Source organism: Mixophyes fleayi, chromosome 8 (genome assembly GCF_038048845.1).
Source record: "Mixophyes fleayi isolate aMixFle1 chromosome 8, aMixFle1.hap1, whole genome shotgun sequence".
NCBI lineage: Eukaryota > Metazoa > Chordata > Amphibia > Anura > Limnodynastidae > Mixophyes > Mixophyes fleayi.
Window position 1 is genome coordinate 137,436,844 of NC_134409.1, and position 72,089 is coordinate 137,508,932.

The window sequence follows — 72,089 nt, forward strand, 5'->3', positions numbered from 1 at the left end:
GAATATGTCAGGTCATTTATCTATGTCAATGCCTGGTAATCAGTCTGTGGCTTCCTGCTGCCTCCATTCCCCTCCTCACATCATGTCACTGCTCATTATGTAACCCTGGGTATTATTCCTTGTATACCAGATCTCAGTTACAGTGTCAGAGTGTTCTTCATACCAGCGTTGTCTCTTCCTGCTCACTGCTTTATATCACACATGCAGATATATAGAACCTGACGGCAGATAAGAATCAAATTGCACCATTGGGAACAGCAACATGTGGTAGAGGCACTTAAACCGCTCTGAATTATCTATATTGATGTGTAATAGGACTCTTATCAATGTCACCAGTGTACGTGTAATATATAGGTGAGTGTGGCTGGTTTATAAGTAGATCATATAACAATATATTCACAACTATCTGCTCCCCGGCTCATGTCACCAATATCCAGACACCTTTCAATAAGTGACAATAAATTACATTCAGAGGACGTTTTCTGGGTCAGATTAGGCAGGAAGCAGCGTTACTGAGATCATCGTGTTCTATCGCATTTGTGTTTAATGGATTACAAGGGGCTTATTTATTATTGCCAGCCCCATTGCAGTAATAAATATTTTATTAGCAAAAAAAATCATCACCATCCGCATTTGTGGTAAAAATATCACCGAGGTAGTTGAACGTTACTCGCCAAAAAACTAAAAATGAAATAATGTATAAAATCAATATCTATTTTAAAAATGAAATAAATATTTTTATACATTAGTGCATCTTTATTCTAATTTATTTTATTGTCTTAATTGAGCCTAACACAGGGGTATGTACATGCCATCCAGGCTATGAGCAAACACGTGGCTTGTGTTGGCTACCTCCGGCTTGTACAGCATTGAAATCATATCCCTGTGATGTCACACCTTGCCGCTAGGCCACGCCTCCAGGCTATTATATCGTGACAGGGTTATTGCACCTCAGTAAGATTGACAGGAGGTCTCTGGGAGGAAAAGGAGATTGTGGGGAAAAAAACAATTATTGACAACTGTATGGTCATAGAAACTGGGTATAATGCAATCTACGCTTACATCTGCAGCAATTACACCCAGAAACGTTTATAGAGGAAAGAGTGAAACGTTCAATGTATAAATTCTTTAGGAACATATCCTTTATTTATTTAAATATTTATTCTAATATACTGCTCAGTTAAGCTGGGTACACACCTATACAATCTTACTTTAGATGTGAATACTGTAACGATTTCACCAACGACTGAAAGTCCCGATGAGCAGATTCCTGTGTACACACCTACATGATTTACCTTCAGATCTGTGATCTTCATCTCTCATAACCATCTGCTGAAAAGATCACAACTCTGTACAGATATCTGCCTACGCTGCTGGTGGTGAGTGCCTACACACTGCCACATTTACCCGACATTGTTCTGCTGTTGATAGTGATTTTTAGGAAGATTATAATATCAAATCATAGGCAAAAGGCAGGGGCTGACTGGACTGGGAGGTACGTGGGCATAGGCAAACCGAGGGGGGGGGGGGGGGGGGTTCTAGTGCCTGGAAACCCCCTCCAAGCCTGGGGCACTGTATAATAGAGGTGGCTGGACCCTGCCCCCGCTTCACACGGCTCTGCTTAAAAAGGGAGAGCTGTGTGCACCTAACAGTAGTACACGCAGCATTGCCCATGCATATTATGGGAATAGGAAGAGTTGGAGAGCAGCCAAATACTGTCTAATATTATAACCACGCCCCCATGCGTGATGGTCACGCCCACTGGCGGCGTGGTGTGGAAACCCCCCTCTACAAATCCTGCGTTTGCCCCTGCAAATCAACAGATGCAAATGGTCATGAACCGCATGTTCTGCACGATAACTGCATAGATGTGTACCCAGCATTAGTCAGTCAATAATCCCAGCCCACATAATGAAATGTATAGATTTTCCTGTGATGTCACAACAGAGCGTTTGCACACTTACCTATAATCCTTTATATGTATCTGTGAAGGGGCAGCCGTCACACACACAACGATACACAAAGTGGAGATTGCTCACTCATTCTCTAAGCAGCAGCAGGTGCTGATCATTGAGGGGTCATTAGCACATTTGTCTGTGCTTCTTGCAGCTGTAACACATCAACGATCTGACAATCTCCAGAGAGGTCCATAAACTAACAATCTGCTAAAAGTAACGTCAGGTTGGAACAAAGAAACTATGCGGTTTTCGCTGCTACGATGCATTTAATTCATGAAACTAGAAAGCTTTTCATGTTAACTGGGGAAACGCCAATTGGTCCCATTTCAGCAGCGCCATGAGGAATATCGCCCCGTGAGGCCTAACACTTCCAAATCGGTACAAATAGCTTCATCATCATCACCATTTATTAATATAGCGCCACTAATTCCGTAGCGCTGTACAGAGAACTCACTCACATCAGTCCCTGTCCCATTGGGGCTTACAGTCTAAATTCCCTAACACACACACACACCCCATACACAGAGAGACAGGCAGACTAGGGTCAATTTGTTATCAGCCAATTAACCTACCAGTATGTTTTTGGAGTGTGGGAGGAAACCGGAGCACCCGGAGGAAACCCACGCAAACTCCTCACAGATAAGGCCATGGTCGGGAATTGAACTCATGAACCCAGTGCTGTGAGGCAGAAGTGCTAACCACTGAGCCACCATGCCGCCCATCGGACTGTTGTAAAAAAAAAAATCACAAATTAATCTACAAGTGTAACTGGTTAATCTTAAAATGATTTATGTTGGCATTATCCTATTTTTTTTAAGAACATTCGCAGCCCTAGATCCTCTCTGTTACCCCGGTTAACACTGTAGAACCTAGAAAGAATAAGAAATTTTCCCTCGGACTCAGGCGCGGGTTAGAAAACCGTTTGGAGACATCTTCTGCAAACATGTTTATGGACTAATTCGGCTCCTCGTGGTTTTATAGCGAAGCATAAACCTCCCCGCGATGATTCCCTGCAAATGAGGAAAAAGCATTTTTTATATGCCACCGTTACTTGTCATTAGCGGCGAAGGAGGCAGAGAAGCAGCGTCTCTGGCTGCGCTGAATAATTTATACAACATACACGGTGACAGTTTGGAAGTCTCTGCGAGCGGTGGAGAGATCCTCCCCGGGGACTCTGCCTGCTTCTAAAGATACAGAATTTATATATATAATGATAATAAAGAATATGTTCTCAGCACAAATATATTACAGCTCGGATCTGGGCTGTGCAGGGGAAGCCCGAGCAACAAGAGGACGGAGAATCCTAAGTAAACACTTACAGTTACATGGCGGTAAAATGCATTATTTAGACCCTGACTTTCCATTGCAGCTTGGTTAAAAAATAAAGAGCGTTTAAATTCTCATCCTGCGCCCTAAACAGTCAGGGGACCTCATTAACAATGCAAAAATGCTTTGGCTTTACCGTACCTCCAAACTGACCCATTTTCGGCAAGATTTATTAGAATTGCTGACCTCAAAGAGGGGCAGGGCTTAAATGGAAATGGGTGGAGCACATACATAAGGGTGTGGCTTTTTCCCCCACGATTTTGCATGCATAACTGTTGGGAGGTGTAAGTTTGCAAAGAAAATAAAAACATTTATATTGTCTGCCCAGTGAAAATCAGAGTACAGGTCTACTCTCCACTTTCGGAAGAAGCCTTTCAACAGTGACTATGGAAGTGGAAATATTGAGGAGCACAGGGACACCAAAGAAAGTTTTGCTCCGTGCCTGGGCATTTTTCATGCCATTTTTCACATAGTATCATGCACATTACAAGCCATGCATCAGTGAGAAAGAATACATTTGCAATGAAACATCTCTGCAAGTGGGTCTCTTAGGCTTAGCACTATCTCTGAGTGATGTAACATAGAGAAGCGTCACCCTCTTAGAAAGATACATGTTCCCAGCAACAGGATGGAGGAGATATCAGCCCGTAATATGTTATTTTTTTCATTTTCAATATTCATTAGCAGATCACAGTCTAAGTTGTTACAACCTGCATATGTTCATTAAAGATTAACAAGATATATAATAGTGCAAGGAAGTGTGTGCAACATTTTCACGTAAAATAGCAATAATTTTAGGGGACATTATGAGTCCTTTGCCAAACCTGGTTGGACAAGTGGTCACAGCGCCCCAGTCTTCTCTAACCGTCCCCTGCAAACATGACTTGATTTTTACAAGTCAGCTGACCTGGCTGAGATCGGACGAGGGTCTATACCAGGAGCGCTGCATGGCATAACGCGCTTACAGGCGCAGTTCTAACAATATACAAGGAAACATTAAAAAGTACAAACGTGACATAAAGACAATGCTCCTTCTCTCTGGTGACTTACTCAAGTCCTAATAGACACTTATGAGCAGTATTATGAGGATAAAATTGAAATGCAATTACTTCATCATTATCGTATTAATTTATTTATATAGCACCAGAGAATCCGCAGCGTGGCACAATCAACAAAAAATAAACAGAAAATAATAATAGAAAGTAAGGGACAAGAGAAACAATAGAATCAGTAACAATCAATACAAGACATTATAGAGAAAGGAACTATATAAGACAGAACTGGAACATAGGAAACATTACAGAGGGGTTGAGTAGATAGAGGAGGTAGAGAGGGCGAAACGCATGAAGGTAATACATTCAAGAGGATTAAGGTAGTAAACGGAGAAGATAAAGGTGGAGTGAAAGGGGCAGGTGGAGCGTGAGGAGGAAGTTGTTTTAGGGTGGAGATCGGTAGGCAAGTGTGAAAACGTGAGTTTTGAGGGAGTGTTTGAAAGATTCGCGGTTGGGGTCAAGTCTGATTGGGCGAGTCAGGGAGTTCCAAATGTGGGGAGCAAGGCGTTCAAAGTCCTGAAGGCGGAAGTGTGAGGCGCTGATAGGTGATGAGGATCGACGAAGGTCATTGACAGAACGTAGCGGGAGAGTAGGGAAACATTTCTTGACAAGGTTGGAGATGTAGGAGGGGGAGGCATTGAAGACGGCTGTATAAGTGAGACTAAGCAACTTAAATTGTATTCTGGAGGGAATGGGGAGCCAATGGAGGGCGGAAGCGGAAAGAAAGATTAGTTGCAACGCCGTATTCATATTAATGAAGTATAATCCAAAAGTGAAAGTAGACAGGTCTAAGTGTTATCAGTGGTGTACCTAAAGGCCAACAGGCCACAGATGATCGGTCAGTGGTGTACCTGGAGGCCAACAGGCCACAGACGATCGGTCAGTGGTGTACCTGGAGGCCAACGGGCCACAGACGATCGGTCAGTGGTGTACCTGGAGGCCAACGGGCCACAGATGATCGGTCAGTGGTGTACCTGGAGGCCAACGGGCCACAGATGATCGGTTAGTGGTGTACCTGGAGGCCAACGGGCCACAGATGATCGGTCAGTGGTGTACCTGGAGGCCAACGGGCCACAGATGATCGGTCAGTGGTGTACCTAGAGGCCAACGGGCCACAGACGATCGGTCAGTGGTGTACCTGGAGGCCAACGGGCCACAGATGATCGATCAGTGGTGTACCTAGAGGCCAACGGGCCACAGACCATCGGCCTGTGAAATTTTGAGCCTTCTTTCTGTGGCAAAATTTGAGGCTTTTGGCCCCAGAGAAAAGTCTTTCTTTCCCCATGGGCAATACCCCCAAGATTACAGCGTGACCGGTACCAACACAAACACAATTATATTCAGATTGGAATATATGGTAACATTTACCAGGCATGTTGGACAATATAACACTTTGTGCCCAATGGTCAGATGACACCAGGTGCACAGCGAGGCTGTTGCTCAGCTTATAGCTTCAGCAAATATAACTGCATTACCTCCCAGCTGTCCCCATTTTGGTGGGACCGTCCAGATTTCTGGGATCTGTGATGCCGTCACGATCAGGACAGCTTTGTCCCCTGGGATGAAAGGTTAGGAAGTTTGTCCGCTCTGCATAACAGAGCAACGGTGAACTGGTCCCAGACACACCTGTCACTGGTGCGTGTAGCATCTTTTATGGGAAGGGGGAGGTCCAGCACATCGGAAATGCTGGATTTGCCCCCTTGACCCTTGAGCGTGCCTCCTTCTCGCAGCTTGACAGCGACACACACACAAGTTTGTATGTATGTAACTGATGTAATCAGCTACTAAGCAGCAAATATATTTAAATATTAAAAGACAACTAACATGAAATTGTAAACAAAATATTAGTCAATTGCAAGACATTTTTGCAGTTAGCACGATTTAGAAAATCCCTTTGGAAAAATGTTTCCAGATGGGATTTTTAAGCCATTACAATTGTCAGAGCAGTTTAACTCTGCAATGTATCCAAATTTGATCAGTATCCTGTAGAGGAAGATTAATCTGTAATGAGGATAGAAATAAAGTACATTTTCTCTATGACGGGGACCGTTGGACACCCTGCGACGGACCAAGCCACTGCGTCTGCCGTAGGAGTTAAATCCCAGGATCTCCCTCCCAGCAGAAAGCACTTACCTGCGCTGTTATGCAATGAAGGAATAACTTTTATCAGGGAATTTAATGGCTTGTGACTTCAATTCCCCGGCAGGGAATAAATCTCTCGTTCCCTATTTATCCAAACACTGTCAGATCTATTCTGCTCGTTCATGCGGGAGAGGAGAGTGTGAAGGGTCCTCTTCCCATCGACAGGGGGTTTAACCCAGTGAACAATCTTCTAATGCAAATAGTGAGCTAAAGGTTTGAAGTGTATCCGTCATCCACACAGAGTGCGCGGCATTTATAAAGGGGAGACTGCAGCCCCCGCAGTCAGAGACTGGTTATCCAATAGGCTGACAAGGCTGCAGCCTAGGGTGCAAGGTTTTGGAGGGGGCTGGAATATTTTGGTGTGCCCCGGAGAGGTAGAAACTAAAATGAAGTTTAAAATATAAGATAATAGTTACTCTCCAAAGTAAAAAGAAGAGATGAAAGACAATTGTAGAAAGGTTTTAATCTTGACGTATTCCCATGGTAGAGGAAGTCAGTGAGTCATCCTTGGATGGGGGCTGGATAGGCGAGTAGGAGTGACAGCCCCCCCTCCACCTTCACCCTGAGTAGCGCTTGTTCACTCGTCCGTTCTACTATACAGTTCTGATTTTAATGAAGATGAAATGAGTGACAAAGATTTCCGTGACCCGGTTAAACAGCCAAGTGGAGCTGAACTTGAAAAATGCACCAACGTAAACATTGGCGGATTTTAAATTAACGTCAAGTCTGACGTGGAAGGCGAAGGGACGCTACAAGAGTGTTAACCTATAACCCTTAATCCGCTCTGCGCCTCAAATAGATTTCCACCAGTGTCCATAGGTCTCCCAAGCAAGTTGGTCGCCCTTGTGATTGACTTATGCCTGTCTGCACCTAGAGAGGTGGGATGGGGGAGGGAAGGGGAGATCCAATGTTGGCCGAGTGCAGTAAAGCAATGTTTACGCAAATGCAGACCTGCAGAAATACGCATACATATGCCTGTTAGGACGCGCATCTTTTGCACCTTCAGTCTCATTGCCCGCGGTAACTCTTTGTTGTTTAGGGCGAAGCTAGAAAAAGCACTATCACCCCTTTAATAAATTAGGTTGTAGTGTGGAGGGAGGTGTGAGGGAGCTCTGCCCTCTAGTGGTGAGGTGTGGGATGGAATGCAGCTGGTCAGGTGGGAATGATCTGTGCAGTATTATAGTGGTGTAGTGTCAGTTAGTTATGGGGTGTAGTATGAAGGGTGGTCAGAGGGAGCTCTGCCCTCTAGTGATGAGGTGTGGGATGGAATGCAGCTGGTAATGTTTAAGAGAAGAGATGCACAGGGAGCAGGAGGCGTAGAAGAAGAAATAGAAAGCTGCCCTCGTTAGATGCTATTGATACACGAGCAGCTGGAGAAGTAGAGTTATTACGTCTAATCCATCTTCTGTACTCAAACTACAAGACGCCTAAACACAGCACAATCCTCTGCAAACACAAAGCGAACCAAACAAGGTCAACAACACCGATACTAATCATTTGCGTGTGATTTAATGTTTCTTCAGCTCTTATAAGAAGATATGCCAAAGAAAAAAAAAACATTGATTAACCTACAAGCGCAGCCACAGACATCTCTCTGTGTAGTACTGAAGAACACAGAGTTATTATTCATCAATCGCTCTGAAATGTTTTTGAACCTGTTCTGCTAAGAATCATTCCAGGTCACAGATGTGTACATAGGTATTCCTCATACATGCTCAGTCTCCCGGAATGTCCAGGAATCTCACACATTTCTTGTAGTCATCCCAGATCCCTGAGAGAGACGGACTTTCTCATATATCCCACTCAGTTTTTGAAAGATGGCGATTGAGAAGGCGAGAAGACATCCCGGATGTAAATGGCAGATAAGAACCGCTTGGCCCATCTAGTCTGTCCATTTTTGAACCTATGGTAACCTCCAACCCTATTTGGTCATTTAATCGTTGTAAGGATATCCTTATGTCTATCCCAAGCATGTTTAAATTTCTCTACTGTATCAGCCTCTACCACCTCTGATGGGAGGCTATTCCACTTATCCACTACACTTTCTGTGAAGTAGTTTTCCTCACATTTCCTCTGAACCTATTTCCCCCCAGTGTCAGTACATGTCCTCGTGTTCTAATACTTCTCTTCCCCCCAGTGTCAGTGCATGTCCTCGTGTTCTAATACTTCTCTTCCCCCCAGTGTCAGTACATGTCCTCGTGTTCTAATACTTCTCTTCCCCCCAGTGTCAGTACATGTCCTCGTGTTCTAATACTTCTCTTCCCCCCCAGTGTCAGTACATGTCCTCGTGTTCTAATACTTCTCTTCCCCCCAGTGTCAGTACATGTCCTCATGTTCTAATACTTCTCTTCCCCCCAGTGTCAGTACATGTCCTCGTGTTCTAATACTTCTCTTCCCCCCAGTGTCAGTACATGTCCTCGTGTTCTAATACTTCTCTTCCCCCCAGTGTCAGTACATGTCCTCGTGTTCTAATACTTCTCTTCCCCCCAGTGTCAGTACATGTCCTCGTGTTCTAATACTTCTCTTCCTCCCCAGTGTCAGTACATGTCCTCGTGTTCTAATACTTCTCTTCCTCCCCAGTGTCAGTACATGTCCTCGTGTTCTAATACTTCTCTTCCCCCCAGTGTCAGTACATGTCCTCGTGTTCTAATACTTCTCTTCCCCCCAGTGTCAGTACATGTCCTCGTGTTCTAATACTTCTCTTCCTCCCAGTGTCAGTACATGTCCTCGTGTTCTAATACTTCTCTTCCCCCCAGTGTCAGTGCATGTCCTCGTGTTCTAATACTTCTCTTCCCCCCAGTGTCCTAATACTTCTCTTCCTTTGTAGAATGTTTCCCTCCTGCACCTTGTTATAACCCTGGATATATATGATAGTTTCTATTATGTCCCCCGTTCCCTTCTCTGCTCCAAACTATACATATTAAGTTCTTTTAGTCTTTCCAGGTAAGTTTTGTGCTGTAGACCATGATATGGCCTCCAGAACTGAACATAGTATTCTAGATGTCAGTAATGCCAGACAACGCAGATGGCAGGAGATCCGGAATAATAGATTAATTTGTGTATCATCCGCATCGAGATGATACTGAAATCCAAAGGAACGTATTAGTTTCCCAGGAGAAGTGGTGTAGATAAAGAATAGCAGAGGACCTAGGACTGAGCCGGGTGGTCCTCCAACTCATAGAGAAGACAGAGACAAGGTGGGTCCACAGAGAGAACTATTGAAAGAGCGGTGTGATAGGTTGGATGGGAAACCTTGATATAGTGTCCTGCAGACCTAGGGATTGTACCGTTTGTATGAGAAGAGAGTGGTCAACAGTGACAAATACAGCAGATATGTCTAAGAGGATTGTAAATGAGGTTTAGCAGTGATCAGATTACGGAGCACCTTAGTCAGTACAATCTCTGGTGAGTATTGGGAATAGAAGCCTGAATGAAGAGGGCCCAATATGTTGTGTGAGGAGAGTGTAGACAAGGCTCTCGAGGAGCTTGGGGTGGCATTGGAGCTGAGAGATTGGACCGTAGGCTGAGAGTTTGGGTCACAATCATTATTTTTTTTATCAGAATAGGAGTAATCGCTGCAATAACGAGGGAAAGATACTAGAGGAGAGAGAGATTAAAGATATGTTAGTTAAATCTTGGATGAGCACATGAGACAGGGATTGACTGTTATGTGAGAATATAAGGTGAAATATATACATACCCGTGTGTGTTAGAGAATTTAGACTGTAGTCTCTAATGGGGCAGGGACTGATGTGAATGATTACCTATTGTACTGCGCTGCATGACACGGTGGCGCTATATAAACAAGAATACACTTTCAGTTCCTAGTGAATTGATACACTACCTTATTAGTTTGGTCCAATCATTTGCTGCCTCTGTTGTGTAATGTGACAGATCCTCTTTAAATTGTATTTTTTCATGATAACGTCTCTTTAAACCTCTTTTAAGCTACAAACACCAGTCTGATAACAAAGAAAACATCCAGTTCACGTCTCCAGTTATTCCAGGCTGGAGGGGTCGTGTCAGTGAGTTCTGTACTCCCAGCTCAGACTCTGAGTCGAAGCTGCATCTTCGCTTAAATGATTCATCCTTTAAATGGATAAAGGGGAAAAGTTGATTCTCCGTCAGCGCTCACCATCCGTGTCACTGCCCGTAATCCCTGGATGCGGCTGACGTACCCTGCGCGGTGTGTTCCTGCCGATTTCAGGACATATGAATGTTCTATTAGAAGAAGCTTTTTAGGCTAATAAATTCCTCCAGTAATCCTGTTACTGCCAGAGAGTCCGGTAATCCGGCCTGACCGTTTCACTACGTATTTTATCTGCAGACGTAGAGGAGTGTGGGGGATCCGATCATTGTGAGAAGTGGGCACAGCTGGTACTCCCACTGACAGAGTACTTCCATTATCATAGAAGTGTCCTCCACTGGCTAACTGGACAGAGGGACATATGACAAGTGATAATCCACATTTACTTATACTACTGGCAGAATCAAATTCCACTACTTCATCCCTTGGGTTTCAGTCTATGACTGTCCCCTTCTATCCAGGAGCAATCATGACTACTAATAGTATTATCCTTACAAAGTGGCTGCTCTTAAGGGTTATTATATCTTCCCTCCGGTACCTTTTCCTTTTCAATCTCCATGAACTGTGGTTGCTGAAAACAACATTGTAAAACGCGCTGTGATACTGCCACCCGGCAGATGACAGACACAAACAACTTCTTGCTGGGAAAAACTGGGCTTTTAATTGTTCATGTCAAAAATAGCAAAGCAGACTTTTGTCAGGATGACACCAGGAAACCCTCCCTCTAGCTAGACGCAGTTCACCTGTCTAGTCACCGGCCAACTAGCTAGCATCGGTCGCCCCGCAAACAAGAACAGACAGTGCTTTATCTTCCACCCAACTCTATAAACCAATCACACAAAAACAACAAACCAATTACACCCCTGTGGTGCACCTGGGTGTTTGTGTGCAGCAAGAGAGACCAAGAAGGAATGTAACCCAGTCTGCAGACTGTTCCTGCAGACTCCTCGGGTTTTTACCTATCCTTCTACAGGAGAGGTCACAGCATTTAATAACACAGAGTAAATAGCGGTCTATAAGACATAAGCTTCGCCCCCCTCAGTATTTTTCTTTTAAACACACTCAGCTTTACATTTTTAATTAATATAAAAGTATTTAAAAAAAAAAAAAATTTTATTCAAACAGCGAACACCATTATCATTTGAGGTTAGCCGTTTTGCAATAACTCAAACACGTTTGAGCTGATTCACAGATGTGTCAATCACGTGAAGTTAAATGTGCTGTAAGTGACTCTGGGCACCAGATCTAATATTTATCAGAACAAATGAAAAGTTTACAGCATCCAACGAAATGCGTTGGGAGATTGTGACCAGAAGAACAAGCGACTAATCCGGACAACTGGAGACATCATAGTTAGTTGTTTATAATAACCGATCTCAAATCTTCATCCAAACAGACTACAAGATGTCTCTGTAGTAAATGTCACATTGGGCAGTGTTTGTTCTACAAATCCTAATTTGCCACATAATCCCTTAAAGATAAACGTCTGATCCTATTTAGCCGTCAATCCCCAGTCTAAGAAAATATTAAACAAGTAATTATCTGAGCTTAACAAATAAGAGAACCCACTAATACTGATTCATTTCTTCACATAACACCACTGATATCATAGAGGGAACGCTGAGTGCAATTCAAATACAGGTTTCTGAAAATCGCTCCGCCACAGAACGCTGGTATCAGATCCTTACACATTGGTCCAGATATGGTCTTTAAGTCCCATTTGTTAAATAAACAAATATGTGTTAAGAGACATATAACACACATAAACATTAATTAATGGAGCAGATGTGAAGATACGTTTGGTGATGAATACGGGTCTAGGTCCGCTCTGAATACAGAATACGTCCAATATATGTGGAATATAAAGTCACAAAAGAACGTACAGAAATAAATAGTTGATTAATGTCACCTGTTATTAATATAGTAATTAATGACAAAAAAATAAAAGATATTATTTTTTAATTATTTACTATAAAATACATGTATCAGGATGTTATTAATGTCTACTGTACATAAAATACATTGTTACAGTTGCTCCTGATTACAAACACATGTTCTAGCTGTATACACAGCCGTCATCACTAGTAATCAGCACTTACACCTGACCTGTAGCTGGTGCCAGTGATACAACAGTAAATCACGTACCTGAGAGACGCCCAATGCTTGAATCAGACGCTGCTGTGTGCGCTCCAGCTTGGCACGTCCTTACTGTACATTAACTAAGTGCATACGTCAAGTCCCCTCCCCGTTACACCCATGAAATCCTAGGCTGCTGTAAGTGTCCTTTGCACTCAAAGATGAATTTGAAGCTGCTGCGTTCTGTGACGTATGGTCCAGTTCTGGGCTTGCGCTTGGCGATTATACTTAATTTTTTGCCATTTACGCTCCTTAATGAATCAGGTCCATTATGTAACTTATATATTATACTGGGTTTTACATACATTACTAAACACTATTTCATTCCTTTAAATAAAAAAATAAATGTTTTCCTAAGACAAAGCATTGTTTAATGCATTGATTCTGTTACCGCCTTTCTGAGTTTGTGCTAACAGAACATGCAGCGCAAAATACAAGTACCGCTACAATACTTGTTAAATAAGCTTCTCTGTGCCAGAAATGTTATAACTAGCGATAACCCCTTTGATGTATAGGACAATGTGCTATAGAGCCCTCAGCTGATGGTTGCAACCTCCTTACCGATGTATTGTATTGTGTATATTGGTGGTACACGCTGTTGTACTGTGTGGTTAGTTGGCTGCGTAAAGTCTCTCACTGGGCACCTAACAGCAGATATCACCCTTTTAAAACCTGCGTTTCTAAACGTAATAAAACGAGAGAGCAGTTGTATAATGTGTACAAGATCTAAGGGGCACATTTATCATTAATCGGCAAAAGTGAGAAATAGTTATCAATCCTTATCGCAAGGATAAGGATTGAACTATTTCTCAAATTTATTAAAAAGGGGTCACAGAAACAGCAGTTCCGATAAACTGCTGTTTCTGTGATAGAAAAAAATCACACTTACCCCCCTCTTCGGACGCGCTGTCTCGGGATCTCCTCTTCGTTCCTCTTCTTCCTTCAATTGCGCATGTGCACTGCACATGCGCACAAAGTCCCCACTCTGTCTCTGCAACGATAGTTGCAGAGAGAGAGCGCTGAGTGACAGGGAGGGATCATGTGATCCCTCCACACATGCGCTGTCCAGCTTTGCTCTCCGGAGCAGAGCTGGACATAACGAAGAAGAAAAGCTTCAGCAACAGTTCCCATGATGTACGCCAGCTTCAGCTTCAGCTGGTACATTTACATAACAAGTTCCCGAAAAATATATTTTTCCGGAGCTTGTTAAATGCCGGACCCGAGCAGTCACCATTCTGTTGTATGGTGACTGCTAGCAAAAACGAAGTGCAGAGAAAAGGACTGGTTTTCGAGATTGAACAGTGCGATGGGCCTTTCATAAATGGCAATTTGAGACTTCCATTACCTATTTACACGGTAAGTGCACGATAGTGCAATACCGTCAATTGTTAAATATGCCCCTAAGAGTCAGCGCTGATCGTGTTTAAAGTACCATTTTAAAAAAAATATGTAAAAAAATATGTTTATACACAAACAAAATAATATTTTGTATTAATATAAAAGTATTTTAACATTTTAAACACTACAAACATTACCGTGTTTGCAGTTCAGTGTTCAAGGTTTACAATAACAAAAAAAAGAACACAAAATAACTAAAATTAACATGTTTGAATCTATTTTTCCAGAAATTCAGACGAATTTTACAACCAATTCACCAAACCAGTTCGGGATTGGACCAGCGATTGGTTGGAGCATCTCTACTGATAAACAAAACAGAAGTTTACTATAGTCCTGTGATGTGAAGTAGATCGACCATATAAAAAGAAGCCAGAAGCTGTAACTCAGATAAGGAAACAAATTCTGCCGTAGAAGTAGTTTTATTCCGAAACAGCCCAGGGGGTAAATGTAGCAATCAGAGTTTTCCGGCAGGTTTGAAAAGTGGAGATGTTGCCTATAGCAACCAATCAGATTCTAGCTGTCATTTTGTAGAATGTACTAAATAAATGATAGCTAGAATATGATTGGTTTATCAAACCCGCCAGAAAACTCTCATCTTGGACTCTGCCAGTCGTTTGATTAGACAAAACCCTGAAGTTTTAATGGAAACTCTGAAAGTTTCACTGGGTGGAAGCGAATGACCTGGGACACCAGGATGGTCAATCACATATAACACCGGCAGAGAAATCATACTTCTCAACATTTACGGATGCAAACTCTGCCTGTGAAGTGGGACATCTGTGGGCAAGATCCACCGCTTTGTGAGGACCACCCGGCTGCAATCGTTGGGAGGTATGGGAGAATGGAGACAATGGGTGGCAGCATTACAAGGATGGTGGAAAAATATTTAGCAATAGGATATATTTTCCAGGAACTGGGGCTGACCCTGTGGTCGCCATCTGCCCAAAGTTATTTCTTAGCACTGTGCAGAAATACATGACCCCCTCAACAGCTACAATTGATATGCATCTCACACCTCTTAGATTGCAAGCTCATTTGCACAGAGCCATCCTCGCCTCCTGTTTTTGTGTCATTGACGGGATCATGATACGAAGAAATTAAATACAATGTACAGCGCTGCGCAGTATCATCATCATCAGCTATTTATATAGCGCCACTAACTCCGCAGCGCTGTACAGAGAACTCACTCACATCAGTCCCTGCCCCATTGGAGCTTACAGTCTAAATTCCCTAACATACGCACACACACACAGACTAGGGTCAATTTTTATATCAGCCAATTAACCCACCAGTATGTTTTTTGGAGTGTGGGAGGAAACCGGAGCACCTGGAGGAAACCCACGCAAACACGGGGAGAACATACAAACTCCACACAGATAAGGCCATGGTCAGGAATCAAACTCATGACCCCAGTGCTGTGAGGCAGAAGTGCTAACCACTGAGCAACCGTACTGCCCAGATGTCAGCACTTTCTAAATAAAAGATAATAACTATAGTATAAACGTTTTCCTTTGTACAAGGAGAATTTTTAATAGCCTAAATCTGACTCAGGGGGGCTTTACAAATAACAGTTACATAAGTAACAAGGTGTCATACGGTGACCTATTAACCAATCAGATTGCTCTGTCAGATCGTTTCAGCCAATTAACTGGAACTTGTCTCTCTATACAAGTCCCCCCGACGCCCTGTGCTGTGAGCCTGGGACATGATTACAGGGGGGGGGGGGGGGGGGGGGGGGGGGGGTGTGTGTTTAGCAGGAAGAGGCTGAATAACTGTGAAAGAAAATCTTTTTACCATTAATGAGAATCACAAATCCAGATAACCTGCGGGTGTAATGCTGCAGCGTGGACGTAAATGTGCGACGTTAACTAGCTTTATGTATTCTCAGATCTGTAATGTATGTGTTTAATTATTCAGCCAGGTCCCCCGAGTCTGCGACGCATTTTAAGGTTTTCATCCTTCTGTTCCCAGCCAACAACATAACACCCACTAATATCAGCATTAATGACCTGCTGGTAATTAAAGGAGCTGCCGCTAAGACAGTTTTCTCCTCTGTCCAAGTTATTAATATCATAAACTAGGACGGGAGCAGGGACGGGACTGTAAAATATGGCAAAGAAAATAAAAGACTTTTCTATTAATTTGGAGTTTTCAAAAACATAAAATCTATTCTAAAAAAAAAACATAATTAATTAAAGTCATACTTGCCAACTCTCCCTGAATGTCAGGGAGACTCCCTGAAATAGGGGTGATCTCCCTCACTCCCTGAAGAGTCTGGCATTCTCCCTGATGCTGAGCCAGTACAAGACGAGGTTGGCTTCCCCCTCTGTGGCATGATGACACAGTTCAGAAATTGTGTCCTATGTCCAGGTATTGATGCCAATAGAGGTGGCCATTTTCATGGAGACCAAGATTTAATCAACGACTGACAGGTAAGACAACATGACTTCAGTAATGGAGACAGAAATGTAAAAGACACTTCAGTCTCTAGAGATTCATTAGCTGCTTTTCTTTAACGCATAGTTGCCTACTCTCCTGGAATGTCCGGGAGACTCTCGCATTTCTGGGAGACTTTTTCGGGCTCCAGGGAGAGCAGGGAGACTTCCCTATTCTTGCCCCCGCAATAGATAAGTGGCGGGGCGGGAATTAAGGACGCAAATATTGTGCTCACCTCCCCCAGGATCTCCCTGAAGCCAATAAGGAAAAGTTGGCATGTATGGTTAAAGTGCACTTGTAGTTTGCTATCATAGTGCAATACTTATTTCAGCACGGAAGTCTTTGCATTTTTGTAATTGTGGGGTGTACACCTTCTGGTGACTTTGTCTTCCTAGTAGAGTCCTGTGTGGACAACAGGCAGTTATGGGCAGTCCATCCAGACCGACGTATATAAAACTATGCAGTAAATGGGACAGAGCTCCCATTTTCCAGGGGGTGGGACAAAGGTGCCTGCGGATGGGACATCGAGACGGAGTCCTCAGGTTACGCCCCAGTTGGACGTAGCGCCTGTCTCTTGGCTACGTATAGGCAGCCTCAGCAGAATGACACAATATCAGTATGGCGTATACATATATTTATCTCTAATATCGGCACATGACGGCCAGGACGCAGGAGCAGTTGGGGAATGACGGAGGAGGCGAGCCTGAGGACTGAGTGCTCCGCTTGCAGTTTCGTTATGTTTGCTTTCAGTCAACCGTTTCTTTTTCTACATTACATCAAGCGCTGTAATGTGCGAGCCGTGGATTTATGGCTTACATTACGCCATGAAGCATATACTGGCCTAGTGCTATTACCTTGTCTGTCAGTGATATACAGCACGAGGGCCGAGCTGTGATTAGCTAATCATTTGCTTATATAGATCCTCGGACATTAGCATGGAGGCTGTTAGATATTCATGTACATAAAACATGACCATTTCCAGTACTCTGACATCGGCATTAACCCCGTGCCTCCGACGTGATGAATAGACACAGGCACCGGATAAACAGAGCTGCATTAATAATGACCAGTAACCAGGAGGGAAACACAGGGTCTTTTAAAGTATACCTGTCGCCTACTTACCGTGGAGGCGGCCATTTCGCGGGATGAACCAAGATTTATGAAATTGCAGCCATTGGGCACTAGAGACCTGATTGAGGCATGAGGGTCTTTGTGCCTTATGCCTCAGTGATGTCATTACTTCCTAGTGAGGTGATAGGTTAAGTAATGGTTCAGCCCATAAAAAGGCTACTTCCGCTGTGTGTAAGCATCAAGTACACTTTATTGCATTTGGGTAAGGGATACACATTAGTGTCATGCCATACCCTCAATAGTCCCAACCTTTGCAGGAAATTTACGATCTATGGAAGTCAATATGGGTGTGGCCTCATCATAACAGGATGTGGTCTAATCTGTCACAACTTTTCATTAATTAATGTTACGACATACTTGCCGACTATCCAAGAATGTCCAAGAGGCTCTCAAACTAGTGGAGGATCTCCCAGACTCCCCGAAGCTGGGCCGGAGAAGTGGTGGCCGGAGCCACCGCTCAGGAAACACTGCGGAGTGTGCTGGAGAGTGGTGGCCATTTTCATGCAGCACACCTCTTCCTGCTGGAAAGCATCATCCATTTTGTTGTAGCACGCCACCTCCTGCTGGAGAGAAGCCGCCATTTTCTTGTAACACACCTCCTATCAGAAACTTTCTTTCTCCCCAGCGAGAAAGAGACAATTTGAGAGAGAGAGAGGGGGGTTCATGGAGAGTGAGAAGGTGAGAGAGGGGAGGTAGGGGTGAAGCATTCCTTCCAGCATTTAGAATCCCGAAACATAAGCCTCGACCCAATTGGACACAAACTCCGCCCATAAAAGGTTAACTTTCTGTAAACCTCCACCCACTTTCTGTGGCCGCGAATCAGGAGGTCCTGCCCTAATCGGGACAGTTGGGAGATATGGGTACAGGAAAGAGCGGGAGAGTTGGGGTAAGAGAGAGGGTGAGAAAAGCGGGGGACCGAGAAAAAGCGGAGGAGGGGTGAGAGATGGGGATACTGTGATGAGATTGGCCACGTGTGTGTGTGTGTGTGTGTGTGTGTGTGTGTGTGTGTGTGTGTGTGTGTGTGTGTGTGTGTGTGTGTGTGTGTGTGTGTGTGTGTGTGTGTGTGTGTGTGTGTGTATATATATATATATATATATACACATACATACATACATACACACACACACACACACACACACACACACACAGGGTGATTCAAAAGTCGCAGTACACCCTTTTATTTCAAAAACTACAGGAAATTGGGAAACCTGAATACTCCAGTAAGGTATGGGTGACGTGGTCTATCTTTTACAGTATGTACCAAACATGGGCGCCATCTTGAAATCGGCCAATCGGCCCAATTCCTGTAGAGTTTTTGAAATAAAAGGGTGTACTGCGACTTTTGAATCACCCTGTATATAGAGCTAGACACACCCCTTGGGTGGATCAGGACACGCCTCCTTCATCTGCGCCCATGGGGTTAGCCACAATATATATTACGTTTCACCTTCGCTAATGTCACTAGCTCCTGGCAATTTGAATGTCCACCCGTGTGTCGGTGACGGGTCACGTGGATGAATTTGGGGAGTTGATTCCACGTTACTACCACATTCCAATGCACCTAGTCTGCTAGAAGGGACACCGTAGAGGGCTGCAATCTCTTATTATTTGTTTATAAGAAACACTCCTGCGCCCTCTCCCTCTGGCCTCGTACACAAGACGCTGATCATCATCATCATCAGCTATTTATATGATAAACAATGCCCGCTAAAAGCATTGATAAAACCTTGTCCTTTGCCCTCGCTTTAGAAACATGTCCTGCATCACAGTGTTCTCTGTACGTAATTACATCTCCATTGTATTGTACAGAGTTAACTCTTCTTAACACAGCAGGAAACATTAAAACGTATTTAAAGCAAAACGAATTACAACAAACTATAGTCACAAAGTGCGTGTACGGGTTCATTCAGCTGCATTATTTCCGGGGCTGCCGACAGAACCCGCGATAATAACGCCGGTGTGTCAGGTCAATCACGTAAATCCGGACACATGTAGAGTACACGGGCTGCGTGGCCTCACGCCAATTACTCACGACATGTGTATGTCATGTGTGTCTGCACACATGACCTGATCTGGTAACTTTAAATATGGGACCATTTTTAAAATTTTATAATTTGATGCTCTTGCAATAAAATATTTTGTTCTATTCTGTTGTTTGCGCCACTAACCGTCCTAGCTAATGTGCAAAGCATTTCTATCATACATTTTAATGCTGTAAATAAGAAATATACATGGACTCCAGTTATAGAAAAGTATTCCATATGTAACTGCGCAGAAAAACGTATCCTCTGATCCATGGTTCTGGCAATTTCCCCCCTCTCTCTCTCTCTCTCTCTCTTTTGGGTACAGCAGTCAGATTCAAGGATTCAAGAGGTACTTCAATTAGTTATATTAAAAGCAAAAGAACAGTTTCGCCTAAAAGTAATGATTCAAACAGATTCAGCACTATATGGAAATGATGGGGAATTTGATAAAATATTTTCAAACATAAAGGGCTACTTAGCAAACATTTATACACATTTGGGGTACTCATTAAATGTAGAAACTTTAGTGGGACAGGAATCCCCTGATAAATGATACTTGGTAAATGTTTACAGTTATAGGGTTGTATAGAACACAAAAAAGTTGAAAGATTCTGTTCTAAACTTTACTATAAAAAGGCAGAATCTGATTGGTTGCCAGACCAACCAATCCTCACACCATGAAAGAGGGGTGACTTCCTTATAGGAGAGTTCAGTTACATCTAATCTAACTTTAAGAATAACCAATGGCATCTTCTATGTAAATCCACCTATTGTAATCAATGTAGGCTACAGTACAGTGTGTGTAAATAGACATATACACTGGGTGGTTCTATTGCCATGTGTTGGGAGTGTACCGGTAAAATGCAGATTACTGAATCTCATTAATTAAATTAAAATCTAAATATAATCTCCACCTCCTGCCTCCATAGCTCTGACAATGATCTGATCATTGCGCAATACTATAGTGCCCTCTAGTGTCAATGCCATATATTGCAGACAGCTATTGTTGAATGTGTAGCAGTAAACTGTAGTTGCCTGAAACACAATTAACACCAATATAAAAAATACAAAAAACACAAAAGACTGCATTTAGGGGCGTAAAATGGAAGAGGCAGTTGGATGGGACAATTTGGGCAAAATTAGGGCGTTATGTGCCAAGTACGGCAGGGGCAAACGCAAGATTTCTAAAGGGGGTTATCAAATGCGTGGTTTCAGAATATAAAGCCCTAAAAACACTTGCTGCTATAATAATAAAAATAGAGAAGCAAAATGTATATAAAATATAATAAAGTGTGTTAAATAAAGTAAGCTGCACATTTACAATATCACTTGGTCTAATAGCTTCCGGACAATATCCCGGGCTTGGGGCAAATTCCAGGCACCTGAAATTCACATGAAAAGTGGGCTACATGGTAAGTGTATTGCCCCATATTCACACTACATAGTACTAGTAGGGATAGCCAAGGAGGGGATTAGAGGGGTTTAAATTAAGGGTATTTAGGAGTGTAGAGTAGAATATGTTTTCAGAATTCCCTCCCACCCACATCACAGATGGGTTATACGTTGTACTTTAACACGTGTTTTATTTGCAGACGAGATACAGCAAGGTGGAAAGGAACTGCAGTTAGCGGCCATGGGGGGGTAGCAAGTGGCTGAAATGCCCGATACCATCCTTATGGGAGGTCTTGTAAGAAGCCAGGGTAAAGGGGGGGTGGGATCCCCAGGCCTGAAGGCGCCAAGGTGCAAGGAAAACCCTCCCTTATTGGTTATGATAATTACGGTTGGAGCTGATGGAGGCTGTTTTCTTTGCCACGATTCAAAACATTGATTGCAAAATAAAGCCGTGACCTCTTTTTCACCAAACAAACGTCATGTCTTTATTTCAAGCAAAACAGGGTGGGGGGGTTGTAAGAAAGGGGCATCAGCCGTTAGACAATGTACAAATCTGAACACGCAGCGGCACACAGAGGGACCGTGCGCGATTCATGAATCTCACTAGTAACTTACCCCTCTGATTCTAGAACTCCGCTGTCCCCATCATAGCCTGAAGGTTAAACTGTCACCCCGAGCGCTGGAGGACACCACAAACAACAATTAGGTCATCGTTCTTCCCAACTTGCTAATTTATTGGGTTAATTATTCTCTTGTGGAGCTGCAGCGAATGTCTCACTCCCATACCAGGGAAATTTAAAGCATCATTAAGTGCAGTGAATTATGAAGCCCCACGAGCCAAGAATAACCTACTGGAGAGATTGGTCAGCGCTCAAAAGAGACAAGAATATGAAGAGACATGGCTGCTGTGTGTATAATATGCACAGTACGGAAAAAAATAATACATAAATATAGTTATATAGATCACAGATGACACCAAAGTGCTTTGTCAGGCCTCCGACGCAGAGGGAAATTATGGACACGCGGCCACAAGAGAACGTTTGTTTACAATGTATGGGAAATTACTATAAATATTTTATGACTATTAAATAACTGTACTTTATCCTAGTCTAGGAATGCTAATATAAAAGCTTGTTATAACAAGATGATTGCCCATAAACTATAACCTCAATGTGCATATAATTGTAGGAGAGCCACACAATAATCACTATTAATAGCACAATAAATAATTCATTGGAAGACATAGGGGTAGGTTTATCAAACTTTCATAAAAGGAAAAGGGGATTAATTTCCCATAGCAACCAATCAGCTATCATTTAACTAGAATGTATTAGATAAATGATAATTAGAATTTTATTGGTTGCTATGGGAAAATCATCCACGTTTCCTTTTTAAGTTTGATAAATGTACCCCATAATAATAACTTCTTAAAAAAACCACATTATAGTAGAGAATAGTGTAAGGATAAAGTTATAGTCTTTAGAAGATAGTCTTCAACTCTGTGTGAACGAGTCTCTCAATATCAGCGATCACCTAGTGAAATGTATCCGCCACTTGTGCGTTAGGTTACATCTTATCCTTCATATGGAGAACAGAGCACACACATTGATCAATACCAGTGTTGGCTAACCTGTGACACCCCAGGTGTTGTGAAACTGCAAGTCCCAGCATGCTTTGCTAATTTATAGCAGCTTATTGCTGGAAGGGTATGCTGGGACTTGTAGTTTCACAGGTCAGCTAACACTGAGATCTGCTCTACCTCTCATTCTGGCGATACCTTCAATTATTATTATCACCATTTTATTTTTTTTTGAAGATTATACTTATTTTTATTGAGTACAAAGACTGGAGAACCAACTAGTACACTTCAGTGCCATAAAAAAAAAATGATGAAATAAATACATTTTAAACGTTGGATAAAATAAATCATTAGGTGCTATTGTTTTTTATTTATTTTGTTCACTGGAACTAGTGGTTAAGCAAATCAAATACAGCATCTGTAGAATGCATTAAAGATTTGAGTGAATGTATAACCAATCTTTCATGTTGGAAGATACAAAATTCATCCTTTCAGAGAAGACATTCCTGCTCTCATAATCTCATCCACTAGAAGGATATTGCTTGCAATAACCGTGCAGGAATGAAGAAGCTGCTTCTTAACACAATAGTTGTCCCAGACTCCTGCCTCTGAAGAGACCATTGGTTCACCTGTATTTAAGTCTACACCAATGAGCTGGCCCGTTTCTGCATATTCTGTTTGAAGTTTCACTAGTCTCTTGGGGGTTATATCCAGAGTTCTGAGCTAGAACCTTGGGAATGATGAGGAGAGCATCAGCATAATGCCTGCACACCCAGCTGGCCACGGCCTTTAACATTAGGTTTGTGTTTGACCAGAGCATCTGCTATTGCCACTTCTAATGCACCTGCACCCGACACAACAGACTCATCATCATCAATGGAATTTTTTAACTGCGCGCAGCCCATCCCTAATGGCATCTTTAATTTGTGTTAGAGTGGGGGCTTATTTGGCCCTTTGACCAGCAGGGTGACAGAGTGTGGATTTTCACACTGTTCTATGAAAGTGAACTTCTCTTCTCCCACTGTATATTCATAGACAAGACAGCATGTCCCAAGCACTCAGGGGTGAGATCATCCACTGAATGCATAGCACTGCCGCCACAAGCCAAGGCTAGCCTCTCCATATTTCTTCTCTTTGCTCTATGGAGGGCTACAATCCCTTCTTTAGCAAGAGCATTCAAGGAATATGGATCAATTCCCTTTTGATTAATCACAATGAAACCTTTGCTAGAATCACCACACACTTTCTGCTTGAGGTCTATGATTTAATTTACCCTATCTTCAATAAACTTCCTCTCTGCTTTAACTAGTTTTTCACGTTCCTCTGCGGTTTTGTAGAAGAAACCAGAACTCACTTCCGTTTTCTCATCTCCAGTGACACATTGCAAGTAAGAATAAATGTACCCCATAATAATAAAGATAATAATAAAAATCTCTAACTGAAAAAAATAAACAAAAATCACCATTTATTTATATAGCGCCACTAATTCCACAGCGCTGTACAGAGAACTCGCTCACATCAGTCCCTGCCCCATTGGAGCTTATAGTCTAAATTCTCTAACACACACACACAGACTAGGGTAAATTTGATAGCAGCCAATTAACCTACCAGTATGTTTTTGGAGTGTGGGAGGAAACTGGAGCAACCGGAGGAAACCCATGCAAACACGGGGAGAACATACAAACTCCACACAGATAAGATCATGGTCGGGAATTGAACTCATGACCCCAGTGCTGTAAGCCAGAAGTGCTAACCACTGAGCCACCGTGCGGCCCGTAAACCTTCAATGCTAAATATAGAAATATAGTGGCAACACAGAGATTTTCTTGCCACCCATGGGCTGGATTGGTTTTGCTATTAAAAAGATTTACTATTGAACGGATGGAGAGCTGTCTAACCCTTGAATGAATTTAAAACATAATTGTTACAATTTGTGTGAATTTGAGTTCATGGCCAACCGGCTTCATCACATAACAATTGGAAGCAGCTTCTAGTGACATTTTTGGGACATCATCTTTCAGGGACTGTGCCTTCGGGTCCTGTACTAGTTCCTAAAGACTCTATGATTATATCTCTCAATAATTTATTATGCTATTAATAGCAGTTTTTAATGGCAATCTTCTTGGTATAACAATATTCGTGTTCTCTCTCTCACCCAAGTCCCTTCATGCCCAGCCACGCTGGCCAGCCGGGTAGGACTACAAGTCCCAGGAGGTGGGCACACACTGCCTTTCTCCATGCTATGTATACAGAACATGCAGATAAAACGTGCAGATGTAATAATATATATATACTATGTTTAAACATTACAGCTTCGTTTGCTCATTTATATTTCAGTACGGCAATTAGCAGTGACACAATCCATCTATAATGTAGCTAGTAAACAGCATACTTCCGTGCCTTAACAACAGACCCAGCACTAAATACAATTAAAACAAACAACACTGTGTATTGACCAATACACCTAATTTATTTTTAAGGCATCTACTGCAAGGGGAACTGATCATATACTGGATTTGGTGGTTCTGAATTCAGATGCATCAGAATATAGCAACTACAGCGCCATCTTGTGTCAGACATACATTACTGCAGGCTATTAAAGTTTCATCTGGTTCTATTTAAAGGGACACAAACTCTTTTATTTGAGTATTGTAGAGGAATGTAACAAATACTTTGTGTTTATTCCTGAGGGAGACAGCGAGTGGCAAAGAAATGGGGTTAGTGTCCTTTTATAGTGCACTGGATTCATGAAAGTGGGAAGCGGAGGAACCGTCACTAGACAACTGTATGTCTGCCAGGAGTGATTGAAAACCTGATGCATTTAGACCACTCAGCCATCTCTGGTGGCTGAGACATGAAACATGCGGCTTTTTGAGTCTAAATTGGGCATCAACATTGCTACATGTGTCTCCCCTCCTCTACAATGTTGCTGGAGTTTTGCAGCAAGAAGAAAACTAATAGATACTGGGCCCTCGCTTTTAAATATGAAATTATCTTAGATACAGTTTTATCCCTGCAAAACTATTGCTATTTTGTTATATATTTATTTTATCCAAAGTAATAGAATCTATGCAGTGTGATATTATAATCCTGGAATTCTCTCATGATTTACCCAAATCACAAAAGGTTACGTTAGGAAATAGATGAACCAGTATTTTTCTTTCCCTGAAAACCTGAGCAGACTTCTAACTCTCAGCTCCGGATATCCTACTTCAGACCACTGGTGCACATTTAATAGTGTAAAGAGAGAGAACATTCTCAGCACCAATAGAAAAAGGATTTTTGCTTTGGGAGAACCGGACAGCAGATGTGAGGATCACTAACAGAGGAGATATCTTCATGATAGAGTTTAAATTCTAGCCAGACAAAAAGGTAGGTTATGTGCTTCAATTTAAAGATAATTCGATCTTCAAATATTACCTACAATAAAGCTATAATTTGCCCAAGAAATTTGTCTGTCTTTGTTTTATTATTGCGACCCCAGAAATATCTGAAAATCCCAAGTTCGGTTTTCAGCCTTTGAATCTTTTCAAACTGCAGATCTAGTAAAGGGAGGACGGGCAGTGATGTCACCGCTTAGAATGCAGCGATTGTAGCCGTGAACTACAACTCCCATCAGAGGCATGAATCAAATAGTAGTACTGAGCCCTCTGTATCTCCCCTGTGACATCACCTATCCGTCTGCAGTCTGTATTGTACCAGCTCACGCTTCAAACCTGCACCACTAATAGCGGAAGAGAAGGGAAAAACAAATGGAGTTTGATGTGGAAAGGGACAGGGCTGTTAGTCCTAAGGCTGAAAGGCAGAGTGTTTCCCCAGAGCAATCAATGTATAGTAAAACCACAGGTAAGTTCATTGCCGTATCTTACCTGAATCTCACATGGACCATAATTTATTGTCAAAGATGACTGTTTCAGCCTAGCAAATTTTAATGGAACCACTTGTTTGAAATATCGTTTAACCCCTTTGCTTTAAAGGCATTTTTTTTACTCCTAGTGACTGGATAGGCTGCACTCTCAGTGATGTCACCGGTTCCTAGTGACTGGATAGGCTGCACTCTCAGTGATGTCACCGGTTCCTAGTGACTGGATAGGCTGCACTCTCAGGGACGTTACCGGTTCCTAGTGACTGGATAGGCCGCACGCTCAGTGATGTCACCGGTTCCTAGTGACTGGATAGGCTGCACTCTCAGTGATGTCACTGGTTCCTAGTGACTGGATAGGCTGCACGCTCAGTGATGTCACCGGTTTCTAGTGACTGGATAGGCTGCACTCTCAGGGACGTTACCGGTTCCTAGTGACTGGATAGGCCGCACGCTCAGTGATGTCACCGGTTCCTATGACTGGATAGGCTGCACTCTCAGTGATGTCACTGGTTCCTAGTGACTGGATAGGCCGCACTCTCAGTGATGTCACTGGTTCCTAGTGACTGGATAGGCTGCACGCTCAGTGATGTCACCGGTTTCTAGTGACTGGATAGGCTGCACGCTCAGTGATGTCACCGGTTCCTAGTGACTGGATAGGCCGCACTCTCAGTGATGTCACTGGTTCCTAGTGACTGGATAGGCCGCACTCTCAGTGATGTCACTGGTTCCTAGTGACTGGATAGGCTGTATTCTCAGTGATGTCACTGGTTCCTAGTGACTGGATAGGCTGCACGCTCAGTGATGTCACTGGTTCCTAGTGACTGGATAGGCTGCATTCTCAGTGATGTCACTGGTTCCTAGTGACTGGATAGGCTGCACTCTCAGGGATGTCACCGGTTCCTAGTGACTGGATAGGCTGCACGCTCAGTGATGTCACCGGTTTCTAGTGACTGGATAGGCTGCACTTTCAGTGATGTCACTGGCTCCTAGTGACTGGATAGGCTGCACTCTCAGTGATGTCACTGGTTCCTAGTGAATGGATAAGCTGCATTCTCAGTGATGTCACTGGTTCCTAGTGACTGGATAGGCTGCACTCTCAGTGATGTCACTGGTTCCTAGTGAATGGATAAGCTGCATTCTCTGTGATGTCACTGGTTCCTAGTGACTGGATAGGCTGCATTCTCAGTGATGTCACTGGTTCCTAGTGACTGGATAGGCTGCACTCTCAGTGATGTCACTGGTTTCATGTAGCCTATGTGTACATTGACCAATTATCCCCTTTCACTAAACCATAATCACACATTAGGAAAAGGCATATACAGTTTTAATATAAGACTCTGTTTTTACATTAAAAAAAATGGTTTACAAAAAAATAGAACATGTAATCCCTGAATACTTAATGTTAAGAACACCTGACAGAGCAGCGAGATTGAGTCACTGCTTAGGCACATGAGTGGCTTGGAACATTCATCCTCCCCCTGTCTATCACACAGATGGTATGGTCCAGAAGACTCCGGTCACTGCCCAGCAGGTGACATCAGTTCTCCAGTTCTTTCTTTAAATAAAAAAAAAAAAAATAACACAGTAATAAGTTAATTCCACGTTCTTTAAAAAAACTTAAAAAAAAAAAAAAAAAAAAAGTCAGCCCTGATTTGGAATCCAATAGGAAGATAAATGTAGAAAACCAGAGGCCACAAAATGGAGAGGGACCTTTCCAAAAAAACATGGCAGAAACGTCATTGTAGGCACTGACCAGGAAGAGATGTGGGCGGTGACCACGATCCCTGCGTCACATCAGAATACAGACACATTGACTTCATTGATTCGTTTGGCAACTTGTAACTGGGCACCAGGCAAAATAAAATCCCGCACTGGGATCCACAAGAGGGCGTAGAAAGGACGTGGCAGCGACAGGACGCTCTGCTCCATGGTAGGAAGGTAAAAGGCGCTTGAGCATCATTATTAGTTAAAGGCCAGGCGGTATCAGTGGAACATAATTCAGGGGAAAAGAAAGTTTTAAAGAATGCAGCAGCTTTGGAAGACACAGAAAGGTGTAATCAAGTTCTTGTGCAGTTCCTGAGGCTTTGAATAATATAGTCCCAGAAGCGATGTGCCGGACACACGGCGGAGCGCCGACAGAGGCCGGTTGGCACAACACCACAATGCCAATAAGGGGTGCAGCTTCGGTAAAGTTCGGAAACCCCCAGATAGATCATCTGGACACCAGGGCCCCTCAGGAACTCCGTTAGGGTCGCTGACCACGGATGCTATAGAAGCCCAACCATTTGATCAATCTGACGCATGTAGACGCTCTTCAGCGGCAGGGAATACCTGCGCTCCTCCGGGACTCTGTAACACTGCAACAAGACAGAAGCATTGAACACACACAACAGAGCACACTGCGTACGCCGTCGCCCATTAAAGAGACAGGACTTCCCGTTTTAGGTTTTGTAACCGACCCATAAAAATATTTTGACAAAAGACGTACCCTGCACGTTTGACTGGTTAGATACACTGTTAGAGAGGGTACCTGACTCTGCAAGAGGTTAAAGAAGCAAAAAGACATTCCCAGTCCTGCTCTACTAAAACCATTAACTGAAAGTCCAGAATTGTTACATCCATCTCCTTCAGGGAGGTGACGTTGGTGCGATGTAGGACGTAGGACACGTGCATGTGACATTCACTGCTAATACTATCATTAGAGTCAGATATTCTAGACAACTAATACATACAGATTATTATAATTTATCTATATGATTGGATATTTTATGTTTATAATATTAATTAATAATATCAATATCAACCTTTATTTACAGGTCGCTACATGAGGTCCGCAGCGCCATGCAAAGGGTTATAGTATATTATAGATTATTTTATGTATTGTTGGTGAATGATTCATAAATGAGAACATATATTTTATCTTCATGAATAATCTCTCTCAAAAAAAAAAAAATATATATATATTTTCTACTCGTCTCGGGAAAATAGACAATTAGGATGTATTATCTGTGGACAGAATATACCGATGGGACTGTAAGAGCACGGTCCCCCGTCCCCATCGTAGCGCAGTGACGTGTCTGCAGGTACCATCCCCGCGCCCACCACTTACGTTGCTACTTAGGTTGGCGGCGCGGGACTTGCTCTGGGACAGTTTCTCCGCGTTACTTTGTGCTTTGCTGTCGGGGTGGAAGATGTCTTTCCAGGCTTTGTTCCTGAATCGAGGGTCAAGTGGGATCAAGTGACCCTCAGTGGTGAAGAGATACTTGTTGCCCGTCACGTGCACGGGGTTCTCTTCATCAAAAAGCTGCGGAAACGGGAAAAGAAGAATTCAGATAAAACAGGAACAGAGAGTGAAGTGACCATTGGATGGGGACAGAATACGTGTATCAGAGGTGGACGTCTAGGTCTCACTGGCCACAATGGGGGCACGGCGCCATTACCGAGGAGAAAAAGGGACAGCAAGTAATGTCTCACTCACCAAGAACAGATATTTGCAAGTCTCGCTCAAGAAGAAGCTCTCCATGCGATCCTCCTGGGACTTGTCGATGACATGGTGAAGTGTTGCGTAACCACACCTGTAAGTAACACAAATCAGAGAGGTGCGGCTGAGGGACCAGCCACAGGGAAGGGGGGGGGGGGGGGGACAGACAGAGAGGGAGGCGGCTGAGGGACAAGCCACAGGGGGGGGACAGAGAGGCGGCTGAGGGACAAGCCACAGGGGAGGGACAGAGACAGAAAGGCGGCAGAGGGACCAGCCACGGGGGGGGGGGGGGGGGGCAGACAGAGAGGCGGCAGAGGGACCAGCCACAGGGGGGAGGGGGGGACGGGACAGAGAGGCGGCAGAGGGACCAGCCACAGGGGGGACGGGGACGGGACAGAGAGGCGGCAGAGGGACCAGCCACAGGGGGGGGGGGGGGGGGGGACAGACAGAGAGACGGCAGAGGGACCAGCCACAGGGGGGGGGGGCCAGAGACGAAAGGACAATCACAGGGGACAGACGCTGTCACCACCTACACCCACCTGGCCTTGGCATGTTTTTCCAGGCTCCGCAGAATATCCATCCCGACATGTAGGTAGAAAGGGTTCTTAGTGGCCTGTGGAGAGCAGAAACCAAAGTTTAATGGAGTGTCAGATACAGGGATGTAGCATCGACAACAAGTGTTGAAGGGTAACAAGTTATATTATACTAAAACTCCTTCAATACTGAGAAACAATGAAATAAAACACAATATGATAATCCAACAACTGTTCAACGAAAGCAGCGAACTTCCCCCATCAGTTAGTTGTATTATTAGTAATAAATCCTCTCTGAGTCTAGCTTAGATCCCTCTGCAAGCTGAGCAAGGAGCTATCAAAGCAAATATTGAGTCCTGGTACTTTGTACCTCTGACTGGTTTCACTGTAAACCTTTACAAGAGGTGAAGCAAAAACCAGAAGAGCGCTGCAGCGTAACTGGTCAGGGGTGCGGTAACTTCCTAAACACCCCTCAGATAGGTTCTCACCAATTAACCTCTTACACAAAGGTCTGCAGACACGTTCATTAGACTTCTCTACTAAAACCCCTGCAATAAGACAAAACAACAACAATAAAACACCTAAAGCAAGGACTTACAAAAAGAACCTGATCACCACCTTTCCATCACTATTGGGATGCAAAACATCTCCCACATTCAGGAACCCAGCTTCAATCTAGAGCATAAAACTGCTCCAGAAGAACAAAGAACAGACATCAAAGACCCAACAAGTTCTCCCCTCCGTAGTATCACCAAGTATGTGGCAAACACCTAAAACACAACGGTATCACCCAGACACCTCGGCACATCATTTCACATCACGTCAAAGCCGACTTTCACTTTAAGACCCCCTCCCACTCCCATCCTTCATTAATTATCAAATTATCTCCTAAACTACTTCTACGCTTAGCCTCATTCACATTTTGAAATATGTGAGAGGCCATTAAAACGCTCTTTACTACATGCGCAATTTGTGTTTGAATTTGTTGTTGCAATACGACCAATAGAATAAAAAGTTTCGTTTTCTCACAGAAGGCAAACTAGACGGTGCAAAACTCTTCACCCCATCAGCTCATGTGCTACAGGACACACACCGCCCCCCGCGCCAGGCAGCACACACCGCCCCCCCGCGCCAGGCAGCACACACCGCCCCCCCGCGCCAGGCAGCACACACCGCCCCCCCCGCGCCAGGCAGCACACACCGCCCCCCCGCGCCAGGCAGCACACACCGCCCCCCCGCGCCAGGCAGCACACACCGCCCCCCCGCGCCAGGCAGCACACACCGCCCCCCCGCGCCAGGCAGCACACACCGCCCCCCGCGCCAGGCAGCACACACCGCCCCCCGCAGCACACACCGCCCCCCGCAGCACACACCGCCCCCCCCGCGCCAGGCAGCACACACCGCCCCCCGCAGCACACACCGCCCCCCCGCGCCAGGCAGCACACACCGCCCCCCCGCGCCAGGCAGCACACACCGCCCCCCCGCACCAGGCAGCACACACCGCCCCCCCGCACCAGGCAGCACACACCGCCCCCCCCGCACCAGGCAGCACACACCGCCCCCCCGCGGCAGGCAGCACACACCGCCCCCCGCGCCAGGCAGCACACACCGCCCCCCGCGCCAGGCAGCACACACCGCCCCCCGCGCCAGGCAGCACACACCGCCCCCCGCAGAACACACCGCCCCCCGCGCCAGGCAGCACACACCAATCCCCTAATTAATCAAAAACAAATAAATCTGTGGACCGTGTGCCCTTTAGATTTCACTAGGACTTAAATTAACAAAGTTTCCAGCACAGTAAGAAGTGGGAGAGACTCACCTGATATAAGAGGTAGGTGGACTCCACCAGTTCTGGTCTGAGAGGGTAGAACGAGACATCGGGCGCCTGCAGCTGCCAGTTGTACCTCTCGGGCAGTGCCCCGTACCTCTTCCAGATTGCATAGTAAAAGGCATGCAGACAAATGGCATCCTCTATGTCTCCTTTTAAGACCTGCATGAAGGAAAGGGCATACTGCTGACTAGTTCTAACAGAGGTGTACGATCACCAGGGGACGGGATGGATGGGGAGGTATCGTACCTGGAGGCCTGGGAAGAAAGCCTGGAGGGAATCTATCCACGTGTTCATGATCTGTCCATTAAACATGTTGACGTTGACATATAGCGGTGGGTCTCCCTCGCCCTCGTTGCAGGCTTCCCGTCTAGAGCAAAAATAACAAAGTCATCATTCACATTGTCCACTCTGGTACATAGGAGTTATAGGCCACAACGTCACAGAAATAGGTTGCCGGGAGGGGGGGGTGGGAAGGTGAAAACCATAATGTCTAATAATCTACTGAATGTATTTTGTAGACTTTTATGCTTTAAAAAAGACCCATTTAATATCTATTAAAATGTATGTTATGAGTAATTACTTTAAAACAGGGATGCACAACCTTTAATTGGGGGGGCACTGTACCCATTTTAAGTGTCTAATATAAAACATTAACGTAGATAAAAAAGTAGTAGAGAAACAGAATTGACTACAGGAAAAGAGGAACCTCTCTGCAGTTTTGCCATAGATCTCAACATTGTGAAAGTCCCCATGTGGAAACACAAGCGTGTACATTGCTGGGCCTAACCATGCCCTTAGCACATATCCACCCACAGTCCTGCTCTGGAGGGGGGGGGGGGGGGGGGGGAACACTATTTATTTTTGGGAGAAGGGATCTATATGCCCTGTCCCTTGGCTCACCTGTCTCATTTAACCGTCAGCAAGACAGGGATACATGGCTGAGAAATTAGGTGAACTTTGTGGAGATTTCCTCTTATTATTACCATTTTCAATCAGTACAAGAGTGCTCCCAAAAACACAGAAGGTGTAACCACAAGACCACCTCCCTCTCCGCATGGCTTTCACTACAAGACTCCCCCCAGTATACTTTAATAACACCATGTAAGTAATAAAAACAATTCCATAGGATCATTAACACATCAGGAAGTATCAGCAGAGATGCAGGAACAGTCCTTACACCGGTACGGTCAGGAGATGCTGCTAACACGCCGGTAAGTAACACTGACTGCTGGGACCTGGGTATGGTCCTAATTGTAACGGTGTGTACAGATAAACAGATCTATCCCAACCCTACATACAAAGCAACAGAAGATATTTAACATTTTAATAAAAGTAATTGCACAGGACTTCTATTTGGTACGTCAGGTGCCAGCGATACTAGTGTAGACACAAGGATAACCCATCATGTTTCTGCAATACTAGTTGGTACAGTGTCCCCTCAATTGCATACATTTTAGAATTGTTAAACACTAGTTAAAAAAGGAGGATAAAGCTTGTGCACGCTTCACAGAATGCACACCGGCTAACCCGCCCTTGTGTGCTCAGGGCTGCCAAAATTTTAAAATGTGGTATCTGCCAATTTGTCAGAGCGGAAATATATATATATATATATATATATATATATATATATATATATATATATATATATATATATATATATATATATATATATATATATATATATATATATATATATATACACACATACATACATACATACATACTCCTTCCTGAGCAGGGTGCCTGGTACCCCATTCCACATGGGGTGACTAGTCTGTTAGCACATCCACAATTGGGTTGAAACAACACATCTGCATTCTCAGTTGCTGTAGAATCGCAGTTCAAACAGTTGTTAGTAGAGATGTTCACTGACCCCCGTGAACTGGTTTTGGATCTGGATTTGCTTCATGTTTTGGTTTTGGCAAAACCACCTCGTGTGTTTTGGTTTTGGATTTTTTAGAAAAAAAATCCTAAAATATGCTAAAATCACATAATTTTGCTCTTTTTTGGTTCCTACATTATTATTAACCTCAATAACACTAATTTCAAGTCATTTGCAGTCAATTTTGACCACCTCACAGGTCACAATATTATTTTCATACACTTTCGGACAAATACTGCAGCGACCTGGCTGGATGGTAAGCGACAGAGCAATGACACAAACACACGGCAGTTCCTAGCACATCTAGGACACATTGGCACACAGCAGTGGCAGAAAAGAAAAATGGGGGTCCGCCCTGCCTCCCAACCACCGTTATGTTGGATCTTAAAAAGGAATCCAAACATCGCGAGATCCGAGATCCGATGACATTTTGCCTCGTTTTCAAATCTGAAAAAGCGCGAAAGTACAGAGCCAGCTCGGCTCGGTACTTGGATCTGCTAAGTTCGGGGAACAGAGCCTGAGCATCTCTAGTTATTAGCCCAGAAAGATCTGCATCTTGCAGACGAAAAACCCAGAACTGAAGACAGAAGCTGTAATGAGACCGTACGTGAGGCCAACAGGCCTGTCTTATATCAATAAGAGACTGACTAAAGTAACCAAAGCTCTATACTACAATAACTAAGAGCGTAACAGAGAATATTGTGGTATGTCTGCAATTGTAGGCAGCATGGTGGCTCAGTGGTTACCATTTCTTCCTCACAGTGCTGGGGGCATGAGGGGTGTGTGTAAGTTTCCTCCAGGTGCTCTGGTTTCCTTCCACCCCCCATAACACATACTTCTAAGTTAATTGGCTGCTGACAAAAACACTCCTCAGGGTATAAACTCCAATGGGACCGATGTGACAAATATTCTCTGTACAGCGCTGTGTAATTAGTGGCGCTATATAAATAGACGGTGATGGGAATGATTTACACACTGCTGACAGCCACCAGATTTTGGATGGTCATACATGTGGGATTCTGATTTGCGAGTACACACAATATCTAATTTAGTTTTACACAGCCACCATACACAAAGCACGGAGGTGATTGTGTACATATTATGCATGAAAGATCATAAAAGACAATACCTAGGGTATATAGAAACTATTGTAGCCAGTATAGACCAAATATATTAATTAACAGCCAGATGTCAGATACATTCTGTGCTAGGTTCTAAATTCTCAGGTGTGCAATTATCCTCTGAGCCACCGATGAGCAACACAGCTCGTTAACCAGAACTGCAAACTAATACAGTTTTTCCCTAGATTAGAATCCATATCACAGAAAAACAAAGTCCCAACAGCTGAAAAAAAACAGAATACGTCAATACGACGTCTGGTTATAACACAGCATTGGGGAGCATCACATCCACAGACTAAAGATTAGTGCATACACCTGCATAACGCACAGACGCCAAGGAGAGCACTCCTCTTAGAACTCAGTCACCAATACAATAAAGAATATTTATTTAGCTTTATTTAGATGAACACCTTTAAAGAGGTCAAAAGTCAATAACAATCGTGGCGCTCAATTCAAGATTGTATAGGTTAATAGTCCAACATCCGGACACCTCCATCATACAAGATGGCAGCCTCCCTTTAAAATTCAGATGGTAAAGCCGATAAGAAAATCTACAAAACAGGCAGAGTGCTGGAGAGCTGCAGGGAGGAGTGAACTGAATAAGGGAGAATTCCAGCTACTTAAAGCAATCTTACAGATAAACGCTCTATTATATATTTCTGGTACGTACAATCTAAGGTGGCTGGATATATATTGGCTCCACTTATTTGATGCTATTGCACTTTGGTTTTCTCTTCATATGAGTATATAAGACTGGAGAGTATCTATATGACTACAGTGAAGTACCCAGGCTTCGTTTACTGATGAGCTGCTTTCAAGTTAACATTTGGTACGCATATGCACACACTTTGGTTTTTGGGACTCTATTCCCTAAAATACTACACCATAGGCGCCTTTCCCTTCTGCTTTGTTTTGTAGATCCCCTTAAAGAGGTGTCTGCAAAACAAACTACTGCAGAAAACTAGTAATTCTTATCGGAACTTTCAATTGACTGAGCGTTCTTTTGTCCTAACCCCACAGGTAAGCCGGAGCTCTCCGTGGTACTGAAGAAGACAAATTGTTTTGTGTGGACATCCCCTGTACATTGTTGTGGTGTAAAACTCTGACATTGAAACTTTATAATTATCCCGTCACCAGGTTTCCACCCTCTCTTAAACATATTAAACAACTTACCCTCTCCGTAGGTGGTTCTGAATACTTTTATAAGCCTCATTGAACATGTGCAAATCTTCCTCTTCTCCAAACAAGATGTAGGACTTCAGGAGGTATTCGTAGAAAGAGTCCAGACCAGCTCCGAGACCACTCTGCTTCCCAACCCACTGTCCAGTCTGTATATCCACCACATTACCTGCACAGAGAGCAGGAAGAGGCACCGTGAGAATCCACGGACAACGCCCCAACCAGTGGTCCCCAAATCATCGCCCCAAAATCATCCTTACCTAGGAGCCCGGTGATATTGTTCCGCAGACTCCACAGGGCTTGTACGGCGCGACGGGCCATCCATTCAAACGTGGAGTCTCCGAGGAGCCGGCTGAGGATGCCAAACTCTACCAGCAAGGAACCAGCGCCGGCAGTGCATGTCTCGTTCAGACTGTCCGGTGGAACGCCTTTCTTAAGGTTCACCTGCAAACATGAGAGAGAAAGAGATTACTGTCTTCATCACGGATGGGCAAGTATTGATACTACCCCATTCAAAGTAAATCCTGCAAGTGACATCAATATGAAAATCCAATACCCGCCAGCCCAGAATAAGACCATCAGCCACGTTGTTTCGCCAATGTAAAGCACGTCTGAATTTGCTGTCTAATGACCCCATAAATGTTTTGTTAATGTTGGCAGAGACAACAGGTCATGGATGAAGGTGTTTGTTTTAGACACCCAAAACCACAAAGGTAATCTTTAGCCTGTACTGCGTGCACTTTTATGTGGTAACAACGAGCTAAAAGCTGGACAATAGTTATCGTCCGAGAATAAACAATTTTATATGACATGACCCCTGGACGGTGCCGAAATCAGGATCTCACAATAATCCAGATGTGGTTACTATTATTTTGTGCCACGTACCCTGGGGTACGGCATCCCTGTTCTGGTGTTCTCAAAGGCGGGAAGAAGTCTGACAGCCAGGTCGTGTGCCATGTGCAGAAGCTCGTTATCATAACCGTTAATTGTCATGTTACCAAACGGCTGCTTGGTGTCCGTCAGGATGATATGTGCCGAAAGCAGGCTACCCAGAATCCTGAGCAGATGACAGAGGAGACAGGTTAAATCACATGGGACATACATACGCACATATACATACGTACATATACATACGTTCCGTAGACGCAAACGTCAAGACATCCCAGAGTTTAGGTCAATTACCGAATGTTTGCCTCAAACACTTGTATGGTGGAATCTTTATCAAAAGACACGGTATCGATCACTAGACGAACAGCTTTCTGAAATTCTGTGGCATTACCCATAACCTGCACAGGGGAAGAGAGAAAACATTTCACAGTGAGCCTCTGCCAAGTTTCTTGGCGACAGGTACATATCCCCCCGCTCTAGATTCTAATTCTTGTAGTACATATAATGAATGGAACCTACAGGACAGACTTTCTAGGCTGGTAATATACCACGTAAAGATCTTTTAATGAGATCAAAAGGTTCATTCAAAAAGACACAACTGGGGCTAGAAGGACGGAAGGGGCACATCTCCTTCAAAAATCCACGATATATACCTCTTGTCAGATGGCAATACAAAAATAGATAACGAGAATTCAAGAGTATCTAGAAAAGCCAATGTTTTCTACATCTTAAAAAGTGTCCTTAGTGGGGAAAAGTTTAACATGACTTTCTTAACATAGGGAGAAAAAGGGGTTAGGCAACCCATGGTTCTCCAACTGTTGTAGAACTACAATTCCCAGCATACCTTGCTCGTGACTCTACAAACATCTGTGGAACCACAATGTTGCCTATCGCTGAATGAAATGAACCAATGCAAAACAAGCTAATTATAGTTTCTAAGTTTAATGTGAACTAGAGTCTGCTGAACAGCTGGATGTTGACACGTAGTTATATATACACTGCTCAACAAGCCAAAAGTCAAGGACTGAACATAAGAATAGCTAATCTACTGACTAGTAAAGCAAGTTTACTTCTTCTCCCACCAGAGATTGCTCATTCATGTGACTATAATTCAAGGCTCTCTTCTTGTTCTACATAACTCTTCCAGAAATGTGCATGTAACGATTTTTCAGGACCAAATCCTTGCAATCGATACTTCTGGGAGGGCTGCAATTAATTTGTGGGTAAATACTTTTAAAACAAACCTGAAACGACTATTTTCCGTCTAATAATAGGGGGAAAACACATTTCAAAGTTTCAGTTTCATGTGTGTGGTTTTGGCCCCCAGAGACCACAGCACCTGAATCCTGTCTAACGTTGGGTACACCTGCTAATCTTCCTGTAAGGCCAGCTCATCAAACAGCACGCTAACACTGCACTAGCACACGCGTGTAGACATGCTTCCCACATTTCAGGTGTTGCTTGGCTTGAGCACAACTTCCAAGGACACACACAGTCTAGTTTTGTGGAACGGTGGAGCAGCCTAGCACAGCGCAGTCGTCAGTGATGCGTGGCGTTAGGCTACTGTGATGTCATCGCGTGTAGAGTAACTACCTGTAATTACAGTAAGGAAGATCAGCCAGTAACTCACCGCTAATGTGTCCAGTGCATCAATCAGGGTAAGAGAATAGTTCCCAAGGACATCATTGATGTTAAGATTTGAACTGAAACAACACAGTCAAGAGGGATTAACGCAACCCAGAGGCGGACTGACCAGAGCTGGCCTCGTTCAGACTACACAGGAGACTCTGCCGCACATTTTACAGATAATTATTATCGTGAACCACATCTGCTACCGCTACTCTGCGTGATACACTTACATTGCTTTTTAAATTGCTAATGGACAAACAAGATAGAGCAGCACTATCGCCTAGGAAAATATTTTCTCTCCATCTAGCTAGTGCCCCAAGGGCTGCGACATATAATACACAACCAGCCAATGACTTCTGTTAGCCAACACTAAGTGGTGGCGGAGAGCGGGATTTTGGCCGGGGTTGTGACAAGCTGTGCAGAGCAGTCCCCAAGGGCCCCGCTAAGGAGATAAGCCACCAAAAGAAAAAATTAAGTGCGTCTCCAAGTTCAGATTAGTTCTTAATGCAGTAAGATTGAAAGATAACTTCTTCTAAGGTGAACTTGATCAAATTATATATTACATGGGGAATATTGGAGAAGTCAAGCAAAGCTATTTAAAAAAAAAAAAAAAAAAAAGGATGATTTTGCTTCCTCCATGCAGACTAGATTCAGTTTCTATTTGCTTCAAGAAACACATAACACTCAACACTCCTATGGAGAGATCTAGGTTGTTTCTATGTAAAACCACATGAAAAACAAGCTGTTTTTCCTCTAAGACAAAAGAGACTGCAACAGTCTGTCCTGCAGATTACCTCAAAAATGTTGTATGATTCTGTAATGCAATTGTTTAAACATCTACCCAGCTGCAATTGTGAATTTATCTCCCATAACACAACGCTATAGAAAAATATTACACAAGTAGGGTGAACCCAGGGGTGAGGGATGGGGGTAATGGACAGTATAGAACATAGGGGTATAGGAAGGTATATACTAAGTGCAGTGTAGAACATAGTGGTAATGGGTGGTATAGGGCACAGGGGACCAAGACAGAGCAGGTGCAGTACAGGGGTATATGACAGTGGTGCAGGAAAGGGTGGTACTTTCACCCTGTATGGTCTACTGTTTGTACCATGTACGGCACTGCGGAAACCTTGTTGCGCCTAACAAATAAATGATAATAATACTGGATATAGGAGACGTGCTACAGGGTTACAGGGCAGGGATGTAGGACAGGGTGGTACTGGGTATAGAAGGTGGTACTGGGGGGCAGCGCAGGGCATGACACAGAGGGGGGGGGAGGCAGTGCAGGGCATGACACAGGGAGGGGCAGCGCAGGGCATGACACACAGGGAGGGGGGGGGCACAGGTCAGGGCACACATGGAGGGGGGGCACAGAGGACAGGTCAGGGCACAGAGGGGGTGGGCAGCGCAGGTCAGGGCACACAGAGGGGGGTACAGGGCACAGGTCAGGGCACACGGGGTGGGGGGCAGCACAGTGTATAACACACAGGGAGGGGCACAGAGGACAGGTCAGGGCACCCGGGGAGGGGGCCACAGGGCACAGGTCAGGGCACCACACACGCAGCAGCACTCACGGGTCCCCGGTGTCCGGCCCCCGGCCCCGGCACAGGATGGGGTTCAGCTCGTCCTCCGGGAAGGCATAGTGCATGTAGTTATCATAGCCGAAGGAGAACATGCTTCGGGCCATCTCCCGCATCTCCCGGCGCAGCCCGACCGGGAACGAGCTGTATCTGCGGCCGTACTCGTCCCCCAGATGGAAGCGGCCATAGGTGGCGCGGCACACCGCGGACACCCCCGGGGCCGCTGCCCGCACCGCCCCGGTGGAGATCAGGTTCCTGAGCGCGTTCAGCCCGAACCGGAGGAGCAGCAGCCCGAGCACCGCCGACCACCACCGCATCCCTGCCGCCGACACATCCGGGTCTCACCACGCCCCGCCGCCTGATAGGCCGACGTCCCACGCCTGTCACTGCACCCCCAGCTGATTGGACAAACAAGAGAGCACGGGTTCACCTCTGACCAATCACTAGACAGCACGTCACCCAGACTCAGAGAGCGGCGTCACGTGTCCATAGAAACGCTTCCTGGAATCTCCCCGCATCAGGCTTAAGACTATAGGCCCCGCCCCCAAACCTTGTTTACATCCCTCACACCACGTGACTGACCCCTGTGCAACTCCCAGACTGTGGCCCTTAGCAGAGCAGTGGCCCCCAACACCCAGCCTGTAGAATCCTGAGACTGGTGCCCTCAGCAGAGCAGTGGCCCCCAACACCCAGCCTTTGGAATCCTAAGACTGTGGCCCCCAAAATCCATCCTGTGAAATCCTGAGACTGTGGCCCTAAACAGAGCAGTGGCCCCCAACATCCAACCTGTAGAATTCTGAGACTGTGGCCCTCAGCAGATCAGTGACCCCCAACATCCATCCTGTGGAATCCTGAGACTGTGGCCCTAAACAGAGCAGTGGCCCCCAACATCCAACCTGTAGAATTCTGAGACTGTGGCCCTCAGCAGATCAGTGGACCCCAACATCCAACCTGTAGAATCCTGAGACTGTGGCCCTAAACTGAGCAGTGGCCCCCAACATCCAAACTGTGGAAACCTGAGACTGTGGCCCTCAACAGAGTATCCCCTGTATTGTCTGTGGAGCCCAATATTGAGGCACTAAATCAGAGGTGTCCAAATTCAGCCCTCAAGGGCTACCAACAGGTCATGTTTTCAGGATTTCTTTTATCATACACAGGTAAGTTAATCTATTTGGTTGGATCAGAAATTATGAGAATATGACCTGTTGGTGGCCCTTGAGGACTGATGTTGGACACCTCCGCACTAAACTATGGGCTCTTTTAATTGCTCCTACAAGATTCAGCTTCTAGCACCAGGACATGAGGACTCTAAATAGCCCCGTTAACCTATGAAAAGAGGATTTTTGTACCTACCAATAAATCCATTACTCTGAGGTTGTTGTGAGGCACAGATGATGGGGTACACCGTAGGAGACAGGGTGCTGGGAAAAGAACATACTCTCCCTCCTCAGGTTACAGTAGCACAGCAAGAACAGGAGCAGAGTAGAGACTGTGCAGTTTCGGTTATCTTCTCACAACACAAGGAAAAATAGGGGTGCACACATTTTACCAACCACCAGATTCCCATTGAAAGCATCCCACCTGCACTATATCAAGAAGTAAAAAAAAAAAAAGCTACAGTAGATGTGGACCAGAAGGATTGCTCATGAAACCATAACTGTGGGGCACTTGGATAGTGTGTATTCAAAATAAAGATGACACTTGTTTTGTACATACAAGTTTTGTTTTGTTTTTAGACTACCTCAAACTAAATCCCTGTACTCACCATAATAGTTACCCATTGGTGAGGATCGAGACGTCACAAGCACAACCTCCAAAAGTCAAGTATTTTTTTACCCTTGATTTGGCCAGTGGTGATTGACAAGCGATGGACCATAAAACAGGCCCAAGCCTGGGAGATGCCCATGGGATTATGCAAATTCAATCTAATGTCATTTATTCTCCTCAATGCTCCCGTCATACCATCCACTGCAGATTTTTGTATTGTTTGGGATTGTGGTGTGATGGACATTATAATATAATGCTCAATCTACTCCCCTGGATTTTGCCATTTTCTTGTCAGTTTAGTTTACTTAAATGATGCATCATAGGTTAAATAAATTCTGTAGCACATTTACATGGACACCTATAGGAATGTGAACGGCAACTGAGCATTTAAGAATGTAAAACTGCAATGATTTGGGAAATTACCAGTTAATCTGCTTAACCATATTTAGAGTCCACCAGTTTTTGCAAACAAGAAAGACCATAGTTCTGGTGACAATCAGAACCGAATTTCAAATCTGTAGTTTATTTGACCTAAGTAGATTGCTGGCGCCCGGGCATTTATTTATTCATTGCACAATAGACGGAGATCAGCATCTCCACGCTGGACGCAAGCAGCTGACATAAATTCCCCATGACTTTCCATTGTCTAGGAGAACAGTAGGTCCCGTCCAGCAGCCTGCTCTCTGGTGGAGCTGTTAGTGGCTTTTTGTTGCTCATGAATCTACACAAGCATATATCCAGGGCTGCCATCAGGGGGGGGCACGGCCGGTACAGCTGTGAGGGGCTGTCCGGGCCCCCTAGACTGACCGGGCCCTGTCTCCTCCGCGATGCTGCTGCTCCCAGGCTCTGATAGGCTGGAAGTGTGTGGTGACGTCATCACTGCGCGACACGCTCCCAGCCTATCAGTGACCGGGAGCAGCTGCAGCGTGGAAGAGAAGGCAAGTTAAATGAACATTAATTTGATAGGGGAGATAGGAAAGGAGGACACTTACTGTTATTGGAGGGAGGGGGTAGGAGAGGGGGACATTTATTGTGATTGGAGGGGGAGATAGGAGAGGGGGGCATTTACTGTGATTGGCGCATGGTGAAGAGGGAGGAGGCATGTATGGGGGGACTCTGCCAGATTAATTAGTAAATTAGTACTGGGCCCCAGAGTTTCTGATGGCAGCCCTGTATGTATCATCTGGACCTCCATTTTCAACTTATGTATTGCCAATTTTTTACTCCTGTAGTGGATGTAATAGGTTCAGGGCTGTGTAGGACTGATTAAAGTGAGAACAGATTTTGGGTGCAAGCAATAAAATGCTTTGCACATTAAAAGCATGGTATGCTGGGGGAACGGAGCAGGACGTCCACCTTGAGGATAATGACATGTGAGAATATTGCAAACTACCCGATTCATTATCATCACCACTCCCACTTGCAGCATCTGTATCATTACCCACGTTAGTAATCTACATGCCCCTTCTTAATCTGTCTTACCATCATTATTATTTTCAGCATCAGAATGTTACATTAGCTCTTCGGATTTGGGTAACTGTATCTGCTGCCAATTAACTTTATCGCAGATTATTGATTGACAATACATTTGTGTACACTAGTGTCAACAATAATGCAACTTCTTGTCTTTTGTTTACGTGCTGCTGTTGTTGGTGCTTCTGAGTTTGCGTCAACAAGGACTACACTACATGAATGTGTTATATCCTTCTGATTTTCAGGTGCTGTTGCTGATGAAAAAGTATGGTTTCTTTTCAAGCATTTATTTCTCTTCAAGCATCAGCCCATTCCACCAAACTTTTGGCTCATTTCAGCATTTCCTTTAGCTTTAACACATCTAGGGTACATTACTTCTTATGACTGCTCCAATCCAGGGCATCATTACACATCGGAATAATCTATTGTCAATTATACTGTTATAATCTTTGAGTAGTGATGTAATTGCCTGAGTAATTCAATACACATATTTTATTTTAATAAGTATAATTGATCAACAGAGACACAGTGAAATGTCAGGGTAACACCAAATTATATATTTAACTTTTATATTACCTTCATAGCCTACTTATGAAAAGAATAATTTTTGTTCGTTGAGTTTTGCTAACATTTGGGCTTGTGTCTTTTATCCAAATGCTTAGTATATGATCCAAGTTCTTTATATGCTACAGAAATCCTTGGTGACTGCTCTATTACAACCCAAAATAGGTCAATGCCTCCAACACTTGTTACCAGCAAGAAGCTATATAAAAATATCATTGCATTCACAGAGGTGTATTATTTAGTGCAGCACACCCATTGGTATAACATGGTCTAAAGGCACATAATCATTATACCATATAAACATGTATGTCGTGTAATGTGTCTGTACATCAACTTTTTAGATTAATTTTAATCCCCTGCTCCACACACTAAATATATATATATATATATATATATATATATATATATATATATATATATATATTTACTACACACACAAAAATGAATAGAACATGTTCCATAGAAAGACCAGGCACGAATGTATCGACTTCTACAAGTTTAATTTTCATCTACAACTCACCAGTGTGCAGACTCTCAGCTGAAGAATGGATTTAACATCATCATTGCCATAAATAAAACACATACAAGCTTTCCATTTAGAAACAAACGTTCTGTACAGTTAAAATAGCCTATAAACCCCCTTACAGGTTAGCACGTTGTAAGGGGCGGTGGGGGAGATGCAGAACATTCACTAAAAATCAATTTGTCTATTTACAAGGTAGACGGAGATGATCTACATGCAGCAGCGGACGTCCACAGAACCAAGGAGGGGACATGATGGCGAAGCCAGAGGGAGAGGGTCTGATGTACCAGTAGCAGAGGGCAGCAGACTGCTTAGCCCCTAAGACAAGGATGTCTGACCAGCCACAATGGGGCTGTGAATGAACACGGGGGTCAATATTGGACATCCCAATCTTAAGTGAGAAAGAGGTTCCTCCGATCTCAATCTCTAGAAGAGATCTGAGGCGTTACAGTAGACAGAGAATTAGACCTAAGTAGTGGTAAACATAAGGCACCAAAGGACTTAAATAAAGTGCACACAGTACAAATGCACTCTAACCTACAGCAACTAATCCAGCATTTGCTCTACTTCAATCGATAAAAGTCAAGCTCTGATTGGTTGCCGCTGGTTACAGCACGCATGATAGTTTCACCATGTTACAATACCAGTAAAGGGCTAAGTGTTACACAGTACAACACTCCTTAGCAGTGTTCTTGGTATACCTGCTTCAAGGGCTTTCCACCTTCAGACAATCTGTCAAGCTGCAAATGCCATCCTGCAAATTTTACAAAACTGTCTTTATATCATCAGGCAGAGTTGTTTACGGCCATTGCCCTGAGATACAACACATCACTGCTGTGCTCTCTGCATCGGATACAACTGTACTCTGAGAGTAGCTTTGTGTCGTAACCAAGGACAACAACAATGTGTAACGCTGCCGGAGGAAGCTAGAGTCAAAGCAATGATTGGCTAGCAAACGCTGCAGGAAGTGTGCACAAGCCAATCAAATGAAGTGTCTGAAATTGGAAATAAAATCCCTTTACGCAGTAACTCACCTGTGTTCAAGCAGGGATTACCCATAAGTTCTAGATGTATGGGGTATGAGATGGATGTGTTATAGGAAAGCCAGGGAGAAGCAGTGTCCTGGTTCTGTGGAGATCTTCTATTACTCTCAGGTTTCTACAATGTTAGGCACAAGCAAAAGGCAAAAGAAAATGTGAATAGCAGCAGCGTATAGTGAGCTAAAGCATGGGCTCCGAGTACCGCAGCAGCAGCTAGTGTTGCAAACACATCCGAGTGTCGGAGGGGAGACGTACCGGGCTCTTGTACGGGCAATACACAAGTGCCGGGAATGGACAATGGAAGCTGGACAGGGCTCCTGTACAGGAGATGCAGCCCCTCTCTGCGTACCACGTGGAAGGATAAAAGGAATATTTCTGAAGTTCGAGAACTCTATCTCCTGGTGGTAATTGCTCTGCGTACCGAGGGCTGTGTGATATTCTGCAATGTAACAAAGTCTGAAGTAAGAGGCTGAAGTAGAGCAAGCTGCTGGAGTAGAGACGCTGATCTTTCACATTGGCCCCAGCACTCAGACATTGGGTCAAATGCTCAGATTTAAACCAGCAGCAAGATCTGACGTACTGATGTCGTGCACCAAAGTCCAGCACTGTACAAAGTATTTCACATGGCCGGCACATAACGACAGGTAGACTTTTGGGCCGCCCGTCCCAAGGGGTCCTCACTGCTTCTGTACCCCGCACTGATTTGGCTTCTCCGTTTCAATCACAGGACGTCACTTTCTGGTTGTTATCTTTGAGAGTGAACCAAAGGTACAGGAAAGCGTCACAGTTAAAATCCACAATTTAGCAAAGGCGACACCTGTATGATAATGGGCGGTCTCCGAGTTGTCTCCACACGTCCTGGCTTCAGTGTGGCTGTGTCACAGATAGGATCGCTCATTTGGGACAATTCAAGAGTTTGTTTAAAGTTGTAGGGACACGACAGCAACAAATGTGTACGGGAGAGAGTGGACATGAAGGCACACTTGTGAGTGGAGGGAAAGGCAACATTCAATAGTAGTAATATGAGGAATCAGAAGAGTGCTTAGACCTGAGGACCTTGTCCTAAAGTGCAGCGAGAAGAGAAGGTCTCTGAGGAATTAAAGCATTATGGTTTTCATGCAGTAAGGAGGTGTACGAGTGGTCTTCATGGGAAGGAAAATATGGGGATTGTCCAGGTTTGGAGTTCAGGGGATAAATGTTTGAAGCTGCGAGTTTCCGGCGGGTTTGAAAAGTGTAAAATCAGATTGTAGCTTTTGCAGAATGTACTAAATAAATGATAACTAGAATCAGACACTTGCAGCTTGATACATTTACCCAATGGAATGGAAAGCAGATTTATAATGGGTGCAGATTACAGAAGAGGACAGTAGTTTGTTGCAGGGGAGAGCCTATATTTCGAGGGGTGAGGTTGGGGGATAGTGTAATCCCTAAAACGGGGAAAGTTCTCTTAGCGGCCAATGGAAGCTTCCCAAAGTAGAGCAGGAACAGGAAGGTGCGACCCCTGGTGGAGAACAAGTAACAGCGCATCCTCGGATGTACAGTACATTGGAAGGATGGTACGTCCTCCGCTTGCACATTCGCAGTGTGAAGGGCAGGACCAGGAGATGAAGAGCACGTCCTTGGGGCAGAGCAGGGAGGGCACATTCCATAAAACATAGCAGCAGTTAATGTTACAAAGCCCTTTAGCTACGGCGTGACTTGGAATGCTGGATGAGCCACTGTAAAGTGATATCTGGGGATAGAGAGGTCTGGGAGTGAGATTTCACAGCACAAACACTCAGTAAAACACACAACCCCCTGCGGATCTTACCTATGTTATCCTTCTCTTTGCAGGAAATGGAATAGCAGCAGATTTCTCTGTCCTGGATCAGTGACAGGTGCCTGGGTAGAAAAAACATTAGTATCATGATCATAAACACCAACAGTCTGGACAACACTTGGTGTAAGTAAGGAGGGAAAACACCATCAGACAAATACATATTGCACGTAAGGTCAACGAATAATCTTTGCTGCAACCCAACCTCTGTAAGACACACTACTTTTTTAATTTTTTTTAAATAATGCTTTTAAATACAGGGCATGGTCTGTTTACAATCAATGCTGTCAATAAAATTAAAAGTTAAAAATGGATTCTTTTCTTGTCTAGCACAGGGTTTTGTTATCTCTCTGAGTTGTCTGCCCCCTCTCTGCCTGCTCTGTCACTTTCAGGGCTCTCCGGACAAGGTCACGACCCCCAATGACATCACATCCATCCATAATGATGTCACACATATACCTTAGGTCACTCCCCCAAGCTACTGTATTGTGAGAGGATTATCCCACCTCAGTTGATTAACAGTAAGAACTGGAAGAAGATAAAAGGATTTCTGGGGAGGAGAAGGCAAAAAATGGAAGGGTACTAAGTTGCTGAGCTCTACTTATTGTTTGCAGAACTCTCAAAAGTAACAGAGAAAAAAGCAACAACTTATACAAACAGTAGTAGCTCTAACAATAATGGCAGCGACATCAGGCAATTGGCCGAAAAAAATACCCTGATCAGGTCGTAATCAGACGCGTTGGTGAATGCTGTTGGAAGATAACCTATCCGCTTGTGTACCGATTACTCCCGGCCAATGTCCTACGTGTGTGGCCAAATTAGACAGAGATCGAGCAGGAGCAGCATGGAATCAATGCACAACACATAGAAGCACAATGTAAAATGTAAGATTCTCTTTAACCCAGGTGTGTTTAAAAGTAAAAGAACATTTCCATGAAATTATTAAAATATAACGTGGATGTGTAATGTGAGCACATACAATGAGATCAGCACTAATACACTTCCTATTCATTAATAAATACATTTTCTCGATCAGCTGCTTCTCATCCAATGCACTGGGTAGATCTCGCTTGTTCCCAAGAACCAGGACCTGAAACAAAGAATTACATTTTGTAACACAAAGCAATCTCATTATTATATATCTGAGCAAGGAAATCCCACCCAGCTACTGCAATGCACGTTATCAGCTAGTAACAGAAAGCCGTTGCTTTAATTAACTCTCAATTTAATTAAACCTACACAAAGATTAGGATTTGTATGCACTGTTCTTGTTTTATTTTATTTATATTAAGAGTTAATTATTATATTATATTATTAAGTTAAGTTCACTTAAATAACAGTAGTCTTAAATAATTAACTAGTCACTGGTATTGTAGAATTAGAACATTGACAAAAAGAAATGTATCAAAAATATTACAACACCACATCTGAGCTGCGTTGTTCTATCACTATGCAAATACTTTGTACATCACAAGCCTCAGTGGTTGTGGTGATGAATTTGCCATGTGTTTGCCTCCCTTGTCTAAACTGATTGGCTGAAATTCATCAGCCAATCAGTGGAGTCATGCACTGACATTACCTGATGCTAGACTACAGCCAGCGATCAAGGGATAGTGCAGGGAAATCATTTTAAATTCATATCCTCTTCCATAAACCTGTCCTAGGTTCAAATCTAAACAAATAAATCTTTCTCCTGATGTCAGTTTAGTAAACGCCTATGATCCATACGTCACTGGTATTTAAAAATACAGCTTATTGTAAACTAAAATATAAAAAGCATTTGTTTTATACGTATAATGTAGCCGAGTGTGAACTATTGTTCTCTGTTATCAGCAGCTGCAGAGAGACAGGCTGAGCGTCTGACCGTTAGCTTACAGACAGGATGTGTGCTGTGCGCAGATAAAGAATCTTTCTCCTCATTAAAACGTTCCCTCAAATATCTTTCATCCTGATCCATGATGATATAATGTATATGTAAAAATGTCAAATTTGTATTTTAGTGTTCACATACCGGGATACCCTGTAACTGGGGTTTATCCAGGAGGTTATGTAGTTCATTGCGAGATGCCTCTATCTTCTCCCTGTCTGCCGCGTCCACCATGTAGCTGTAGAGAAATAAACAGTCTGATATTATTATTATTATTGATTTTTATTTATAGGGCGCCACTAGGTATCCGTAGCGCCGTACAGGGACAAACAAGTACAATACAGGTGAGACAGCACGATACAGTAAACAAAATGCACAGTAACTCCGAGATCTCAAAGCACAGCTAGAGGGGCGGGGAGAGGGGAAGGTCCCGCATACGGCGGAGCCCAAGAGGGCACGGAGGGCAGGGAAACCCCCAGAGAGGAGAGGAGGGAGCAAGAGGGAACGGGGAGGAGGAGGGCAAGGTAGCTGGAGAGCAGAGTTAAAGTGAAGACAGGAGGAGAGATGACCCTGCTCGAAGGAGCGTACAATCTAAGGGGTGGGGTAGACAGACAGAGAGACACGAGGGAGGGAGAGAAGGAGGATAAGGGAAGGGGAGTGAAGGGGAAGAGGCAGAAGATCAGGTAGGGAGTTAAGTGGGAGACTGGAAGGCTTTAAGAAAAAGGTGGGTTTTTAGAGCCCGTTTGAAACTGGACAGATTAGGGCAGGTTCTGATAGAGGTAGGGAGCTTGTTCCAGTGGAGGGGGGCAGCGCGGGCGAAGTCTTGGATACGCGCATGGGAGGAGGTGATCAGGGGAGAAGAGAGGCGACGGTCATTGGCTGATTGGAGAGGGCGGGAAGGAGCATGAATAGAGAGGAGGGTGGAGATGTAGGGTGCAGTGGAGTTGGCGAGGGCCTTGTATGTAAGAGTGAGGAGCTTGAAGAGGATTCTGAAGGGGAAGGGGAGCCAGTGAAGGGATAGGTAGAGGGGGGAGACAGACGCGGAGTGGCGAGAAAGGAAGATAAGCCTAGCGGCTGCGTTAAGAACAGATCGAAGGGGAGCGAGATGAGATTGGGGCAGGCCAGTAAGGAGGAGGTTGCAGTAGTCCAAGCGGGAGATGATCAGAGAGTGAATAAGACATTTGGTGGCATCCTGGGAGAGGAAGGGCCGGATGCGAGTGATGTTACGCAGCTGGAAGCGGCAGGATTTCGCGAGAGAGAGAATGTGGGGGCCGAAGGAGAGAGAGGAGTCGAGGATGACCCCGAGGCAGCGAAGTTGGGGGACAGGGGAGATAGAGGTGTTGTCGACAGTGATAGCGAGGTCAGCAGGGGGCGAGGTATGAGAGGGAGGAAAGACTATGAGTTCTGTTTTGGCGAGGTTGAGTTTGAGGAATCGAGAGGACATCCAGGAGGAGATGGCAGAGAGGCAGGCGGACACCCTAGAGAGGAGGGAGGGAGAGAGATCAGGTGAGGAGAGGTATAGTTGAGTGTCGTCAGCATAGAGGTGGTAGTTGAGGCCATAGGAGCTGATGAGTTCACCCAGGGAAGAGGTGTATAGAGAGAAGAGTAGGGGTCCCAGGACGGAGCCCTGAGGGACCCCGACTGGAAGGGAGGACGGGGGGGAGAGAGAACCAGATGTGGTGACGGAGAAGGATCGGTCAGCAAGGTACGAGGTGAACCAGGACAGGACAGGGCCGGAGAGGCCAAAGGACTATAGGGTGTGGAGGAGGAGGGGGTGGTCGACGGTGTCGAAGGCTGCAGACAGGTCGAGGAGGATGAGAAGGGAGAAGTGGCCCCTGGCTTTAGCAGAGAGGAGATCGTTGGTGACTTTAGCTAGGGCCGTTTCAGTGGAGTGAAGGGGGCGGAAACCAGACTGGAGGGGATCAAGGAGGTAGTGTTCGGAAAGGTAGGAGGAAAGACGGCTGCAGACGAGCCTCTCGAGGATTTTGGAGGCAAAGGGGAGAAGTGAAATGGGGCGATAGTTAGAGGGAGAAGTAGGGTCAAGATTAGGTTTCTTAAGGATGGGGGATACGAGAACATGTTTGAAGGAGGAGGGGAAGATGCCGGTGGAGAGGGAAAGATTAAAGAGGTGAGCGAGGTGGGAGCAAGTGGTGGGGGAAAGGGAGCGAAGAAGGTGGGAGGTGATGGGATCCAGGGGACAGGTAGTTGGGGGGGGGGGGAGGATGAAATAATAGAGTGGACTTCCTCGCCGGTGGTGGGGCGGAAGGAGTGGAAGGGAAGGGAAGATATTAACCAAATCTATGTATTACACAGTATTCAGGGGCTGCAGAGCCTTCAGTCTAAGATAGCACAAGAAGCCAATCAGTAGAAGGTAATAATGACACTTCAATAAAGTGTACTGGACACATTCTGCAGTGACGTATCCATGGGGGGGGGGGGATCTTTCTTGCTGCTCCGAAATCTCTTTTACTGCATCCAGATATAAAATACCTGCATTGTATATTCATGTGATTGTACATAATGCAAATGATATGTGTCGGCAGCTTTGGCTAGTTTGTGGACGGATCTTTTGTTGAAAACTAGTAAAATAACTGTACAAGTGTGTACCTTAATTCTGAAGTAGGTTGTGCAGGAAAAACTTACACTATTGCATTGACGCCCCGACAGTAGCGCTCCCACATACTGCGAAACCGCGGCTGTCCGCCTATATCCCATATCTGCAGGGGAAAGAAGATCCCAGAAATACTCAGATGGAAAAAGACACCCAGATATACACCTATCACACTATCGCACATTACAAGACAGACACACAATAAGGGAACTTGTACAGACAAGAAATAAACTTTTATAACATGAGATATATGTTCAGGACTGGTATCATTTTAAATATTGCTCTCATATAACTTGACCAGGCCTCACACACATGGGAGCAAATGTATCAAGCTGCAAGTTTCCGGCGCAGATTCTAGCTGTCACTTTGTCAAATGTACTAAATAAATGATAACTAGATTCTGATTGATTTCTATAGGCAACATCTCCACTTTTCAAACCTGCCAGAAACTTACAGCTTGATACATTTACCCCATGGTGTTAAAATCAGCCATTCGACGTATTCTTAAGGCCTCGTTAATGTGAATTAACGCAGATAACCCCCAAAAAAATAATATAAGCGAACTGTACACACAAACACTTTGTTTGTTTCCCTTCAATGTTGATGCCGCTGTGTTGCGGCATGAAATCTCATGAAATTTTGAAGAGTTGGTGTATTTAAATTTTGTCAGCCTTACTATTTAAAATGCATTAGATAATCTGGGTAGGGAAAAGCGATAGGGTGGGCTGCCCATAATACAGGTTCTATATTCTCTTTCATGGCTGTATGCAATATTGATTTTCTCACGTTTGTGCTGCAAAGTCTTGTCTGTGAATGTGTGCAAGGTATCAGTTGGGAGGGGAACAGCATTGGTAACTTGTAGGAAAGGAACACCGTCACATAACTTTGTTGTGTGTTTGAGTTTCAATAATGTATGTACTGTTTTCCCTACTGTACGGCGCTGCGGAGCACTGTGGCGTCTTACAAATCTACGATAATAATAAGAATATTATTTTCTTTAGCATTCACTCACCTTTATAGTGACATTCCCTTTTGTCACTTTACGCATGTTGAATCCAACAGTTGGTATCATGTCCTCACTAAATTGACCTGACTGGGGGAATTAGACATAAGACAAATATGAATGTTACAATATAAATACATATGATGAACAAAGAGCCCAGTTCATAGGGTGATCATCACCCTGACTGTGATGTACCTAAATTATACACACCGACAGGCCCCAGACGCGCTATGATCCAGCCGCTCATACATGTGGACTAACTGGACGTGATCAGCCCATGTGTGACTATCCTTAAAATATGACAGGTTAGGCCTGGCTGCTGTGCACTAGGAAACATCCAGTAAGTAAGTTACAGCAGTTTCTGGCTAGCAGGCCGCCTCTCCAAATTGGGGAAGGTGAAAACCATAATGTCTAATAATCTACTGAATGTATTTTGTAGACTTTTATGCTTTAAAAAAGACCCATTTAATATCTATTAAAATGTATGTGATGAGCAATTACTTTAAAACAGGGGTGCACAACCTTTAATTGGGGGGGGGGCACTGTACCCATTTTAAGTGTCTGTAATATAAAACATTAACGTGCATAAAAAAATAGTAGAGAAACAGAATTAACTACAGGAAAAGAGGAACCTCTCTGCAGTTTTGCCATAGAGCTCAACATTGTGAAAGTCCCCATGTGGAAACACAAGCGTGTACATTGCTGGGCCTAACCATGCCCTTAGCACATATCCACCCACAGTCCTGCTCTTCAGCACAATTCTCCTACCCCTGGTCCCAGGACAACTGTCTGCATTATCATTATCATCGCTCTACTTATCGGTCTTGTGTCGAGGACAAGGCAGCAAAACTTTGATCAAAATTGAGACTAAGTTCTTTAGTACAGTGACAGCCTGGTACCATCCTGATTCGCCTCACTGTTACAGCGCCAAACCTTTGCAGTGAGACTCGATGCAATCTGGGACAGGTCTACGGACTTCCTGATGAACTACAATGTAGCCGTCTCTGGGCCATAGAACATATTACATTTTATATGTTCTTCTGCGGTGACTAGGTGTCTTGATTGCACCATAGGCAATAGCCTGTTCTCTTCTGCACTTGTACATGAGAGAATATACTTATATGGGTGGACAGGATTACACTCAACAGCGAGCACTGTAATTACCTAGGAAAGAAGAGCTGGGTCCGATACACAAAGAAAACCTGTTCTTTCAGCCAAGCAATCTGAAAATCTCAAGTGTCTCTATTTAAATCTCCAATACACTCATGATTTGAGTGACGATATTGTCACATATTTCCTGCAGAATAGGCAGAGCTGCTAGGAAATGACAATGTAAGATCCCTGGTCTATGAGAAACCCGATAGACACCGAGGGGAACACAAGCAAAAGTGAAAAGTGAGGAGCTGAGGCACCGACAAGTTACACACAGATATACGCTCTAGGATAGAAAACTATGGAGGATATTTATGGAGACCAGTTCAAAGGAAAAAGATGGTGTTACCAGAGCAACCAACCAGATCCCTGCTCTGAGTTTCTAGTTAAATATTGTTGGTTGCTTGCTATGGGCAACACTGCTTGTTACCTCGACCAGTCCCAATTGTCATTCCGGCTATTTACAAATAAACTTCCATTTCCCCCCTGATGAATATATAGGTATTATGGCCAGGGCGGGCAGGTTGCACTGGGATAGTAAGTTATCATTGATTCACTTAACCTAAGCTGCAAGTTGATCCAATATGATAACAATATAAACTATAAATAATCTAACCATATATAACAGTCATCCTCATAGAGGCTGATGAAGGAAAAAATATGCGGCGAGCATGACAGTGCTTCATAAGACTCACTTACTTATGTCAAGCATGCTGGGACTTGTAGTTCTATAATGTAGTGACTGACGTGGGCTTCATAAGACTCACATAAGACCAGCATGCTGGGACTTGTGATTCTACAATATAATGACATACATCTGTGCCTAATAACAGAGGCCATATAACCCAGCCTGCTGGGACTTGTAGTTCTATATATAATGACATACATCTGTGCCTAATAACAGAGACCATATAACCCAGCATGCTGAGACTTGTAGTTCTATATATAATGACATACATCTGTGCCTAATAACAGAGACCATATAACCCAGCATGCTGGGACTTGTAGTTCTATATATAATGACATACATCTGTGCCTCATAACAGAGGCCATATAACCCAGCCTGCTGGGACTTGTAGTGCCCGTCTCACCGCTATGACATTGACGAAGGTGGTCTTCCCCGAGTGCTGCAGCCCCACCAGGGTGAGCTCCATCTCCTCCTTCCAGAAGAGGGAGCGGAACCAGTCCAGCAGCCGGGACAGGAGAGACATCATGACGGGGCCCGGGCAGTGAGCTGGGGGCACCAGGAGACACCGGAACTCTCAGCAGCCGCCGTCAGCTCTCCCCGGAACCGGAAGTGTCAACCGGGAGAGTCCGCCCGAGCTCTCCCCCTGGCGGCGGGACGCGGTACTGAGTGCACAGAGCGAGAACTACATCCCCCATAATCCCCACAGGCAGCCGGCAGCGCCGGGAATTCTGGGAAATGGAGTCCTGTCATCTCCTGTCATGTGGTGGAGTAACCAGCCCCTGGTCTGTGTGTGACATGTGGTGGAGTAACCAGCTGCTGGTCTCTGTGTGTGTGTGTGACATGTGGTGGAGTAACCAGCCCCTGGTCTGTGTGTGACATGTGGTGGAGTAACCAGCCCCTGGTCTGTGTGTGACATGTGGTGGAGTAACCAGCCCCTGGTCTGTGTGTGACATGTGGTGGAGTAACCAGCCCCTGGTCTGTGTGTGACATGTGGTGGAGTAACCAGCCCCTGGTCTGTGTGTGACATGTGGTGGAGTAACCAGCCCCTGGTCTGTGTGTGACGTGGTGGAGTAACCAGCCCCTGGTCTGTGTGTGACATGTGGTGGAGTAACCAGCCCCTGGCCTCTGTGTGTGACATGTGGTGGAGTAACCAGCCCCTGGTCTGTGTGTGACATGAGGTGGAGTAACCAGCCCCTGGTCTGTGTGTGACATGAGGTGGAGTAACCAGCCCCTGGTCTGTGTGTGACATGAGGTGGAGTAACCAGCCCCTGGTCTCTGTGTGTGTGACATGTGGTGGAGTAACCAGCCCCTGGTCTGTGTGTGTGTGACATGTGGTGGAGTAACCAGCCCCTGGCCTTTGTGTGTGTGACATGTGGTGGAGTAACCAGCCCCTGGTCTGTGTGTGACATGAGGTGGAGTAACCAGCCCCTGGTCTCTGTGTGTGTGACATGTGGTGGAGTAACCAGCCCCTGGTCTGTGTGTGTGACATATGGTGGAGTAACCAGACCCTGGTCTGTGTGTGACATGAGGTGGAGTAACCAGCTGCTGGTCTGTGTGTGACATGTGGTGGAGTAACCAGCCCCTGGCCTCTATGTGTGACATGAGGTGGAGTAACCAGACCCTGGCCTCTATGTGTGACATGAGGTGGAGTAACCAGACCCTGGCCTCTATGTGTGACATGAGGTGGAGTAACCAGACCCTGGTCTGTGTGTGACATGTGGTGGAGTAACCAGCCCCTGGTCTCTGTGTGTGTGACATGTGGTGGAGTAACCAGCCCCTGGTCTGTGTGTGACATGTGGTGGAGTAACCAGACCCTGGTCTGTGTGTGTGACATGAGGTGGAGTAACCAGCCCCTGGTCTGTGTGTGACATGTGGTGGAGTAACCAGCCCCTGGTCTGTGTGTGTGACATGTGGTGGAGTAACCAGCCCCTGGTCTGTGTGTGTGTGTGTGTGTGTGACATGTGGTGGAGTAACCAGCCCCTGGTCTCTGTGTGTGTGTGACATGTGGTGGAGTAACCAGCCCCTGGTCTGTGTGTGACATGAGGTGGAGTAACCAGACCCTGGTCTGTGTGACATGAGGTGGAGTAACCAGCCCCTGGCCTCTATGTGTGACATGAGGTGGAGTAACCAGCCCCTGGCCTCTATGTGTGACATGAGGTGGAGTAACCAGCCCCTGGTCTGTGTGTGTGACATGAGGTGGAGTAACCAGCCCCTGGCCTCTATGTGTGACATGAGGTGGAGTATCCAGCCCCTGGCCTCTGTGTGTGACATGAGGTGGAGTAACCAGCTGCTGGTCTCTGTGTCTGACGTGAGGTGGAGTAACCAGCCATTGGTCTCTAGGACATACTGTTATGGTCACCAGTGCGGCATAAACTTGTAGAACAAGGGGAAGAGGTCTTCACCTTTAGCAGCCGCCTTTCCCGTAGAGACTGATTACGCTCATAGGTACTCGGATGCCCCCAGGACTTATTCTCAGAGTAGTACAAGTTTATGCTTACACGGCGGCGCACAGGTACAGGAGGTAATGCACAGAGTAGGATAGGCCAGAGATCTGCGGACTGGACAGAGCACCAGTGGAGATGTCAGATACCAGCAGGGTCAGGGTCACAAGCACTGGTTCAGCGACCGGGTACAGGCAGAAGGTCAGGGTCACAGGCAATGGTTCAGAGTCCGGGTACAGGCAGAGGTCATACACGTGAAAGCAATCCAAGGTTTAAACACCAATCAAAACACAGGAGCAGGTAGTAGTACTGAGGCAGAACGCTATAACCGGCAATGAGGCTCAGACCTCACTGCCTTAAATAGTACAGGTGACCAATCAGAGGGGAGTCCTGGAGGTGCTCCCAGGACTACCTAATTAACACTGGCACTGCCAGCCAATGGGGAACAGAGTACCCAGCTGCCTAATATCTAATTAGCCATGAATTCCTTAACAGAGCTGCGCGCACGCTCCCGGCTGTTAGACAGCTGGCCGGGCGCAGCAGCAGGGAACTCCGAGCGTCCCAGTTGTTGCCCAGGCAATCGGGACGAAAAAAACGGAAGTGACATCATGGTCGTCATAGCAACGTCCGGGACGCCAGCAGGGGCAAGCCGAGTGTTGTGGCGGTGCCACCGGCCGCCGCGACTACTAACTGTACCCCCCCTTGAGGAGGGGTCAAGGAACCCCAACATCCAGGCTTCGTGGGAAATTTCTTTAAAAATTCCTCAATGAGTCTCTCAGCATGGAGACGCTTCTGTGGTATCCAACATCGCTCTTCTGGGCCGTAACTCTTCCAAAGGACTAAGAACTGGCCCTGACCTTGAACTTTTCTTCAGTTCAGATTTTCTTCAACGATGAACTCACGGTCTCCATTCACAAGCAGAGGAAGGTTGATTGAGCTTTGCTAGGAGCAACAGCCTTTTTCAGAAGAGAGCAATGGAAGATGCAGGGAATTTTTAAAGAAGGTGGAAGTTTAAGTCTGAATGCCACTGGGTTCACTTTTTTTCAATCATAAATGGTCCAATGAATCGGGGACCGAGTTTCCTGCAGGGTTGCCTCATTTTGATGTTTCGTGTAGACAACCATACACGATCTCCCACTTTTAATAAGCACGGCGCACGATGACGATCAGCGAAGGATGATTTAGATCTGAGAGAAGATTGACGTAGGTCAGAATGCACCTTTTTCCAGACGGACTTTAACCGGGATGTAAAAGTAGGTTTCCCGGGTTCACCAATGGTAACAGCAGAAGAGAAAGAGTTCGCTTTCGGGTGGAGCCAGAGATTGCAGAAGAACGGAGATGTACGTGTTGCAGAATGGCAAGAATTGTTATAAGCAAACTCCGCCCAAGGTAAGAGAGAGGACCAGTTATCATGGAACTTGGAAACATAGATGCGCAGGAATTGTTCCAGGGATTGGTTGGTTCTTTCCATCTGACCATTTGATTGAGGGTGGTAAGCTGAGGACAAACTGATTTTGATTCCGAGGGAATTGCAAAAGGACCTCCAGAACTGTGTAATGAACTGGGACCCTCGGTCCGAGACAATGTCTTCCGGAAGGCTGCGGAGATGGAAGATATGAGTAATGAACAAGGTGGCCAAGCGTCTGGCATCCGGCAGGTTGGGTAAGGGTACAAAGTGTGCCATCTTTCTGAATCGATCAACGACTACCCAAATGGCGTTATGACCCTAAGACAATGGAAGGTCATCATCATCATCATCACCATTTATTTATATAAGAGAACTCATTCACATCAGTCCCTGCCCCATTGGAGCTTACAGTCTAAATTCCCTAACATGCACACAGAGAGAGAGAGATACTAGGGTCAATTTTGATAGCCAATAAACCTACTAGTATGTTTTTGGAGTGTGGGAGGAAACCAGAGCACCAAGAGTAAACCCACGCAAACACGGGGAGAACATGCAAACTCCACACAGATAAGGCCATAGTCGGGAATTGAACTCATGACCCCAGTGCTATGAGGCAGAAGTGCTAACCACTTAGCCACCGTGCTGCCGATAGGTCGACAATAAAGTCCATAGAAAGATGGGTCCAAGGCCTGCTTGGAGTTGGCAAGGGTAGCAGTTGACCAATAGGATGGTTTGTAGAAGATTTGTTTCTGGCACATTCTGGGCAGGCGCGGACATACCCCTCCACAACGGAAGACAAGGGTGGGCCACCAAAACCAGCGGGAAAGTATTTCTATGGTCCTATGGATTCCAGGATGACCTGCTGAGCGATTGTTGATGCATTCAATGAGAAGAGAATTCCTTGGATGAACCGGGACAAATAATTAATTGCGGGAGTCTGAGCTGGAGCAATCTTCTGGAAGTGGCGGAGTGTGGCCCCAAGATCCTGGGTTAAACCGATATGAATGGAGGTCGAGGTAATAATAGGTTGCGGGTCAGGAGGCTGAGGATGGCATGCCATAAAACTTCGAGACAGAGAGTCAGCCTCGGTATTCTTTATTTCTGGACGGTAAGTGATGATAAAGTTAAACCGGGTGAAAAACAAAGCCCAGCGATTTAGAGTTTTGGCGGTCTGAATATACTGAAGGTTCTTGTGTTCAGTGAAGATCGTTATTACATGAGCTGCTCCTTGCAACCAATGCCGCCATTCTTCAAGGGCGCACTTGACGGCCAACAGTTCACGATTCCTAACATCATAATTAATCACAGCAGGCGAGAATCTCCTGGACATATATACACACGAATGCAATTTCTTGCTTTGTGGGTTCCTTTGAGAGCGAATAGTGCCTCCTCCTACATCTGAGGTGTCCACTTCCACAATGAACGGGAGCTCAGGGTCTGGGTGCCTGAGAAAGGGTGCGGATGTGAAAGCGGCTTTAAGGGCAGAAAAGCTTGCCAATGCCTCCAGAGACCAATTAGCCGTGTCTGCACCCTTCCGGGTGAGTGCAGTGATAGGAGCCACCAGGGAAGAAAATGAGCGTATGAACCATCGATAGTAGTTGGCGAAGCCAAGGAACGTTTAAATTGCCTTGGAGTTTGTAGGGAGAACCCAGTCCTGGATTGCTTGGACTTTACTGGGGTCCATGGAGAAACCGGACTAAGAAATAATATATCCTAAGAAGGCCACCCTGGAGACCTCAGATTCGCACTTATCCAATTTTGGGTAAAGGTGGTGTTGGCGGTGCTGAGACAAGGACTGAGGGTAAATTAAAATATCCAAGTAGACCACCACGGAGTTTCCTAGGAATTCACACAAGACATCATTGATGAGATCCTGGAAGACTGTCGGGGCGTTGCACAATCCGAATGGCTTCACCAGATACTCATAATACCCGGAGTCAGTATTAAAGGCCGTCTTCCACTTGTCTCCCTGTCTGTTGCGGATAAGATTATAAGCACCCCGGAGGTCGATCTTAGAGAAAATGGTGGCTGACTTGAGCTGGTCAAATAAAACAAATCAATGGCAGTGTGTAAGTGTTTATGACTGTGATTTTATTCAGGCCGTGGTAGTCGATGCAGGGTCTCAGACTGCCATCTTTTTGGCCACAAAGAAATATCCCGCTCCTACTGGGGATTTGGAGGGACGGATAAATCCTTTCCTTAGATTCTCCTCCACGTACTGTTCCATAGCTTGAGTTTCTGGGACAGACAAAGAGTACAGACGCCCTTTGGCCAATTTTGAACCGGGTACAATGTCAATAGCGCAGTCATAGTCCCGATGAGGCGGGAAAGAGTCAGCCTTCTGTTTACAGAACACATCACAAGTCCTGGTAGGGTGCAGGTAGCAATTCTGGACTGGGGCGTAAAGTCCTTAGAGGTAGGGTCAAGCATGTGGAAGAGCACTCTGGACTCCAACAGATGATCTCCCCCTTTTTCCAATCAATAGTGGGATTATGAGTTTGCCGCCAAGGATACCGCAGAATCAATGGAGCAGAGGAACAGGTGATCAGGAAGAAAGAGACCTCAGTATGGAGAGCTCCTACAGACAAATGAACCAATGGAGTCTTAGCGAGTATTCTGCCCCCAATCAAGGGGTTTCCATCGAGACTGCAGGCAGTAATGCTCAATCCCAGTCTGACTTCAGGAATACCAAGCATCAAGGGCCAGGTGGATGTCCAGAAAGCTACCTGCCGCACCACTGTCGAGGAAGGCTGTCACCTCCACGGACTGATTGCGGAAGACTAGAGGTGCAGGGACCAACAACAAATTTTCTGAAGAGATTATTTGAAGACCTAAGCGCACCTCTTCACCAGTGCTTAGGTTTAGGCGTTGCCCGACTTGCTAGGACAGGAATGAACTAGGTGGTCCGATTGGCCACAATACAAACAGAGACCTAGAAAGCGCCCTCTGGAAAGTTCCTCAGGAGGCAGACGGTATAGGTTCAGGGGAGTCCAGAAAAGTAGAACCAGACTTGGGTAGTGAGCAAGGAGGTATAGATGACTCTCAGCTTTCCTCTCTCTGATTCTGTGAACAATCGTGATTACAAGTTGCATCAAATTTTCAAGTGAGGTAGGAGAAGGATACTGAACTAAGGAGTCCTTGATTGCTCTGTAAGGCCCAAGAGGAACTGTTCAGAGCCAGAGGAGCGTGGTCTCAGGTGTAAGTATAACTTACAACTCTTCTTAAAGTTGCTGAAGGAGGTTCTGCTTCCCGAGAATCGATCGGGTAAGTTCTGTTTTGGCTCCGTAAAGACGCCAGAGGAGGCCTGTTGAAGCTGCGGGTTTCTGGAGGACTCTTTCTGTGCTGACAAGTGATGAGATAAACCCTGTACTACTTGTGATAGAGCCTGGATCTGATTAGCCAGGACCTGCGCTGGAGAAAGGTTCGGGTCGCTGTTGTCCAGGGCAGAATTACCTCCAATCTTCAGTGGCCATTTATAATGTTATGGTCACCAGTGCGGCATAAACTTGTAGAACAAGGGGTAGAGGTCTTCACCTTTAGCAGCCGCCTTTCCCGTAGAGACTGGTTATGCTCACAGGTACATGGATGCCCCTAGGACTTATGCTTAGAGTAGTACAAGTTTATGCTTACACGGCGGTGCACAGGCATAGAGTAGGATAGGCCATAGATCTGCGGGCTGGACAGAACATTGGTGGAGCTGTCAGATACCAGCAGGGTCAGGATCACAAGCACTGATTCAGCATCCGGGTACAGGCAGAAGGTCCGGGTCACAGGCAATGGTTCAGAGTCCGGGTACAGGCAGAAGGTCTGGGTCACAGGCAATGGTTCAGAGTCGGCACAGGCAGAGGTCATACACGTGAAAGCAATCCAAGGTTTAAACACCAATCAAAACACAGGAGCAGGTAGCAGTACTGAGGCAGAATGCTATAACCGGCAGTAAGGCTATGACGACCGGCAGCAGGGGCAGGCTGAGAGTATCGGTGGTGCCCGCGGCAGCCACCGCTACTAACACATACACAGCAATTTAAGTTTCCAAGGTTAGGATGGCACCGAAATAGTTTTCCTAGACCATGATCATATGTGTAATGCAATAACCAAATCTCCGTCACAAGATCTCAATAGTAGAAGAACTGCTGACGCCCCCTGCACCCTCCACTAAAATCACCTCTACATTGCTGAATGCACCAGTGGACGGTGCACACAACAATGAGCAGCACGTAGTTCACTGCAGTCCTAGCAGTCGGCACAAAAGACAGAACTGTTGGGGCTGCGGAAGAGCCCCTGATAAATCGAGAAAGTTGGGAGTTATGGAGTTATGCTACAGAAACATAAAAGCATAATATACTGTTACTTCTATATGCAGTAAAGTAGTTTCAGTAGTATGGACGTTCCTGATTCAGTGTTTGTTGCTGACTGCTCACTGCTCCTGCATGTAGTTGTGAGGTGAGACCAGCAGAGGGAGCTGTGGGTCTAGGTGTCTCCTATCAAATACCCAGAGAGCTCACTTGTCCATGATGAGACTGATCACTGAACCTTGTTATCCACCCCCAGAGCGTGAGTCACTGGTACTTCACATTCCTGACCCCCCTCCTTCCTGCCTCCCTAGATAAATAGCCTGCAGCTACTGTCCTGGAGTGGCCAGGTAATAAGGGCAATTTGCCAGCTCAGTTCACCAATCACCATGGTACCAGCATAGTGTGGTACCAAACTTTTCCACTCTTCTGTCTTGAATCTTAAAGCTTCATCACTTGCAGAGCCAGGAGAAGCTCCTAGCTGGAGAGTTTGCAGAATATATTAATAAATAGATTATGATAATGATAATTAGTGCTTGTCAATTATACAGGTGCTGCAATCATCATGTAGGAAGATTTAATTATTTTTAATCGTTGCTATTTTTATATAAACAAAATCTTGCCGAGGCATCTCAACTATACTGCCCCAGATCGGTAAGGGTTAAACTCACTGCTTCGCTGTACCCGGTCCGCCGTCCTCACGTATGGGCATTGGAGATGAAAGCTTTGGTTCAGTTCCACTTGGCAAAAATGATAGTTAAAATATAGATTTAAACATTGAAAAGATGCTTTATTCAAATAATAGTGCAATTCCGCCATCCTGCTAACAAAACAAGTATTACGGTGGTTCTTGCACCTCCGTGCTCCTTATATAGGGTAACCAGGCCTGTGCATGGGGAAGATTATCACTGCACTCCTACAAAAGAAAAGTTCCCACTTCAGGATAGAACAGGTTGAGCTGTTTCCTGCATATTAGTATTGATTTAAAACTTAACAAATCCCCATTTATAGAACCCGTTGAATTGCACCTACCCACCAACCGATTGCCCATAGAGACCATTTCCTTGTATCCATGTATTTTGTCAAAAGCAAAACCCCAATTAAATCTTCCCTGTTTTCCGTACGTTGCATGAAAGCTGCTCTAATATTGCGCCAATCCCTGAACCTGTATAATTTGGCCCTGATATGTAATATCATATTGTCCACACAACCAGTCATTCGGTCATTGAGGGCAAACCACCATATCTGCACATGGATGGACAGGTTTATTGTACATTAATGTCAGGGTTCAGCAGTGTAGATTTCCCTTCCCTGAACTTCCTAGAATTTACTTATACTTTCTTAGCGAACAGAAGCTCATAGTTCATATTTATACTGATAAGGTGCAGACTCATTAAGGGACGTGCAGCACTTTGCCCCGTCACAATCCCTTTACACAATTCTCAGACGGCACAAAACCGCACCCTGCAGACGCAGATAAGGAGGGCGACAGAAACATGACCACTGTCTCCCTGTACAAGTTCACAGATGTGCAGTACTGTGGCTGTCAGACTGTGATATAACTATGTTCAGTATATGATGGGCTATAACTGGCCTGATTAAGTGTATAGGCCGCCGTAGCCTATTACACTCCAAGCGCCCACTCGCCTTGCACGCCAGGCTGATAAGAGGTAGGCAACTCCTAACTCGTCCTTTATTTAAAATCCAGCTTCCTTCACATTCTTCCATTTGCATGACTATAAAGCTCCAGTTGGCTTTTTAAAAGGTTCAAGGCAATCATTGTCACTCATTCGTTTTCAGTAAAATCAGAAACGTATATCAGAATGGAGGTGTGAGCGATTGCTACTGCGGGTGAAGAAAAGGTTGGGGGCTGTTCATCCTTGTCTCCTTCCCTCACATTATCCTCAAGCACCCACCCAAGGATGACCCATTGTCTTCAGCCCTTTCCATGGGAATATGTCAAGCTTAATACCTTACTACATGTTTCTTTCATGTTTTCTTTATACTCTGGAGAACAGCCGTCCTTGTGCATTTTAAAATAAATTTTTGTTTATACTTTCTATCTCCCTGTCACAGTTTTGCTTCCCCAAAAAAAGCCTCACACCCTCAGCCTTTTAGAGAATCAGACCCTGGAATCAAATTATTATTATTTTTTTTCTGTATAAATAAATCTGGGGTGATCTCATTATCCCAGCTGAGACAGAACGTATAGTGGACGAGTGGAACAAGTTAGATGTACAGCAACTGTTACTGCAGTCAGCTCGACCGAAATCAGACTGTTTTACATATGCTGTTTGTTTGGCAAGGATGAAAATAGTGAATCAGAACTGAAAGATGTTCTCACTGAGACAGTTACCTCCAGTGTGATCTCTGTGATGCAGCTGTGCAGACTGTGAGATGTCTGAGTAACTGAGGTGGGGTATTTATTTCTGACAATGAAACCTACATCATCATCATCACCATTTATTTATATAGCGCCACTGATTCCGCAGCGCTGTACAGAGAACTCATTCACATAAGTCCCTGCCCCATTGGAGCTTACAGTCTAAATTCCCCAACACACACACATACAGAGAGAGAGACTAGGGTCAATTTTTGATAGCAGCCAATTAACCTACTAGTATGTTTTTGGAGTGTGGGAGGAAACCGGAGCACCCGGAGAAAACCCGCGCAAACACGGGGAGAACATACAAACTCCACACAGATAAGGCCATGGTCAGGAATTGAACTCATGACCCCAGCGCTGTGAGGCAGAAGTGCTAAACACTTAACCACCGTGCTACCAATAGTCCAAAACCTTCAACCAAGTTCTTAAGGGGAGTTTGGCTAAGGCTGGATATGCACTACAGGGTTTTCAGCTGATTATTTTGCCAAACACACTATAAACGGCGCAGGGGCAAATGCAGGATTTGTAGAGGGGGGTTTACACACCACGCCGCCAGTGGGCGTGACCAGCATGCATAGGGGCGTGGCTATAATATTAGACAGTGCTTGGCTGCTCTCCAACGCTTCTTATCCCTATAATATACACGGGCAATGCTGCGTGCACTACTGTTAGGTGCACACAGCTCAACCTTTTCAAACAGAGCCGTGTGAAGCAGGTTCCAGCCACCTCGATTATACAGTGCCCCAGGCATGGAGGGGGGGGGGTTTCCAGGCACTAGGAACCCCCCCCCCTCCCCTTGGTTTGCTTATGCGGCGGTTTGCATTAATGTATACACTGAAACGATAAACAATGGTCGTTCCAAAGCTCCTTGTATTGTTTTATTTGATCTTTAAACCAGACTAAAGATCTTGTTCCATAATGGAACAGCGTCCTTCCAATCCTGCAGTGTGTATGCCCTCACAATCAGGATCTCCATAGAGTTTACAGAGTCACAATCTTTTCAGCAGATGGTTATGACAGACGAAGAGCACAGATCTGAAGGTAAAACGTGTACAGTGTGTACACATAAATCGGCTGCTGATCGGAACTTTCAGTTGTTCGTAAAATCATTAATGATTTTGCATCGGAAGAAATGATCTCTAGTGTGGACCCAGCCTTAGAGAGAAGTAAATAAGGCTGCTGGTGTTCTTAGTACCACGCACAGGTTTACTTTTCCTTAAAGATGAATTCAAAATTACACCAGACGCCGATATTTCAAATGAGCTGAAACGTCATCTCGGCACTTCGGAAAATTTCCAGATACAACTGGACTTACCACCCGATAGAGAAAAGAACTTGAAAAGAAAATATTGGAAATAAGTCCGATGCTACTAGTTCCTCAAATATAGTTAGAAAATACTTAACTTCCGCTCTTATCCGATGGAAATTCTTCACAATTCCTCCAATGGATTTATAAAAAAGAAACAGCAAAAAGGAATGATAGTGCAAACCTGCCGACTAATGATGCAGTATCTCAATAAAGTTCAGAGTGGTTATTGTGACTTCTATTCTGTGGATAAAACACTGATGATTTTCCTTCTCAGAAAGGTGCTTGTATTCAAAAGTGGACTCAGGTGTCTAATATTCACCAAATAACGTGTCTTTTCCCCATAAGTGATGCACTTACATCAATCAATCTTGAAAACCGTATATAATAAATGCTTTACCGATAATATGTCTTTCACAATCCATCCGTAAAGAGGGAACAAATCAAAGAATGGAAGAATGTTTGCATGTAGATAATAGGTGTTAAATCAGGATCATCATACTGGTTATTTTCTGTGCTGCTATTGGGAGTGAAGCGCTTTATACAGGTTTATATCTTTATTTATAGAAAAGAACTTGTTGCCTTCAAATTGGTGTTGACCAAGCTTACAATGTTGATGCAATCATTCTAGATCATATATACAGTTTTAAATCACGTTGTAACTGTTACAAATAAACGTTGCTCCTCTCCCATAAAAATTCCTTGTGTACCCCCCCCAGAATGACCCGTGGAGTTTGGGCAAATACACATCTATTTTCTCAGGACCCTAATCCTGGTGAGATCTGCCAATGACACAGCTAAAGCTCTGGATGAAAAGTGTCACTGCTGAAAACTTCTGTATAAGAAATGTTGAATGAGGATTTGAGAATATATATATATAATATATATATATATATATATATATATATATATATATATATTTTTTTTTTTAATGGATCCCACTTCTCAATCAGTCTACTCTCTAACATGAATGTAAAGTTAACTCTTCCAAGGGGAATTTAACATAAAATAATAAAATTGCCTTATATATAAGAAATGCTTGTAACATTTACAAATATAAAAAAGGTATTAATATTAGTGATGAGAGAAGTGTTCATAACTTCTGCAGAGTTTTCATCTCATTTGACGTTTGGGAGTAGAATTTTGCACGTTTCTCTGGTGAAATTTCCTACCCCTGTGTGGCTAAGAGCAGAAAGAAGCTGGAAAGAAACAGTAATGGATTTAGTAAAAGTCACAGGAAGGTGTAATTATAGTTTTACACCTTAACTATACACTGTAGTCGAGTTGGAAATTCCCCTTTAATCATTCCTTCGAAGAACATTCAAAAGAGAGTCCTGTGACATCAGATCTCACACTATACACGGATACATCCGGATTTACTTTCCCATATTCCCTTACCAACCACGTCTCAAGATTTCTAAAAATATAAGAAGTTAGCGGGCAGGATCTACAGAAACAGTACAAAGTTGTCAGAAGGAAGTTAGAGAGGAACAGCAGGAGCAATTAGCTGTCAGGTCAGCACAATAGCGTTTGTGAACTCAATCATATATCCAACTTAAATGATTTGCATTTATTGTAGCTGAACGCATTATTCCATTTGCTTTTATTAACCACTTGTAGACCAAAGGGTTATTATCCGTTCAGGGTGAGACCATATTTCACCCTTTGCTATGCAGCACTTTAAAATGGCAATAACAAGGAAAAAGATGAGCAGAAATATAATGTATAATTTTATTTACTTTACAAGGTTTAAAGATTAACACAGTGCAATGCCAAAGAAAGCCTCAAACTAGCATTAATCGTAGCCCGCTGTCATCTGGGGATCTCAGGACTGGAGGGACTGAAAGAGGAAACTTTGATTGCAGACAGCACTGAATAAATGATCACTGTATGTGTACGGATGGCTACGATTTCTCCACTGCTTCTGTGTTCCTACATCATTGCGGGTTACAGAACTGGGCCCTGAGGATGCTGCATGTTTAAAATCAGTTTTACACGAATGCCAAAAACAGAGATTATATCACATAAGTGTTCACCAGGATTAGCAGAAGACACGAGTTTGTTACAGCCCAAAGTGTTCTTTTAATGACCGTTTAGATCACATCAGCCCTGTACATTTACATATACAACAGGGAAAAGAGGTTTTTTTTTTATATTTCTATTGCAGAAAAATCACAGCTTTAGTACTTATAATATTTTTATTTGTTGCTCTTAATTCCAGTCACTTGTTGCCAGTTCCAATCAAACAGGGATGATAATGGGATTCAAATTTCCTTTCGCAAAAATACAAAACCAAAACGTCCCTCCCTTAATTATATCGGCTCACATCAACTGCACTCTTCCCTCTAGTAATACACCCCCACCAGAGAGACCCCCAGACAGCAGAATAATACAAGGTTCTCACCACATCATATGAGAGAAAATTGCATATGCGACATCCACAGCCTCCCGAGACGCAGGGGATACTTGTTCACATTAAACTATTCCTAGCACTGATTCCTCTATCTTCGGTCTCATTTCTTACAAAATTAGGCTGATGGGAAGAAGTTCCCACAGGAAACCCTCCCTACTTTTGTCACGCTGCCCCCAACACTGGCATATAATGAGCAATGGACATCCATGGTTTCAGTTTAAATGTAGTAACAAAATTAAAAGATAACAAAATAAGTTTGTTACCCTTAAAATATGACTGCAACTTTCTTAAATCCATGCTGCTCAATTGGAAAAAATACCATTCCAAAATCGGTTTAAATTCCTATATCTCTTTTTTTTTTTTTTCCCTTCTTAATATCAGATCAGTCTCTCTGCCTCATATCTTCAAAAAAACAAAACAAAAAGTAGTAGATGTAGATTTTTATTGGGAAGAGGGCACATGAAATTGTAAAGTAATATCTGGTCAGACTCACTTGATACAGGTCATCTGGATTCTCCATCAGACAGGAGTACACGTTAAATATGCATGCTGTTATTACTAGCATTACAAGAACACAAAAATATTTTCCAGTTTATAAATATATGACATTTATTGACATCAACACTTGGCACAAAGCACTTTTTTCACATTTTGCGTTTGTTTTGTCCTGCACATTTTTTTGAGGGGTTTGGGTATAGACCCTTATGGACAACCCTTTTCCCAATATATCGGAGGCTCCCTCCTTCTGGGGGGAGCTGAGGAACCAGTTCCTCTAAGTAAAGGCTTTGGCCTACCTAGGGTAGAAAGGGACCTGCCCAAGCCTTGAGGTGGGTCCGAAGACCAGTGCCTTTTGGCTCCGCAGGTTGAGGATCTTAGGGGGCCCTCCCTTGCTTTGGCCAAGGCCCCCTGAATACACTTGTCCCTCTGGGGCCTTTTGGTTCCTGCGGGATAGGGAAGAATGAGGCCCTTTCCCTTTATGGAAGGGACCACAAGTCCCCAGTACAGTCTTAGCAGTTTATAAAAGTGATTTTGGGAGGAAGCACGTGGGTTTCCTTTTAGATGATAAAAAGTTCAGTTTGGCAGAATGACTTTTCGATTAATGCTTTGCTAGACCAGGGTCTACAGGACAGACATGACAGTCACAGCTTCTGTCAAAGGCAACCTTAGATTCTATAGGGTAGAGAATACACCATTATATACCAGGACACAGCGAGGGGTTAAACGTTGCACTTTCAGACATGTGGTGTCCTGGGAGGAGCAGTATGTGAGTTATGAGTGTGGGTAGGATCTAGATGTATGAGGAGTGTTTGGGTTTTGAGATGTGCCTGATAAAGGAGGGAGGGGGGGGGGTTGTGACGAGACTGAATTCCCACACACTACAGCCGCTCCAGTGCTGAATCATCCTGCAGACAAGTCTCACATCGCTTTGCTAAGCAGGAAGCGTCTCAGCCAGAGGTGGGGGGAGAGAGGGGTAGGGTCACAGGAACCCCATTCACCCTGATGGGATCTTTTTCCAAAGCTTTCTCCTCTAACCCCTGCAGATATGTGCTCACAGAGGATTAGAGCAAACTACAGGACTCTGCATGCACATTCCAGGAGTGAGAGGGGAAAGGTTGGGTTAAGGGAACATCTTGTTACCAGAACTCTGATGGGTTTACCGATGACAGCTGTACCACCTGCCTGGTACCCATGACCACATAATGACAGTCGTCCTCATATCCTGGCATTGCATCCTGCGTAATGCAAGAGGCACTGGCATGCGGGGGCACACAAGGTAGCAAGGTCTGTTTACCAGTCACGTACACACAAGCCCACAGGATCAGTTACAGAGCTGCCTGTTAACTCTTCATGGAACTAGGGAGCAAGTGTCTGCACCTGGCTCTGTACATCATGGAGAGCAGTCAGTGTCAACAGATCCACAGGTGCACTTGTTACAGGTTATGTTCATGGACCTGCTTACTTGCAAACTGTACCAGCTACGCATATTGCCCGTCCTCTGAAGCACAATGTCCATTGAAATAGTCATTTAAAATTCACGTTATTTTATTTTTCCCCTTTATAGTTTTTTAAATGCAGAAAATAAACCTAAATTAATATGATCCCTTCTGTAGGGCTTAGCATACACTATAGCTATGTTCAGGGAAAGGAGTTTTGGGAATAAGACCTCACGTCAATCTTAATCATGTGCCACAACAACCTCAATAATTCATTTTTTGAGGGCCTGACCCAAAAGGCATTTTCTGATTGGTGGAGCAGTCATGTCAGTTAGTGGGAAACGAGAGATAAACGATTTGCTCTCTACTGGATGTAGACTTGGGAGGTTTTCGATCATATCCATCAGTTTATTGTTAATCAGTTTAAAAATCTATAAAAAAAACAAAAACTTCCTTATTGCTGCTAAAAAGTCAGCTACATTTTTCGCTCAGAGTGCAATACTAATTAACAAGCATTAGGTGTCAATAAATAGCAAAAAAAATAAATTTAAAATATACACACAGATTGAGTCGGCCATAGCAAATGAAGGGGTTTATTTTAAATTGAACCCCTGAAAATAGTCCGGTTTAGAGGGGATGAGTTGGATATTACGGGGAGCTGGAGAGCGCTTTGTGCAAGGTAAGCGAGTATACAAACACAACGATGCGGATAAATGGAGAAGGTGCCCGGTGCAAATTGTATTAAAAACAGG

The 72,089-nt window shown here is 44.6% G+C and overlaps 2 protein-coding genes and 1 pseudogene across 2 annotated transcripts; all 3 read right to left on the bottom strand.

Moving 5' to 3' along the window:
- Window positions 1-22,891: 22,891 nt before the first annotated feature.
- On the bottom strand, window positions 22,892-24,900 carry LOC142100275 (T-complex protein 1 subunit zeta pseudogene; annotated as a pseudogene).
- A 2,933-nt stretch (window positions 24,901-27,833) lies between these two features.
- EDEM1 (ER degradation enhancing alpha-mannosidase like protein 1) lies at window positions 27,834-41,016 on the bottom strand. Its single transcript, XM_075183746.1, has 12 exons — window positions 40,648-41,016; window positions 39,072-39,144; window positions 37,736-37,839; window positions 37,439-37,610; window positions 36,814-36,997; window positions 36,548-36,722; window positions 32,618-32,738; window positions 32,360-32,530; window positions 30,547-30,620; window positions 30,005-30,101; window positions 29,636-29,830; window positions 27,834-28,883 (listed from the first exon to the last, which is right to left on the bottom strand). The coding sequence occupies exons 1-12, from the start codon at window positions 40,968-40,970 to the stop codon at window positions 28,794-28,796; spliced, it is 1,779 nt and encodes a 592-aa protein (XP_075039847.1). The 5' UTR covers window positions 40,971-41,016; the 3' UTR covers window positions 27,834-28,793.
- A 3,924-nt stretch (window positions 41,017-44,940) lies between these two features.
- Window positions 44,941-55,789, bottom strand: ARL8B (ARF like GTPase 8B). The gene is made up of 7 exons (XM_075183747.1): window positions 55,561-55,789; window positions 53,327-53,407; window positions 52,347-52,420; window positions 49,848-49,941; window positions 48,859-48,926; window positions 47,831-47,901; window positions 44,941-47,752 (listed from the first exon to the last, which is right to left on the bottom strand). The coding sequence occupies exons 1-7, from the start codon at window positions 55,681-55,683 to the stop codon at window positions 47,703-47,705; spliced, it is 561 nt and encodes a 186-aa protein (XP_075039848.1). The 5' UTR covers window positions 55,684-55,789; the 3' UTR covers window positions 44,941-47,702.
- Between the last annotated feature and the right edge of the window lie 16,300 nt (window positions 55,790-72,089).

Bases quoted from the DNA above. Each gene is read 5' to 3' on its own strand.
- ARL8B (XM_075183747.1), bottom strand. From the start codon at position 55,683: ATGATGTCTCTCCTGTCCCGGCTGCTGGACTGGTTCCGCTCCCTCTTC. The intron at 48,927-49,847 runs GTATGTGAACAC...TCTTTGTTTCAG, and splicing joins CCCAGTTACAGGGTATCCCG to GTCCTGGTTCTTGGGAACAA. The intron at 47,753-47,830 runs GTAAGATCCGCA...CTCTATCCCCAG, and splicing joins CAAAGAGAAGGATAACATAG to ATATCACTTTACAGTGGCTC.
- EDEM1 (XM_075183746.1), bottom strand. From the start codon at position 40,970: ATGCGGTGGTGGTCGGCGGTGCTCGGGCTGCTGCTCCTCCGGTTCGGG. The intron at 37,611-37,735 runs GTAATTGACCTA...TCATCTGCTCAG, and splicing joins GTGTTTGAGGCAAACATTCG to GATTCTGGGTAGCCTGCTTT. The intron at 32,739-36,547 runs GTAAGTTGTTTA...TTTTTGCTCTAG, and splicing joins CAGAACCACCTACGGAGAGG to ACGGGAAGCCTGCAACGAGG.